Source organism: Helianthus annuus, chromosome 5 (genome assembly GCF_002127325.2).
Source record: "Helianthus annuus cultivar XRQ/B chromosome 5, HanXRQr2.0-SUNRISE, whole genome shotgun sequence".
Taxonomy (NCBI): domain Eukaryota; kingdom Viridiplantae; phylum Streptophyta; class Magnoliopsida; order Asterales; family Asteraceae; genus Helianthus; species Helianthus annuus.
Window position 1 is genome coordinate 154,252,068 of NC_035437.2, and position 72,089 is coordinate 154,324,156.

At 40.2% G+C, this 72,089-nt stretch overlaps 1 protein-coding gene and 1 pseudogene across 1 annotated transcript in view; both read right to left on the bottom strand.

Annotated features, from left to right (window-relative positions):
* Positions 1–3,662: 3,662 nt before the first annotated feature.
* Positions 3,663–18,913, bottom strand: LOC110941974 (annotated as a pseudogene).
* Positions 18,914–69,549: 50,636 nt separating this feature from the next.
* LOC110939420 (shikimate O-hydroxycinnamoyltransferase-like) overlaps positions 69,550–72,089 on the bottom strand; it is a 3,150-nt gene continuing 610 nt past the window's right edge. The window contains exons 2-3 of the mRNA XM_035990287.1: positions 70,225–70,886; positions 69,550–69,739 (exon numbers count right to left, since the gene is read on the bottom strand). Of these exons, the coding sequence (XP_035846180.1) occupies positions 69,550–69,739; positions 70,225–70,886 (852 nt within the window). The remainder of the gene's footprint in view (positions 69,740–70,224; positions 70,887–72,089) is intronic.

The window sequence follows — 72,089 nt, forward strand, 5'->3', positions numbered from 1 at the left end:
GAGAAAAAGAATAGTAAAAAGGTGAATGAGTGAAGATGTATGAAGTGGTAGTTAGTGCCAATGAGAGAAAGAGAGAGAGAGAGAGAGTAGTGAGAGAGAAGTTAAACAGTAAATTTACGAGGGGGACAAAAATTGTTAATTAATATAGGGAAAATTTCAGATTATACTTTTAGTTTAATCCTCCCACGGTAACACTTTTGTTCGACTTTTAATTGTCGGTCAAATAACCATATTGGTAATAAAAAAGAAAACGCATAAGCACTATGCGAATATTATTTAACTTGAGTTATAAACTTAGGACTTAAGAGTAAATTGCAATTTTTTTCCATGCGGTTTGAGACCTCTCTAACAGGTTCGGCCCACCATTAAGTTAGATACTATTGTCACCAGTGGTGTCTCTGAGAATTCACGTACCCTGTTCAAGTTTAAAAAAAATGTGTCATTCTGTAATGTTTTATTGGAATGGGATCAAATACAAACACTTAAGTTTGTAAGAACCATAAGAACCAATACATAATTGACAAGTGTCCATCAATAAAAAATTAGTTTAGGGGTAATTTAGACTTTTTTACCATATTTATTTATAACTAATTAAAAATAATTACAAAAAATATAATCAGCACAACACTATATAATTAGCACAACATCATTAATCGTTCTTCATTATCAGCACATCGTCCTCGAATCGTTCTCCATTATCAACATAAACGACATTAGCACAACATCTTCAATCGTTCTCCATTATCAGCACACCAGATGTGCTGATTATATCTACTTTTGGTGTTTGTTTGTATTATTTTGTAATTAACACATAATCAGCACCTTATTAGCACAAATATAAAACACCTTTTGTTAACTTTTTTTAAAAACACTTTTATAAATACAAAAAGGTATAGCAATATGGTACTCATATTAAAGATAAAAAAATACTTGATTTTATGGTATATATTTTTAAAAAAAATAATGAAGTATATAAAAGTTATTTTAGTTTAAAAAACCTTGGTGGAATTTGTATTTAATAGAAAATGGTCAAATGACTAGCAATTTTACAAAATTACCCCTAATTTGTTAGTAGTAATTTTTAATTATAAGAGTTTTATTTATAATCAATATCAACCCTTGATTTAAATTAATAATGGTTCAGATCTGTTCTTACGGTTCTTATAATTAGCACTGTTTGTACAGGATCTCAACCCATGTTTTATTATCATTATTTAAAAAAAGAAAAATCAAATTAGTATTGGGCTCAATAAACCTTATGTCAAGTGAGCTAAATTCTAAAACATTAAAAATAATTTGTAAATGGGCCTATATTGGAATTAATATGTGTTTATTATTTAAAAAAATAACATATACATTGGATTTTCTTTTTAAAATCACGTGCCCCTTGAAATCACGGGTCTTGTGCGGAGGTGCTCCCCGCACACCACTAGGGGAAGCGAATTTGGAATAACAATTAATCAACCACAACTAGTACAAAAACTCCTAAATTCTGTAGCAGATAGGTTATTCAGATTGTTGCATTCATAGACCAATACTTCAATATAGACACGATGACTCTAGACGATGCTATTGATAGATTAAAGACCTTTGAAGAAAGGATCAAGTTAAAGAAAGAAAACACACGGGACAATCAAGAGAAATTGTTGTTCATGCATCAGGATAACAAATCTAGCCATGGGCAACACTTTGGGAATTGTGGACAAGGGAGATTTAATTCGTAATGAGGCAAATGGCGTAACAGAAGGTTTAGACAAGAAGGGATAGAAGAAAATCCTTCACACAGAAATTTCAGAAACAATGATGAGGAGTATGATAGAAAAAAGAGATACCCTAGAGAAGAGATCAAAACAAACTTAAAAATATGATACAATTTCCATAAATTTGAACATCTTGCTAGAGATATCTCTAACTAACAAGCACAAGAAGAGTCAAACTTGATGCAAGAAGACGAGTAACTGTCACTCTTAATAGCAGTCACCAAAAATAAAGATTTCCTTGAATGAGGAGGAAAAAGAATTTAGCAATCATTGATTCTCATTATCAAAATACTTCAATCCTTAAATCGTTAAAGCGAAAATATTGTGGGGAGTTCAAAAAAAAAAAAAAAAAAAAAATTAGCAATCATTGTAGTATGTGGAGAACTATTAATGGAGGTTGAATGATGGTTTAACGATTTAAGGATTAAAGAGGAGTCGTTTATGTGGCTTAAACATCGGTCTCCGTATGCGAGTATAGATAAGATTGGGAGAGATGGAGAGATTTTAATATTCGAGACCTGATTATGTAATGTTTATGCTTTTGTTTTTATTGTGTTTGGGATTTCCAGTTTCTTGCTGGCCCCTTTGTTCTATTTTATGATTTTATAAAATAGTAGCAGTTAAAAAAAATTACATACAACCTCCATTAATAGTTCTCCAAATAAAAAACGAAACTTTTTTTAGGCCTGTAAGTGAACCGAACGAACACGAACACAGGCATGTTCGTGTTCGTTCATTTAACTTTAACCGAACATGAACACATGAACACGAACACAAACATATAATCAAACACATTTTTTTGTTCATGTTCGTTCATTAAGAAATCGAGCATGTTCGTGTTCGTTTATGTTCGTTTGTTTAAAGCCTAAACAAACAGTTCATGAACATTAACGAACACAAACGGACATAAACAAAAAAAATTAAGTGAATGTATTTGAATAAACAGAAACAAACATAAATTAGCATGATTGAACAACAAATCTAACATATTACAGTTCATCCGAAAACACATCTAAATTAGGGTTCATAGATATATTAATGAGTTATATTTATATAAGTAGTTAGAAAACCTAATATTTATATAAATATAACTATTTATGTATTTACTAAAAATTATACTAACATAAACAAACGTAAATAAGCGAACGTTCACGAACATAAATGAACGAATGTTCATGAACATAAATGAACGAACACAAGGTGTGTTCATATTCGTTCATTTAATTAAACGAACAAACTTTTATGTTCGTGTTCGTTCATTTATTAAATAAACGAACATAAACGAACTTCCCGCCGAACAAGTTCATGAACAGTTCACGAACGTTCGGTTCGTTTACAGGCCTACTTTTTTTGGAACCCATGCTAACCACTCGAATCGACCAACCTCCACTTTAGACTGCCTCCAATGCTTCCTTAAGGAGGGTTGCACTTAATGACGTGGCGTGTGCACTTGTGAAGGATGCATTGGGGTGGACTTGCACTTAAGGGGTTTGCACTTAGTGAAGTGCACCTAAATGCAGGAGAGAGAATGTGAAGGTGGGTCCTTTAAAAACTAATGGGTTGGAAAAAGAAATGGTGATGTGGAAGAGAGAGGGTGCATGTGGGAAGGATGGGTTGGAGTTAAAAAGAGGAGAGAGAGTGCATTTGTTAATAATGAGTAAAAAGCTGATGTGGCAGTAATGACTAGGATGCATGTAGTAAATGCAGCATGTTGCATTGCGGACAGTCTTAGTGCCAATATTTTCAGCCACACCCTTTCTAAAATTTGCCATAGAAAAATTAACTTCTTGCCCATTTTCAATCAGAATGCCCAATTGTGTGTAATTAACATAATACAAACTTATTTTGACAATTGACAAAATTATTCAAGCTCAATATGAGTAAGAATTAATTGTTGATAAGAAGATAAATTATCGTTGCATGCAATGAAAACACACAAGAAACTTATCCAACATTAATTTCAGATCACATAAAAGAAGTCCCTGAAAAGCTTCATCTGTTCAACATCTAGCCTAATGAAGATGGATAAGCTCTCGTCGTTTATCGGGCTTGGTGACACAAAACACAAACCTTCTAACGGGATCAGTGCAGGCCCAAGAAAGATGGGCCGGCCCCATCCGAAGTCAGCGTCGTAGATCGGGAGCCTAGCCCAGCTTACTATAATAAGGTTCGTGTAGTTATAAGAAGGGGCCTCAGGCTTATGATCAAGGTGTTGGCGTTGTTCCAGATAATCCAGTGCTGATTTTAGATAATCGCTATTCATATTCACTAACGCATTATGGATTTTACTTGCAGTGTACCAGGTGGGTTTTGACCGAATTTCGCCCTCTGTCAGTATGGTGGTGGCTCTGAAGATAGCATTTCCGAAATAGCCCGGTGGAAGTGGTGGTTGAAAGCGAGATCGTCCATCGGTTGGGATTATGATCATGGTGTCTTGATCGTCTGGCAGCCCGCGAGCTTTACACACGCACTTCCAGACATGGGCCGAGAGAATTTCAAAAGAACTGTAGTTGATTGTGTTACCATCTTCCTTTGATTTTGCTTTCATCACATTGAGTTGGTCTCGTGTTAACTTGAAAACTGAGTTGATTGTTTTGGTTTTATCTAATGGGACCTGTAGTGGTGACTTCAGTATTGGATCCGGGTGATATTCAACGTGCTCAAAAATTGGTTGTGGTGGGTCCCGTGGTCGGAGTAGGGCCCGGTGTTCATGAAGTGCAACGAGGACCACCCATCCACTACATGATGGTGCAAACCAACTCCTAGCGAAACCCCACCACATTTAAAGTATGTTACCTAAAGACAACAAACAAACAAATGTACCCCATAAAAATCCACTAAAACAAGACAGTTTTAAGCAGGGCTATTCACGAGCCGAGCCGAACTGAACCGAGCCATGGCAAGCTCGGGCTCGGCTTGATTATAAACCGAGCTGGCTCGACTCGTGATGAAACACTGATTAGCACAGGGTTAATCAATGGGGTTATTTCGTCTATGGGGTTCAACCTTTTTCCTTACTCGTAACAATGGCTCGTGACCTGCAAAACAGTAACCACCGTCAGTCTCGTTAAGAGGGGGAGAAAGGGGATTTCCCTCTTAACCAAGCTCCGGCGTGAGAATAAGTACTGTTCTGAGAGAAATTAAACAGTGTGTGTATAGAGTGAGTATAGAGTGAGAAAGATCCTGAACCTGAATGATGAAGGGTCCTATTTATAGCCGGAGGGTGAGGGAAGGAGGAGCAGCTGTGCCAGCTGTGTGCGCGTGCCAGCTGTCCGACCAAGGGGAATGTCCTCTTGGTCTGCTCTGTCACGGCAGGTGTAGCGATACACGTGGCATTCTTTCATTTGCCCACGCTGGAGACCTCGTACCGGTGTTGTCAGCCCTGCCTCCTGATTTGCCGCAGGCCTATGTGGCGTTCTGCGAGTGGTGACACGTGTTGTCCTTTTTGTCTGGTAGAGCATCTTTGGTGCCACCTACAAGTCTTCCAAAAGCTTCTGGATTGCTTTGCTGATGTGGTCGCCATGTATGCTCAAAGGTGGTGTGGTCCCTGCCATGTAGGCAGGGAATTGGGACCATACCTCTTCAAGTCCCCCCGGTCCAGTGTGCCTTCTAGTTGAGTTGATCGTCTAGGAGGGATTCTGGACTTATGAGAGTAGTGATTTTTTGCAGCGCGTGGAGGTTGGTACGTTATGAAAAGTGAGCCAAATGGACGCATCGCGCATGGGTTTTGGCTCCTTGTAAAAAGTGAGCCAAATGGACGCATGGCGCATGGGTTTTGGCCCTTTGTAAAAAGTGAGCCAAATGGACGCATGGCACATGGGTTTTGGTCCTGTGTGAAAAGTGAGTCAAATGGACGCATGGCGCATGGGTTTTGGCTCCTTGTAAAAAGTGAGCCAAATGGACGCATGGCGCATGGGTTTTGGCCCTTTGTAAAAAGTGAGCCAAATGGACGCATAGCGCATGGGTTTTGGCTCCTTGTAAAAAGTGAGCCAAATGGACGCATGGCGCATGGGTTTTGGCTCCTTGTTGTTTCCTTCTGACGGAAGCTTGGTGGTCACGGGGAAGTGTTTGGTGTGACTATCTGACATCCCTGTCTTATCGGAGGTGAACAGTTGCTTTTTCAGTTACTTTCTGTCCCGTCAGCCGGCCCCGTTGCCCATGCTTCCCGAAAAAAGAGCTGACGTCTTCTCTCTCTTCTGACGTGTCACTCCCTTATTGCTTGCTTTTCCTGTATTCTGACGGTCCACTACCCATCGCATTAAATGCGATGGGTATAAATAGGAGGCGGTTACTCCTTTCTCTCCACTTTTTCAAATTTCAAGTGTGTTTTTCTTCTATCTTCTCCGTTCATTCTCCTTTGTTTCAATAGTTTTCTTGAGTTCTTATTTCCGACTTCTCTTTATTTACACCATGTCTGGTACAAATCCTACCCAAAGGAAGAGAAAGTATAAGGGGAGGGCTCCTCCCGGTCCTGACCAGGCGGTCATTGGTTGGAAAGAGGAGTTCTTGAATCTTGTTCAGGGGATGGCTTTTCGCCCCGAGTGGGGGGCCCAGTATCCTCCTCCTGGTTCTACTGCCCTGGACGCTCCTCCGGGCTATATCACTCTATATGCTGCATTTTTTCGAGAAGGGAGTTTTAGACTACCGATTACGAAATTTCTGCCGCCGTCTTGAGGGGTTATGGATTGCATATTTCACAGATTAATGCTTTCGGGCTTCCACGCATTACTCATTTTGAGTATGTCTGTAGGGCTTACCGCATTGAGCCTACGTTTGAGATGTTCAACGTGTTTTATAGTGTTACCTATGCCAGTGGTTTTTATTCATTTCAAGCACGGACTAGTGTTGCTCCGGTGTGTTCCGTGCCGTTAAAGAGCCTGCACGACTGGAAGCAGAAATTCTTCTACATTCGTCGTGGTGTGATTCCGATAGATATGCCTTATCGGCAGGTGAGCCAAAGGATTCCGAAAGTCGATGTGATGGGAGATTATGCTGCCCAGGATTGGTACAAAAAGATAACCCACAAAGCAACTGCCATTTCTCAGTTGGAGGAGATGGCTTTGGTTGGTGCCGGGATGAGTTTGCTGTGGGTGCCGAAGAATCCTCTGGGTCAACCTGTTTACAGTTATCAAGGCAAATGTGTGTTACTTTCATAAGTTACTTCTGAATTATTCTTCCCATATGTTTGTTATGGTTTTATGTGTTATCTTATCTTCTTGTCCTTTTGCAGTTGGTTATAGCTTGATAAATGTTTTGGACCCGAGGTCGGCGGGTGCCATGGTTGAAGCTATTCAAGAGGATGGGAAACCCAAATGGTTAGACCAAATCCGGGGTCGTTTCTTGCACCCATCTGATGAAAGCCTGAGTAGATATGCCAATGATGTGTTAGGTGAAGATGATGGGAATGACCCTGTCGACTCGGGTCGAGAGGAAGTTGTTGTTCTTTCAAGTGGGAGTTCTGACCAAACCCTTGAAGGTCTAACCACTCGTTGCGTGCGTGCAGGTACTGCACCGGGTGTTGGTGTAGAACCTGTGCACGAGATTGTTGATGATGCTGCTGGTGCGGAGGAGCCTGTGGATCCTTCATCTCAGTTGGAGACAAGGAAAAAGGCGAGGACGGATAGATCTGGGAGTAAAAGGGAAAAGGCGGAGGGCAAAGCTGCTGGTTCTTCTCGTAAGCAACCCTCGACTCTTCCTTATCTAGATTATGTGGTTGTCTCTGACACGTTGCATGGCCTAGGGGTTGGTGAGAGAAGTCGAGAGTCGGATCCGGATGATAGTGCCACCTTGACTGAGCACATGAGGAAGAAAGCCCTCGAGGATCATAAACGCAAGCTTGATGAGCAATCCGCTGCTCTTCTTGCTGCTAAAAAAGCGAAACTTCATAAGGAGGCCCCCTCAGCACCTTCTGAATCTGAGGTTGATCTAGGTGTTTTTAGTGGGGGTCGTGGAAACCTTCTGGAGGAGATATTTGCTGCATCTGCTCCTCCTGCTGGTAATTTGCTTTTAGTTGCATGTTTCCCTCGTGTTTTGCCGAGTTGTTTTTTAATTGTTGTTTTGTGAAAGTTGTCAAGACTGGCAAGAAGCCTCGGGTGGTGGATATTTCCCAGATCACGCCCCCTGCTTCCCCTCCGTCAATGACGGTTGGCTTAACCCCTCCCCGTGATGATCTTGAGGCGAAGAAGAAGGGAGGGGAAGGGGTTGCTGAAAACGTGGGTGGAGGCGGTGGTGATGCTGGAGGTGTTGATGGTGAGGATGGAGCTGATAAGGGTAAGGGTGTTGAGGTGGAGGTGGAGTCTAGTGAAACTACTCCACGCCAAACCATTTATAGCAAGCGTCCTTCTGGTGGAGACGGGGTTCAAGGATGAATGACGTGAACAACTGTCATGAATTTTTTGCTATGTCTCTTCCTCCTGCTGAAAGGATGTTCCAGAAGAACCGTAATCGGTTTGCTTTGTTGGACGACCATGTGCGTGCCGGAGTTAATTACTTTGCTACTTCTTAGGAAATTCTTCGTGAATGGCGGCTGATGGGAGAGGAAACTGCCGATTTTGAGAATGCAAAGAGGTTGTTTGCTGAGGAGAGGGAGAAGTTCAATGCAGAGAAGAAAGGGTTGCAGTGGAGGGTGTCCGATGCTGAACAGAAACTCGAGGAGCAATAGCAAGTTAATGTTCAAAAACAAAAAGATTGGGAAGCCGCGTGCGAGCGTACTAATGTTGAGATGCAATCTCAGCGTGATGCGATCTTGCGGTTGTCCGGTGAAAAATCAGAACTTGCTAAAGAGGCTCAGCAGGCGCGCGTTGCGGCCAAGAAGAAAGAGAAAGAATATGTTGATCGGATTGATAAGCTAGAGGTTCTTGTGCAGAAGAAGGTGTCAGAGTGTGAAACTACACAACGCCTTCTTGACGACAATACTGCTGAGTGTCGGGCTTCTGAACTCCTTGCCGAGGAGGCGTCTGCTGATAGCAAGTGGTTACTTTCGCGTGATGTACCCCTGGTAATTTTCTACGTTTGCCTTGCTCCTTCCTTTTCTTTTATTTTTGTGACTTCTCATTCATTTAATCGCCCTTTCTTCGCAGCTTGCCGATCGTATTTTAAACTCACCTGAACTTGCAACATATATGTTTGAGTTGGGTCGGGCTGCTTACAATAGCGGTCGAAAGTTTGGGTATGCTGAGGGCAAAGCGGCGGCTATCGATAAAGAGAAAGATTATCGTTTTGAGCTGTATAAGGAAGATTGTGATGGTGCATTGCTGCTAAACGCAAGGAGTTTTCGACCCTTGAGTTTGCTGTTGTTCGAGCTGCAGAGAAGTTGGCTCGCAAAGTGGATGGGGTTGCCTTACTGAAGAAGGCTCTTGGGGATGATGGTGGTGCGGCAGGAGGTGCTGGCACCAGTCGTACTTGATGGGTGGGTTCCGGCCTGTGCGCCGCGTATGGCCCTGAGTGGCCCTGTAATGTTGGTTGTTTGTTTAAACAATTTTATTTTTGTTTACCTGTTGTGCATGCTGGTATTTGAACGCGTTTTTCGATGGATATTTTAACGTTGTTTTTTAGTTTATGCGAATTTTGCTATCGTCATAATATGTGCATGTGGAATTACTTTGATTAGGTGTCACGGATGAATGATGGCGTTGACAGGTGATGTTGTGTTAATACAACGTTTTATTCTGTCGTTTTTACGCGTACGTTGATTTGTGACTTACGAAGTGATCGAGTTCCAGGTTATTGTGTGAGCTCAGCTGTGTTCAGCCTTGGGAGCATTACAATGTTTAGTTACCTTGTTATCGATATTTTCGTGTTTATGTGGGCACGAAGTTTTATTTTGGCGTTTTGTAGGCTTTGGTTGTGTTTCTGACCCGGCTGTGCACTTGGTTGTGACGAGCCTTGGAGGTCTACAACGTTTCCTATGGTCAAGCCATTGATGTTTTCGTGTACGCCCAAAGTAATAAATGCAGTTGTGACAAGAAATTTGCATGAGATAAAAGTAGCCAAACACTTCTTGTATTATAGTAAATGTGTTGGCGGTTCGCCCTTTGCGATTACATAGTTGTTTTACATGTAGCACTTTCGAAGTTGCTGAGCGTTCGAGGTTCGCGGAACCTCCTTGTTGTTGATGGTGCGCAATTTGTAAGCTCCCTTGCCGAGTACTGCGTCGATGATATATGGGCCTTCCCACTTGGGGGCCAGTTTTCCGGGCTTTTCTGCGTTGGAAGCTTCATTGTCTCTTAGGACGTAATCTCCCGGATTGAAAGTGCAGACTCGGACTCTGGAGTTGTAGTATTTCTCTAGCTTTGTTTTGTACTTGGCCTCATTGATTGCTGCCATCTCTCTCCGTTCTTCTAGGAGGTCCAGATCGATCCTCCTTTCTTCTTCATTGTTGATTAAGTTCATTGAGAGCATTCGGGGAGATGGCAGCCCGATTTCTGCTGGAATGACTGCTTCAGACCCATAGACTAGGCTGAACGGTGTCTCACCGTTGCTTGTCTTTGGCATTGTCCTATGGGCCCACAATATGCTGGGCAGTTCGTCTACCCAGCCTCTTCTTTTCTCGCCTAACCTTGCTTTGATACCATCCACGATACTTTTATTGACTGCCTCTACTTGACCGTTCCCTTGCGGGTGCGCAACCGAAGAGAAGGTGTGGTCGATGTGTAGTTCTTTGAACCATCGTTCGAGGTCGTCTGCAGCGAAGTTAGTTCCATTATCGGTGATGATTCTGAGAGGTAGGCCAAAGCGGCATATGATTTGTTCCCATATGAATCGCTTGACGACTGCTGATGTGGTAGATGCAAGTGCTTTCGCCTCTACCTATTTGGTGAAATAGTCGACTGCGACTATTATGAATTTGACCGCCCCTGGTGCTTCCGGGAAAGGACCTACCATGTCTGTGCCCCATTGTTGAAAAGGCCATGCGGTTGTGACTGGTACTACTTCATTTTTGGGGCGCATGGTCTTGGGCGCGTGTCTCTGGCATCCACTGCACTTCCTCAGCTCTTTCACAGCATCTAGATGCATCCCGGGCCAGTAGTATCAGGCGTTCATCACTTTTACCACCACCATTCGAGGCCCGGCATGAATACCACAAATTCCTTCATGAACTTCTCGGATTAGGTAGTTTGCGTCTTCGGCGTCAACGCATCTCAGCAGTGGACCGAGGTATGACTTTCGGTACAGTATTCCATCTGCCATCTGATAATGTTCTGCTTTGTATTGGATCTTCCGCGCCTCGGCTTTGTTTTCGGGAAGTGTCACGGCCCCCGACCCGGTTTGACCCGTTTCAGGAGCCGCGGGACAGAAATCCCGTGGTATTTAATTTAGGCGACAACGAAAGTCTTTTTAAAACAGGATCTTTCAATATTTAAAACTGCACGTTACATAATTTTAGGGATAAGACCCGGTAATTTACAATAAGGTGATTTCACTGGGAAATCCTTATTTTTCAAAACATGTTTCTTTATTTATTTACATTGAGCCACTTCTCTAAGCTGGTAGTGCTCCACGACACTTTTCTTAGCTCACAACAGATCACCTGAAACATGTTTGAAAAAGGTTTTGTCAGCGGGAAATACTGAGTGAGTTCATTCAGGTTTTATAAAATGACCCTTAGTTATAAAATTACAGCATAAGAGCGATTACGATGGTTTATATCTTATATTTATGGCACCGTGTCACAATGGTGACGATGGTCATACCACTATTAGGTCAATGAACCCAAATAGTGATGATTATCCCTAGTAGGTCAATGAACCTAACTGGGAGAAAATTAGTAATGTGCACAATACCCCACTAGCCAGTGATTCAAGATATCCATGACTTAGTCCCTGTAATTATAACTTTTGAAAATAATTTGGAGTATTGTAAAACAGTTGATAAAAAGAGAATGACTCACATTGCAGATTTAACGAGCAGTGTATAAGCCTACTGATTAGCCTTGATTAACCTAATTTAATTAACAATGCACACACAAACGGGTTAGTAACTAATACAGCAGTTACGACAATTCACGATATTAAACCCTCACAACGATTAATAAGGTGCAATACTTAACAATTCAATGGATTCACAACGAATGACAGAGTATAGTCCGAGTTCGAACAGCACTCAAACATTCAAGTTGAAATCACGACGAATGACAAAGTATAAACTCAATTTGAGCAGCACTCAAACAATCGTTGGATAGTTACAATCGATCGGACGTTGAATCGTAATAGCGATCGAGTTAGTACCCTGATTTGTGGCAGCACTTCGTGTGGTGTGTGTTTGGTAGTAAATTACGTATATCTCAACGTATATTGTGAATTTTTACGTCGAATGAACAGCAGAATTCAAGTCCCAAACCCCCCTATTTATACTGGATTTTTGCATCTCCCGCGTGTCGCGGAAGAATACGTGGCCTGTGCCGCGTATCGCCTGGGGTGACAAAGTAGGGTAAGGTAGCCCCGTCACCTGCATAGCCTTGCTGAGTCGACAGTTTCGATAATTTTGAATTTGACAACGTTTTATTGAGATAATCGTAACTTAGGGTTTACCCCCCCTGAGTTTTAGGGGCCCTGATCCTGATTTCCGATTGTTCTGAAACTTTTAGGGTTTATGCAGAATTACTTGGGTTTCTCAATTAGGGTTTCCTTAATAGATAGTTAACATACTAAGTGTTAATTTTAGTGAGAGTTGTTACAGGAAGTATCCCTGATTGTAGGTACATGATTATCGGTGTCATCCAGGGCGTTGTTCCTGTCTGAATGACGCTTACTTCTCTGAGTGGAACGGATGGGTTGCTCAAAACCTCTATGCGCACATCCTTTGCTAGGTGTTGGAAACTTGTTGATGCGAGCTTACTCAGCGCATCTGCTGTCTTGTTCTCGCTTCTGTTTATGTGGTGCACCTTGTAGGAATAGAAGGTTTGTAGCAACGTTTTTGCTTGTCTGAGATAGAGTGCCATGACGTCTCCCTTGGCTTCGTATTGGCCGTTGATTTGCCCTGCTACTAGCATGGAGTCCACATGCGCTTCGATGTGTCGGACCCCATTTTGATCGCCAACCGTAAGCCAGCTAGGAAAGCTTCGTACTCGGCTTCGTTGTTTGTGCTTTTAAAATCTAGGCGTATGGCGTACGTGAATTCATGTTTGTCAGGGCTTACCAGCCTTAGCCCTGCGCCTGCTCCGTCTTCGTTAGACGCGCCGTCGGTGTATAACAACCATGGCTCTTCTGTTTGCTTTTTCTCAGCTTTTTCCATTGCTTTACATTCTCTGTCTTTGTCATCTGGGACTTCTGTCATAAAATCTTCCAAGACTTGGCCTTTGATTGATGGTCGTGGTCTGAAAACCACATTGTGACCTCCCAGCTCTATCGCCCATTTGGCTAGTCTTCCTGATATCTCTGGCCTTGCAAGGATGTTGCCAATGTTGTAGTTGGTTAGCACATGGATGACGTGATTGGCGAAGTATCTGCGCAGCCGTCTTGAAGCATGGATCAGTGCGAGGACTAGCTTTTCCATGATGGCGTACCGGGTTTCTGGGTCGGTCAAGGTTCGTGACACATAATAGACTGGTGTCTGGGTACTCTGACGATCGACAAGTAAGACGGCTCCGACTGCTCTATCTGAAGCTGATAGGTAAAGTACCAAAGGTTCTCCCTTGTTTGGTGCGGTTAGTGTTGGCAATTTGATGAGGCAATCTTTCATCTCGCGGAACGCACTCTCTGCTTCCGGAGTCCACTGAAACTGGCTTTTCTTCATACAATTTCGCAAGGTTTTGATGAACGGAAAAGACTTTGCAGCATGATTAGCCAGGAAACGATTGAGCGCGGCTAGTCGTCCTGCTAATTTTTTGCATGTCTTTGATGTTTGACGGTGAAGGCATCCTTTCTATGGCTTGGACCTTTTCTGGATTCACCTTAAAACCATCTTTTGTGACGATGAAGCCTAAGAACTTTCCTTCTTCCATACTGAATGAGCATTTTGCTGGGTTCAGCTTGATACTCACGCTGCGCAGCGTGTTGAAAGTTTTTTGGATGTTCGCCAGCATCGTGCTCTCTTCCTTGCTCATAATCACCAAATCATCCATGTACACTTCTATGTACTTGCCGATAGCGTCACTGAATGTTTCGTTCATCAATCTTTGGTAGGTCGCGCCTGCATTCTTTAAGCCGAACGGCATCTTCGTGTAACAGTACAACCCTGTCGGCGTGCGGAATGCGGTTTTATCCTCATCTTGGACATCCATTTGAACCTGGTGATACCCTTTGTAGCAGTCAAGAAAGCATTTCCACCTGAATGTTGCCAGAGAATCAATTTTTTCGTCTATGTCTGGTAAGGCGTAGCAGTCGCGCGGACATGCCTTGTTTAGATCTTTGTAGTCGACGCACATTCTCCAGCTGCCATTTGGTTTCTTTACCATCACTGGGCTTGCTACCCATGTTTGGTATCTGACTTCTCTAATGATTCCCGCATTCAGCAACTCTAGCACCTGTTCTTTCATGGCATCGTGCTTTATGTCGCCCAAGTGGCGCTTGGCGTGCACCACTGGCTTTGCTTCTTCTGAGACATTTAAACGATGTTCTGCTATATGCCGTGGAACACCAACCATATCAGCAGGTGTCCAGGCGAACACGTCCATGTTTTCGTGCAACAATTTCTTGAGCGCCGCGCGCGTTAAATCGGACATGGCAGGTCCTAGGGTAATTGTTTGTTCTGGGTATGTGTTGTTTAATACCCATTTTTCTGCTTCTGTGCGCGGTGCTGTCTTGCTTGTTTTTTCGGGCCTGATCTCATCTGTTGCTAAGACTTCTTTGCTCGCGTATATCAGCGCAATGCCTGTTTCAGTGGGAAATCCAACAGCGGAATGTGGTGCAGAGCATATCATACTGAAGTCTCCTTGGGATTCTCTTCCTAGGAGGATGTTGTGTCTTGAGTGTGCTGGTAGCACCATGAATGTGACTTCTTCAGTTCTTGAATTTCTTCCATCAGAAAGTAACACCGGGAATGATATCTGCCCCAGGGGAAAGACGGCTTCGTTGTAGAAACCAGTTAGTGGGTAATCAACTGGTTCCAAGCGCGCCTTGTCCTCCTGATCAAATTGATTGAAACATTGTTCATATATGATATCCGCGGTGCTCCCCGGGTCAATGAAGATGTAATCTGTCTGGTAGTGGCCGATTACACCCGGAATGACTATTGGTCGTTTTTCCCTCGGGCCCCCTCTAACAACTGGGAAAATAACTTGCTTCTCGCGCCATGAATCGTCTTGCGTGCGCTTGTTGTAGTTTTTCCTTGGTCTTCGTGGACCTTCCTGCACCATGTGGGTTTCCAACTTCCTGAGTTTTTTGTTATCTGGCCTTTCATCTCTTCTTTGGATTTGGCGGTAGTCGCGCTTTCCGCCCTTTACCAAGTGAGTGAGCTTTCCATCTCTCAGGGCCCTTTCGATTTCTTGCTTTAGACTGAAACAATCGTCAGTTAGGTGGCCCGTATCTTTGTGAAATTCACAGAAAAGATTTGGATCTTGACCCCTTTTGTTGCGCATCTGTAGGGGTGGTTTGAACTGGTGATTTTCGGTGGCTAAGACTTCAGAGGGGGTTTTTGTCAGTGGAGTCCACTACTTTTCTCTATTTTCTCATTTTACTTCCTTTCGGTGAGCTATTTGGTTGATTGTGTGGCGCGCGTCTTCCCTTGGTGGGCTTCTTTCTCTATGGCCGAAAACCTTCCATGGCTGGCTTCTGCCCCTTCTGTTATGTCGGCCGTTGTGGTTATGTGCGCGTTGACGGTGATCGTCACCGGTCAACTGTCTATCGGTCTGCGCAATGGTTTTTGCTGCCTCTATGAAGGTTCCCCAATCTTTGGGTCCTCCGTCTCGCCCTTTGATTCTTTTGACTAAATCGTCACACTTGACCGCCCTCATGAAATGTGCGCGCATCATCTTTTCGGGTAAGTCTCCGATTTCTAGACATTCTTTGTTATACCTTGTAATGAAATCTTCCACGCTTTCGTGATCTTTTCTCCATATGTTTAAACAATCGCCGGGATCTCTGGCTTGTCTTCGTTGCTGAGAGAAGTGTGCTAGGAACTTCTCTCGGAAATCAATCCACGACTTGATTTTACCTGCTGGTAGGCTGTCAAACCATATGCGCGCTGCGCCGACGAATGTTTGAGCGAACAGGTGGCACCAAGTTGGTAAGTTCCATCCACCTGTTGCTCCTGCGCCATTGAAAACCTGAAGGTAATCATCTGGGTCTGTCAACCCGTTGTATTTACCCACGTTGTGTGGTAATTTTGTTTTGTCGATGGCGGCGCAGGCGATTTCTCTGATGAACTTTGAATTTTCAGCCATGTCATCAGGACGGTAGCTCAAGGTGTAATCGTGTTCTGCTTTTGGGTTATACCCTGCGCCCTTGGACGGCTTGTATGCTTCGTGCTCTGGATGAAGTCTGTTAAACACTGTGGTTTCCCCCTTTGTATGTTGGGTCGTCTTCTTCTTCATCCCATTCTGTATTCATGTTGCGCGCGCCCAACCGAGCTTAGATCGGTCTTCTTTGCAAGTTGGAGTTTTGCACAAAGTTGCTTTCTGTTTCGCCATAAGTGTCGCGCGTGTCGGGCGCGCTTGGTCTTCTCACATTTTGCACTGGTCCTTTCTCCGGACGTAGGTTCCACGCGTTAGTCTGCTGAGTTGTATGTGTACTCAGAGACCTTGGTCGTGGAGTTACAAATGCTGACTGGTTAGCTTGTGCTTGGAGCAAAGCTTGCTGCGCGCTGAGCTGCGTATAAACGAGGTTTATGGACGCCATTTGTTCGGCATACCAGGAAGCCGGAGTTTTTCCTTCGGGTAGCCCTAAAAGTGCAGAATAATTGAGTTGTGCTTGTTCCGATGGAGCTGAGGGGCCGGCTCCATGGCTTAGTGTCTGCATTGGTGGAGGTGTTTGTTGCAACACCCCCGTGGGAGTTTGGAACGTGGCTCCGTTTGTGGTTTGAGTGATTATCCTGGCTGGAGTTTGGAAAGTGGGTCCAGTTGTTGTTTGGCTAACAACCCTGGACGCGCTTCCAAAGATAGGAGGAAAATCGTTGTTCAGCTGTCCCTCTTGGATGGTTTCGTTCCTTTGACCCCTTTGGACGTGTGCTGTGTCCGAAACGAGCTCGAAGGAAGAAACTTCTCCATCGACTGGGTGTGAGAGGTTTGTTCAGCCATTTTTTACGAGTGTTTTTCAAGAAAGAAAAGAGGTGAGATTGGTTTTGCAAAAAGCGGATGGCGCCAATGATGAAACACTGATTAGCACAGGGTTAATCAATGGGGTTATTTCGTCTATGGGGTTCAACCTTTTTCCTTACTCGTAACAATGGCTCGTGACCTGCAAAACAGTAACCACCGTCAGTCTCGTTAAGAGGGGGAGAAAGGGGATTTCCCTCTTAACCAGGCTCCGGCGTGAGAATAAGTACTGTTCTGAGAGAAATTAAACAGTGTGTGCATAGAGTGAGTATAGAGTGAGAAAGATCCTGAACCTGAATGATGAAGGGTCCTATTTATAGCCGGAGGGTGAGGGAAGGAGGAGCAGCTGTGCCAGCTGTGTGCGCGTGCCAGCTGTCCGACCAAGGGAATGTCCTCTTGGTCTGCTCTGTCACGGCAGGTGTAGCGATACACGTGGCATTCTTTCATTTGCCCACGCTAGAGACCTCGTACCGGTGTTGTCAGCCCTGCCTCCTGATTTGCCGCAGGCCTATGTGGCGTTCTGCGAGTGGTGACACGTGTTGTCCTTTTTGTCTGGTAGAGCATCTTTGGTACCACCTGCAAGTCTTCCAGAAGAAGCTTCTGGAAGCTTCTGGATTGCTTTGCTGATGTGGTCGCCATGTATGCTCAAAGGTGGTGTGGTCCCTGCCATGTAGGCAGGGAATTGGGACCATACCTCTTCAACTCGGATTTGAAATCGAGCTAGAAGTTTAAGCTCGGGCTTAGCTTGGTTTGGCTCGATTTTGAAAAGAAAAATTAGTACATAGCTTTCAAAATTGAGTAGTCTAAAATATTTTTCACTAGTTTAAAAGAACATATACAAAATAAACTCAACCTAATACATTACAAGCCAAAATCAAGTTCAAAACACAAAATTAGTTCTTTATTTCAACGAAATCCAATATAAATTTATTAGTATGGTAATCAACATTCACATATTCTATAGATAAAAAAATAAAGTCTTAAATACATGCAAATAATAATCAGATTTTTGTGATATATTATAATGTATATAAAATAAAATATATGAAAAGTAAAAGAGTAAATTATTTTTTGAGTGTTTTAGTGGTGTTAACCACTTAAGTCCAAAATCAAAAGTACAAACACAGGGACTCAAAAAGTAATTTACTCAAAGTAAAATAATCTGAGCCGAGCTAGCAAGCGAGCCAAACTGGCTCGTTACGAGCCGAGCTAGGCTCACTTTCTAACCAATCCGAGCTGGCTCGGCGCAGTTTTAAACTGAGCCATACATCAAGCGTGACTTTCCGAGCTACGAGCGAGTTTCGAGTAAGCTCCGAGCCGCAAGCTTTTTAGACAACCCTAGTTTTAAGTAGAACTATTTTTGAGATCTGCAATACCTGGGAGATTAATAGCGGATATGAGTCAATTCCCAGCGAGGAATCGACCATCGGAATGAGCTTCAAGGACTCTGATGTGGGCGCAAAGTCACCAAAATCATCTATAATGCCATCCGACTCGGCTTCCAAAAACAACGCCCCTTGTCCTAGATAATCAATCTCAACCCGACCATCTTCACCTAGTTTAAATCGCCCTACCAGTGGGTAAAACGTAACTAAAGCCCTACTCAAAGCGTCCTTCATCACTTTTGTGTCAAAGAAGTTGGCAGCACCGTTGGGCCGGTAAAAATACACCGTTAGTGTGTGACTATTCGGGGTATTGCGATCGAGGCTAGAGGTACATAGCTTTATGATTGGTGTCTCCTTTGCGTGTCTCACCATGGTTGATTCTCTTACCACCACCTTCATCTCGATCTTCACTGAAAAAAGTAAAGCAATGGTAAGAATACGATCTCATTTCAAAAAACATTATCTACTATGTTTGAAAACCTGGTATAGCTTTTTTTTTTCCTGGTGATCTTCTATAACGTACTTCAGTTTCAGCCTTTCTTATAACTTATAAGGGAGGACAAATTCATTTGAGTTGTCCCATGGCCACCTAGGCTCCACATCACCAAAAGATATATTGAGCACATGTGAGATGATAAATTGGAGAGAGGTACAAGAGGAAAAGTCAACAACACAATTACATCTTCATTAAAAGGCAGACATCGAAGGGAGTGGGGGCAACAATTTTAATAAACATCATCATCACTATTTTAGGAGTCCATGTGACAACAGTGGGCCGATTCGGAGGGGACTTGGGCTCTCTTATCAACATATCATCATCACACTTGGGCCGAATAGGTGGGCCATATTCACGTGAAGGGGACGACTTTTACAGCCGCCATACGTGGTGATAGGTCATGACTTATTATTATCACATCATTATTACGACCTACACATTAAGGATATTGAAGATGCTTTCAACCGCGTATCCGGCTTTTGAAGATCACCTTCAACTTGTTAAATGGTTATTGATTTTAAATTCTCCCTTCCCCATGGTCACCTAGGCTCCACATCACCTTCTAGTCCATATCATCACTACTCCCCCATATGTAGGTTGTGGTTCCCCTTCATTCCTGTTGATGCAACAAATACGGGACCAAGGATGGTAGCTGGGCTGGTCAGGCAAAAGGGCTGAAGGGTTCAGTTTTGCCTAACGCAGGTCGCGGGGTCCCTCCACGTTTGCAAAACGTGGAAGGAGGTTCACTAGTATGTTTGAGTTATTTGCTTTGAAGTTCTTTCTCCAAGGTTGACTCGGATCCAGAAAAGAAAGCAAATGGAATGAATGAGATGAATATGATGGAGAGTTATTTGGAAGTGACAAGAACTCCTCAAATGACAAGAGATTAAGGAATCTCTGTGCTTTTCGGAATGTCTTTGAAGTGTTATTGAGCTGTCTTCTTATAGTGGAAGACACTTCTCGAAATGGCATGGACTATACTAGTGAGACCTGTTTGCTTATGGAGGGTTTCCCCTTTTGGGGTTGAAGGCTTTGGACCCCTGGTTAATAGGGTGTGCCTGTGCAGACCTGCTCTGACTTTGTGAGTTGGTGAGCGTGAGTTGGTGGGACGAGTTGGTGGACATGACTAGTTACTGTTCCTCGATTCCATCATTATACAGCTTTTCATCCGATGAACCTTTCAACCTTTTAAGCTCTTTGCATATTAATAGTTTTATTTGTCCTTGGGCTACCCCCGTCGTCAGCCCCCCAAGTCAGAGGTTTTTGGGGCATTATGCTCAAAGACTTCTGACTTTTATGCATGTCTTTTTAAAGGCTTCAAGGGTTCGTTGTTTGGAGGCTTGAAGGATTTGAGGCGGTTACTTTTTTGAATTTTGAAATTTAATCGATTTGACAGTTGATTTGACATGTGTCAGGCGGCGGATTGGCAGAGATTTTTATTTTTATCTTTAATACCCTTACTTTACTCTTATATTCATTTTTACATTTACAAAACTTCATCATTTTCCCTTCAATCATTCACAGTTTTTCCTTCCTCAGGTTAGTTTTCTTCTCCATTTTCACTTTTACTTTTTCCGATCATGGGTGCCCTTAAGGATTTAGCGAGGTCATTCTCTCGGATGACCCAAGAGGAGGTAGACCTATTTTGCCTTGAATATGGTATCGATAAAAAGTTTAATCCCACCGCCCCTTCTTGTGATGTTTCTATTGACAAACCGATTCCAGGTTCGATTGCTTTGTATTGTCGCCATTTTCAATGGTCCAATCTTCGTTACCCTTTCTCGCTTTTTATTCTAAACTTGCTTGAGTATTACCGAGTATCTTTTGGGCAAGTTCATCCAAAAGGAATGGCTAGGGTTTTGCACTTTGAAGTGCTCTGTCGTGCTCTTGGCTATGATCCATCTCTGTTGCTTTTTCAGAGGTTTTTTCGTTTAGCCAAAAATGGCGATTGGTTTACTTTTGAAGCGACAAAGGTTGATACTTGCCTTGTTTCGTCAATGGTTACAACCCTTGGGTCCTGGAAGGATCAGTTTTTCTGGGTTTCTGATTCTATCATCCCTTTTAAAATGATATGGAGGCGTCCGGATGCTGTTCTCAATAATCCGGAACCTTCTGAGTCTGATTTGAACGATGCCTTTCTTTCAGCCATTCGGGGGTGCCCTTCGAGGGTTCGTCCCTTTCCCGAACATTTGTTAGTGCTTTTAGGGGTTAGTAATATTTGGGCAAAAGCCGATCGTGATCCGGTGTTAATGAGAAATGGCGTTGGTATGCATTTTCCCCTTTTATGCCTTTTTACTTTACTTTGTTTGTGACTTATTTTTCTTTGTTTGTTTTTTGGCAGTTATGTCTGCTTTGGACTTCATCAAGAGTGACGATACGTCCGATGTTATTTTTGAAGATGCTCCAACTGTTCCGGGTGAGAATGTTGTGGTGAGAACTTCTGAGCAAAGGTTTGAGGGTACGGGTTATGCTAATGTTGCCAATGTTAAGGGTTTTACCAAGTCTACTGCCCCTAAGTCTTCAAGTCGCCGATCTTCTCGTCGTTTGCTGAAAGCTGGGCCTCAATCCACTTCCACTGAGCCAGTGGATTTGACTGATGATATTGAGGTTTCAGAGGATCAGGTTGAAGCGGGTGTTGAACAAGATAAGGAGTTGGTTGTTCATGGCAAGAAGGTTCGAGGTAAGAAGGTTACTCCTGTTCAAGAATCATCAAGCAGGGACGTTGGAGGGTTGGACCCTGAAGGTGTTTATGTGCCTGCTTGGCAAGTGAAGAATGATGATACCTTCAAGGATGCTGCCGTTTGTGAGGATGCTCTTAGTCATCTTGCTCCTCCCTCTGTTCGTGAAACCATTGCTGAGATGGACGATGACTTTATGTTATCTCGCATGGTTTTAACTACTTGCAACCTTGCTGCCATGCTTCCCCAAGGGATTACACGCTTTCGCCAAAGGATGCGGGAGTATGAGGATTTTTCTAAGAAGAAGGACAAAATGAAATCCTCCCTAGCATCGATGAAGAAGGAAGTGGCTGGGTTTGCAGAGAAGGAGGCAGCGTGGAAGAAGGAGGTTGATGATCTGAAGAGGATGCATGCCATTGAGATGGGTGACCTGAGGAAAAGTTTTGAAGCAAATTTGTTGAAATTGAAGGCTGATCGAGAGGCCTTATCTGTCCAGCAGCAGGCTTTTCGTGAAGAAAAGGAGGGGTTGAAGGCTTCCGTTGGTCAGGTGACTGCGGATAATCAGTGGTTGATCGAGCATGGGTTTCAGCAGGTTGTGACTTATCTTTTGCACTCTAAGGAATTTAACTCTGCCCTTGGTGATGTTTACACAAAGCTGCTGAACCTGGGGAAGCATCAAGGCCTTACTGCTGGCTATAAACTTCATGAATCTGGGCAACCTTTGGAGAAGTCACCCATGTTTCGCCCTGAGGCTTCTGATGTCTTCAAGGCTTCTGTTGAGCAGATGGAGAGGCTGACCTACCCCTTCATTCATGAAGTATCCTCTTGTTTTGGTAAGCCTTTGTCTGTTTTACAGGGGTTGAAGCCTGAGGGGTTAAATGAGAAGGTTTGTGCTGAGGTTTTGGGTTCCTTGTCAAAGAAGAGGTCCTACTCTGGGGATAGTGATGATACCCTTTCGAGCCTGCCTGAAACCTCGAAGGATGTCGGTTTGGAAACCTCTGCTGTTGGTGGTGAAGAAGGTCCCAAGGTGAAGAAGACCAAGAAAGCCAAAAAGTCTAAGGGTGAAAGTTCTAAACCCTCTGATAACTGACATTTATTCGTAGCTTTCTTAGCAAACATTTTATGTTTTGTAATGTTTTAAACAATGTTTAGGTTTTGGGGACCCTTAAGGTTCCCATGGTTGGTTGGTTGGGCCTATATGGCCGTTGAACATTAGTTTTATTTGCAAGTCACTAGGGCTTGCTTTAACTGTCTTATGAAGGTCTTTTATGGCCTTTCTAACTTATGACATGATGGTTGTTGTTGGTGTTTTTGTTTGTTTCATTTGCTCGGTTTGCTTTGTGGTGTTTCAACCCTTAAAGCCTTTTGTATAGCTATTGATGGGTTGAAGCCTTTAACCTTTCAGGCTTAGCAACTATTGGTTGAACTTTGTCTGGCTTCTAGTTTGGTTTATATGTTTGGTTGATAGGCTTGTTTATTTATTCTCTTGTCTTGTCTTTGTTTACTTTGTCTTTATGTTTTTTACACTTTAAAGGGTTCAGTGCTGCAGTCACTTTGCCTTAGTGTTTATCATCAAGACGTAGTATCTATCCTTTTCTTTATTTTGTTGTAATTTGTTTGATTTCGTAAGTCTGTTTATTGAGTACATTTTTTAGACTTAAGGAACGATTGGTGTAGGCTGTTCAAACCTGTCTATGAGACACTATTGTTTTCCTTTGAGAAGTCTCATGGAGTTGTATTGATTTAGGAACTCACCCCTTATATAGGTCCATTCAACCCTTGAACCTATTGAGCGATGTGGCCTGGGAGCTCATCCCCTTACATGGCCCTTGCCATGGAGTTTTTTGCTAGGTTCTCAACCTGATATTAGGATAGGAAGACAAGTTTGACAAAATGATTTCATTCATTCAAGCAGTATCTGCTTTTACAAAAGGTTTCTTGTTTTCATACAAACCCAACTTTCTAAACATAGAATTTTCTTAAAGTTTTTCCGTTCCAGTGCCTTGGGAGCCTTTTGCCTTCTAGATCTCCCAGCTTGTAGGATCCTCCTTTGTGTGCTTCGAGGATGGTGTATGGACCTTCCCATTTCGGTCCTAGTTTTCCCTGATTTTCTTTTTTACTTGCTTCGTTGTTTCTGAGGACAAGATCCCCTGGCTTGAATCGTTCGTTCTTGACCTTCTTGTTGTAATAGCTTTCCATCCTTTGCTTGTATTTGGCTTCTTGTATTGCTGCTTGATCCCGGGCCTCTTCTAAGAGTTGTAAGTTCAACATGGTCTCTTGTGTGTTTACCTCGGGATCCATGTTGACAATTCGTTGGGTTACAACTCCTATTTCAGCGGGGATTACGGCTTCGGATCCGAATACCAAGCTATAAGGTGTTTTTCTGTGACTTGCTTTTTCTGTTGTTCTGATTGCCCATAAAACGCTAGGCAATTCTTCCAGCCAATTACTTTCGTATCTCCCCAATCTTGTTTTGATGCCTTCCACTATGCTTCTGTTGGTCCTTTCAACCTGACCGTTTGACTGCGGGTAAGCCACTGAGCTGAAGATTTGGTTGATCCTGTACTCCTTGCACCAAAGGCTGAAGGGTTTCTCAGCGAATTGTTTCCCATTATCGGTGACGATTACCCCTGGCAGCCCATAGCGGCATATGATATTCTCCCATACAAAGTCTATGATTTGTTTTCCTGTGATCTTGGCAAGGGGTTTGACCTCTGGCCATTTGCTGAAGTAATCAATTGCTACCAACAGGAATTTTACTCCCCCTTTGCTTGGAGGGAATGGTCCAACAATGTCCATTCCCCATTTATGGAATGGCCATGCTGAAGTTATGGGGACCAAGTCATGTTTTGGACTTTTTGGTATTGGGGAGTGGATTTGGCAGGCATCGCATTTCTTCAATTGTTCGACGGTATCCCGATGCATTGAAGGCCAGAAATATCCCAAGTTCATGAGTTTTGCAACCACCGACCTAGCTCCGAAATGAGCTCCACATATTCCTTCGTGCACTTCTTTAACCAAATACTTGCTTTGTTCAGGGCCCACACACCTTAGCAATGGTGCAAGGTATCCTTTTTTATAGAGGATTTCTCCTTGCAACACATATTGTCTTGCTTTGATCTTTACCCTTTCAGCTTCTATTTGATCACTCGGTAGTTCGTTGTTTTGAAGGAATTTCTTTATGGGAGTCATCCAATTTGGATCTTCCTCGGTGACCACATCTTGTACTTCCAATTCGTCAATTGAACGAGCCTTCAACACTTCAACCAACACCTTTTTTGTGAGGTGGGCGAATGTGAGGGACGCTAACTTGCTTAAGGCGTCAGCCTTTTTGTTTTGGGATCTTGGAATCTGTTTGATGTTGCATGCCTGGAAGGTGTTCATTAATTCCTTCGATTTTTCTTTGTACCTTCTCATGTTGGGCTCCTTGGCGACATAGCTGTCATTGACTTGGCTTGATACTAGTAGCGAATCAGTGAACACTTCAAGCTTTTTGACTTTCATTTCTTTGGCTAGCCGGAGGCCAGCGATCAGTGCTTCGTATTCAGCCTCGTTATTAGTGGTCTGAAAGTTGAAACGAAGAGCATATGTGAATTCTAGCCCCTCAGGGTTGATTAGGATTACACCAGCTCCTGACCCTTCAACGCTTGAAGCCCCGTCGGTGAACAGTTTCCAGGCTTCAGGGTTGGAGGGTTCAGTGGTTGTGGTGTTTACTTCTTCAGTCTTTTGGCTTGGAACTTCTATTAGGAAATCAGCCAAAACCTGAGCTTTGATTGCTTTTCGTGGGACGTAGGTGATGTTATGTTCACCTAGTTCCACTGCCCATTTTGCCAATCTACCTGAGTTTTCAGGCTTTTCAAGCACGTTCTTGACAGGTTGGTCAGTGACCACTTGTATAGGATGTGCTTGAAAGTATCTTCTAAGCCTCCTGGCTGTTTGGACCAAGGCTAGGGCTAGTTTTTCAAGGGGAGGATATTTGGTTTCAGCTAGTTTTAAAGTTTTGCTGAAAAAATAGACGGGTACCTGAGCCTTGTCCCTTTCAATGGTGAGGACTGCACTGATGGCCTCGTCGGCGACTGAGAGGTACACCGATATGAGCTCCCCGGTTTCTGGTGCTGCAATATCTGGCAGTGAAGCAAGGTGCTGCTTCATTTGATTGAAAGCTTCATCAGCCTCATCGGTCCATCTGAAATCTTTCTTATCTGAACAATTCTTGAGCGTTTTGTAGAATGGTAGAGACCTTTCGGCCAGTTTTGAGGTGAAACGCTTCAAGGCTGCAAGCTTCCCATTCAAGCTTTCAACCTCCTTCTTGGTTCTTGGTGGTTTAGCTTCGAGAACAGCTTTTACTTTGTTGGGGTTGGCCTTGATGCTTTGTTTTCCAACAATATGACCCAGGAATTTTCCTTCATCAAATCCGAACGAACATTTTTCCGGGTTAAGCTTCATGTTGATTTTTCTAAGATTCTTGAAGGTTTCTTGGATGTCGTCAAGCATCTGGTATTCCGTTTTGCTTTTGATCACCAGGTCATCGACATATGCTTCCATGTTTCTTCCAATTTGGCTTTCGAAGGCTTTATCGACGAGTCGTTGGTAAGTGGCTCCTGCATTTTTGAGGCCAAAAGGCATCTTTTGGTAACAGAAAATGCCCTTGTCTGTGTGGAAAGCCGTTTTTTCTTCATCCTCTTCTTTCATGAGGATCTGGTGATAGCCTTTGTATGCATCAAGGAAGCATTTGAACGGGTATCCCGTGAGGGAATCAACCTTAAGGTCAATTTCTGGGAGCGGGTAGCAATCTTTAGGACAAGCTTTGTTAAGATCCTTGAAATCTATACACATTCTCCAAGAGTTGTCGGGTTTCCGGACCATGACAGGATTAGCAATCCATGATTGATACTTAACCTCTCGGAGAATGCCAGCTGATACAAGCTTTTCAACCTCTTGGCAAGCTGCCAGGCTTCTTTCAGGTGCCAAACTTCTTTTCTTTTGAACCACTGGCTTGACATTCGGTGGTATTCTTAGCTCATGTTCAGCAATGCTTCGAGGGATCCCGGTCATGTCTTCGGGAGACCAGGCGAACACATCGCTGTGATGTTTTAGCAGCTTTTCAAGGTATGAAAGAGTATCTTGAGAGAGGTTGGGGTTGACCCTTATCCGCTGTTCGGGGTACTTAGGGTTGATGACTAACCCCTGCTTGTCTTTCTCGCCATTGGAACTCTCTCCTTCGATCAGGTAAGCTTCCTGAGAGGGTTGAAGGGTTGCAATCCCTCTCTCAGTGGGAAACTTGACGGTGCCATGGCCAATAGATACAGCCATGTAAAATGCACATTGTCCGGGCCTCCCTATGATTACGTCGTAATTGGAAGGGATGTTGATAACCACGAAGGTTAATGATCGGGTTCTTTCCTTTGATCCCTCCTTAAGACAGACATCAAGGGTTATTTGCCCCAAAGGCTTCAGGGTTATATCAGCGATACCCTTTATGGAGGTCCCGGAGGGTTGAAGCCTTGAACGCTCCTCGTTGCTTAGTTGATTGAAAAATTTCTCGAACATGATTTCAGTGGCTGCTCCCGTGTCTATGTATGCTTTGCATGTTTGCAAGGTACCCACGATGGCTTCAACCACAAGGGGACCAGGGAGCGGGTCCTTCCTTGTTGGGGGGAAGCAGACACACTGAAGCTCCCAATCCTCCAACCGTCGCTTCTTGTACGGGACCTTTTCGTCAGAACATACCATGTTTACTTCCTTCCCTTTGTTTTCAGCCATCTTGTCTCGAACTCCCTTGACCAGGTGGGCAAGTTCTCCTGATTTGACAGCCTCTTCAATTCTCTTTTTCAGCTGGAAGCAATCGTTGGTGTGATGTCCCTTTTCTTCATGGAATTCACAGAACTGAGTGGAGTTCTCGTTTTTCCGACTTTTGGGAAGAGGCCTGGGAGGTCTGAAGTTTTGCTTGACCTCTTCCGTTGCCAGGATTTCTTGAGGGGTTTTGGTGAGAGGAGTGAAACTCATACTCTTATCTCTGCTTGGAGGGTTTCGCCCTTCAACCCTTCGAGGGTCTGAACCCTTTGAGCGTCTGTCGTAAGAGTTGAAGTTTCCTCTCTTTCTGGCTGGGCTGCTGCTTCGCCAACCAGAACCCCTTTTTCTTTGTTCTTTGATATCAACAGCTTCCTCTCCTCGGATGTGAGCCTCGGCTCTTTCAAGGGCTTCTTCCAAGGTTTTGGGTAGAGATTTGTTGAAATCTCGTGTGAGATACTTAGAGGTTATGGCGTTCATAAAACCGGCAACCCTCATTTTCTCATCAGCCCCCACATAAGTTAGCCCTTCTTTCTTGTACCGTTCAATGAATGCTCGTAGGCTTTCATCATCTCGTTGTTTTATCTGGAAGATCACTGTCGCGTCTTTAACGTATCTCCTTTGTTGGGAGAAGTTTGCTAGGAAGCCTCTGCTGAGATCGTCGAAGCTTCGAATGCTTTGAGCTGGTAGGTCGTTGAACCAGATTCTAGCGGACCCAACAAGAGTCTGCATGAACATCAGGCAGCATTCAGCGTTCGTCCATTTTTCTATTCGAGCAGCTCCAGTGAAGATCTGAAGATGATCTTCGGGATCTTCAGTCCCATCATACGTTCTGATGTGAGCTGGCATCTTGATTTTAGACTGAAAATCATAATCAGCTATCTGTCTAGAAAAGCATGAAAGGTTACTTGGCTTGTAAGGTTTAGCCAGATCTTCTTCATGTCTTGTACCTACGTTGTTGTTGTTGCCAGGGTTTCCCTGGGTGGCAAGCACCTGATTGATGAAGTGTTGCCAGGGGAAGTTGGCCATCATCTGAGACATCATGTTGGGTATGAAATTGAAACCTTGAAGGTTTCCCGGCCCAACTGAGCAACTTACCCCAAGGGGGGTGCTGGCCACAGCACTTCGTGCTAAAGGGAGCACGGATAGGGCTTGCTCCCACGTGGTAGTTAGAGAAGTGGGACAACTGGTCACCGGGGATTGTAGGAGTTGGTCGAGTGTTAACTCGTGTCCCAGAGGAGTACCACTAACAGTTGGTTGGGAAGAGAGAATGGGATGAACAGTGGGGTTTGTCACAGTGGACAGATAAGGGTGAAGGTTTGAAGGGTTGCTAGGACCGGCTTCACTTCTTGTAACGAAGGGTGGTAGAGGTGGTCCAGGAGATAACGTTGGCTCAGGTTCGTCGTAATCTAGACGAATCCTTACACCCTTTTCCCTTTCTCTGTTCACATGTTGGTTAAGAAGTGATCTCAGCTCAAGGAAGTTATGAGCGACCCCCTCGGGGGTAAGTTCAACGCGTGTCGGAGTGTCAGACACACCAACGTTGGGAGACGGAGCTCCAGATCTGGATGGGGTTGGTGTGTTAAAGGTGAGGAACTCGGGTGTACTCCCCGGAGTTGAAAAAGGCGTTGTTATTGTTGTGTGAGCTTGACCACTTCCTGGGGTAGAGGTGTTAGGGATCTGGTTTACCTCTCCCGGAGATCCACTTTCTGACATAGTGGTTTGGAATGGAAGGAGCTACACGTACCAGGTCTCTTTTGAGGAGAAACAGCGGCGTAGCCCCACGGTGGGCGCCAACTTGTTGATGCAACAAATACGGGACCAAGGATGGTAGCTGGGCTGGTCAGGCAAAAGGGCTGAAGGGTTCAGTTTTGCCTAACGCAGGTCGCGGGGTCCCTCCACGTTTGCAAAACGTGGAAGGAGGTTCACTAGTATGTTTGAGTTATTTGCTTTGAAGTTCTTTCTCCAAGGTTGACTCGGATCCAGAAAAGAAAGCAAATGGAATGAATGAGATGAATATGATGGAGAGTTATTTGGAAGTGACAAGAACTCCTCAAATGACAAGAGATTAAGGAATCTCTGTGCTTTTCGGAATGTCTTTGAAGTGTTATTGAGCTGTCTTCTTATAGTGGAAGACACTTCTCGAAATGGCATGGACTATACTAGTGAGACCTGTTTGCTTATGGAGGGTTTCCCCTTTTGGGGTTGAAGGCTTTGGACCCCTGGTTAATAGGGTGTGCCTGTGCAGACCTGCTCTGACTTTGTGAGTTGGTGAGCGTGAGTTGGTGGGACGAGTTGGTGGACATGACTAGTTACTGTTCCTCGATTCCCTCATTATACAGCTTTTCATCCGATGAACCTTTCAACCTTTTAAGCTCTTTGCATATTAATAGTTTTATTTGTCCTTGGGCTACCCCCGTCGTCAATTCCCCTTTCCCCTTCCATCACAACATCACCTTCATTCTCTTCGGGAAGATCGGGAAAGAGTTACCGAGTGCACCGATCACCGTTCGGGGGGGGTGTGTTTCCGATCGGGGAAGACCTCCACATCAGCCTCCCGAACCACACCCCCACGTCTAAAGATACCGGGAGCAAAAAAAATAAATTGTCCATTGAAAATTGGTGGGAAAGTATTCATAAAGGCGCATGGTATTTGGGGGTTAAGGGTCATTCATGGTGGATGGCAAAATATGTATATGAAACGTCTAGAATCTTATAAACAACTCAGCCCTTGTAACCCTGATAAAAAATTTATACATATTGAGGATACTTGTTAATTTTTGAAGTTACTGAGGTGTTATCTATTTTGTTTTGTTTTATTTATTTAATTTTTTTTCGTATTATAGTGTTATCTACAAATTTACATTTTGTTAAACTTTGTGTGTATATAAAAAAAATATAAAAACCATAATATTAGTACATAAAAATTAACTGACTCTGCTAAAGAAATTCATAAAACCAATATTATGGTAGTTAGTCTTAGGTAATTAATTATGGGTAGAGGATGGTAGTATAATGGGTATTTATTGAGATGTTTTCTAAAGTGTAAATGGCAACACCCTATACATTAATCAAACACCTAGTGAATTCTTAAAATGTTGGTGGAATCAACTGATGGAGAGTGTGAAACCTGTGCCTTAAAATGTATTATTTTATGTGTTTTATTATATTTTCAGCGATAATGTGCCTCGAATATGTTAACTACGTGTGTTTGTGGTTTTACAGGTAAAACATGTAATACCGCGGAGTTACTGTAGGAGAATGTAATGTAATCGCTTAGTCCTTTCTGTATATTCATTCCAATATATAACAGTGTACAATCTCCTATTCTAGGTAATGAATAATTACATAATTACATATGATAAATTATAGGCTAAGATACCCCCGCAGTCGAAGCGGGAGGTTTACGTATGCTGAGACTGGATCTGAAGTCTTCAAATAAAGCGCGAGGAAGCCCTTTGGTGAAGATGTCTGCGATCTGGTGACGAGAGGAGACATGATGGACACGAATTAAACCACGTTGAACCTGTTCACGAACAAAGTGGATGTCCAATTCAATGTGCTTCGTTCGTTGGTGTTGAATAGGATTGCCTGACAGATAAACGGCACTGACGTTGTCACAATAGACGATCGTGGCTTTGTTGGGCGGGTGGCGAAGCTCAAGAAGCAGGTTGCGGAGCCAGCATATTTCTGAGACGACATTAGCAACTCCTCGGTATTCGTCCTCCGCACTGGACCGAGAGACAGTTGGTTGACGTTTGGACGACCAAGATAGAAGGGTGGGTTCAAAATAAACGCAGTAACCTGAGGTGGAGTGTCGGGTGTCAGGGCATCCAGCCCAATCTGCGTCAATGAAGGCAGTCAGAGCGATAGAGGGAGAAGGCTCAAGGGTAAGGCCATAAGAAGTTGTGCCTTGTAAATATATGATGATTCTCTTAAGGGCCTGCCAGTGGGAGTTCATTGGTGCATGCATGTGCATGCAAATCTGTTGAACTGCGTAGCTTAGGTCAGGTCTGGTAAAGGTGATATATTGAAGGGCACCGGCCAAGCTATGATACAGAGTGGGATCTTCAAACGCGGTTCCCGAGGTGGAAGATAGTTTCGGCTGAGTGTCAACCAGTGTGTCCACTGGTTTGCACGATCGCATACCCGCACGGTGAATAATATCATTGGCATAAGCCTGTTGGGATAGAAACATAGAGTTGTGGTGTCGAGTAACAGAAATTCCTAAAAAATAGCTCAAAGGCCCGAGATCTTTCATGGCGAATTCACTTGCTAGACTAGCCATGAGTTGTTGACGAAGCTTGTCCGAAGAAGTATGTCATCAACGTATAGAAGGAGGTAGGCGGTATGCTCGTGATGGTGAAGTATGAAGAGAGAACTGTCACTCTTGCTTTGAATAAACCCCATATGAAGGACATGATCGGTAAAGTGTTGGTACCATGCTCTAGGTGCCTGTTTGAGACCGTATAAAGATTTTTTGATTCGACAAACGTGGTTAGGAAATTGCTTGTTGCGGAATCCCAGTGGCTGATACATGTACACGGTTTCATTTAGAGTGCCATGTAAGAAGGCGTTGGTGACATCGAGCTGGTGAACCGGCCATGCCTTGGTGAGAGCAATGGTGAGAACCGTGCGGATTGTGGCAGGTTTCACCATAGGGCTAAAAGTTTCACCGCAGTCAATCCCTACTTGTTGCAACCTGCCATCACAAACTAACCGAGCCTTGTAACGTTCCAAAGAACCGTCAGAATTAAATTTGTGTTTAAATAACCACATACTACGGATAACATTCATCTGCGGGTGTCTAGGAACAAGTTCCCAAGCTAGTCTCATTTTCAATAAGAGCATTATATTCAGTCAGCATGGCGTTATACCATTCCGGTGAGGACAAGGCGTAGGTTGGGTTTTTGGGGATGGGTATAATGGTAGTAGTGTGAAGATCACAGTGTAGTTTCGGTTTATGAATGCCGTCCATGGCTCGGGTTCGCATGGAGCGGGTTGGTTGGTTGGGTGGCGGGTTGGTTGGGCCAGGTGGAATGGTTAGTGGCGGGTTGGTAAGGGTCGTGGTAGGGGGTGAGGGTGAGGGTGAGGGCTGTGAGACTGTGGTGGATTAGGGGATTGGGCTTGGGGAGAAGTGGACTGTTGTGGTGAGGGAGGTGTGAAGGAGTGGGTTGGGCTTTGAGGGGGTGGGCTAGTGGGGGCGGTTGCATGGGCTGTTGGGCTTGGGGAGGCCGTTGGGGAGGAATCGGCTGGGGAAGTATTTGGTGGGTGGGTATGTGTGGCGAGTGAGGGAGAGATGTGGGACCAGACAGTTGGGTGAAGGGGGCGGATAGGAAGTCGTATTTGGGTGGTGAGGAGTGGATGTGGTGAAAAGGAAAAATGGTCTCATCAAACATAACGTGATGAGATGTGATGATTTGGTTGGTGTGAAGGTTATAGAACTTATACCCCCGGTGTTGTAGGGGGTAACCAAGGAAAACACAGGGGTGGGACCGGGGTGCAAGTTTGTGAGTGATGGTCGATGGGATGAAAGGATAGCAAAGTGAGCCGAACACCCGAAGATGTTCGTAAGAAGGAGTGCGATGATATAGAATTTCTGTAGGGGTATGGTTTTGGAGAATTTTGGCAGGTAGAATATTGTGAAGGTATGTGGCCATGTCAAGGGCATGATGCCAAAAAGATGGCGGAAGTTGGGCGTGGGTAAGTAAGGCGCGGATGATATTGTTGATAGAGTGGATTTTGCGTTCCGCCTTACCATTTTGAGAAGATGTGTGAGGACAAGAGAGGCGAAACAACATGCCATTTTGTGTACAATATTGTTTGAAGTTGTGGTTGATGTATTCGGTACCGTTATCACACTGAAATGTTTTGATTGGGCGTTCAAATTGAGTTTTAATTTGGGTTGTAAAGGTGGAGAATATAGAGTATACTTGTGATTTGTTGGATATTGGGTAGGTCCACAAAAAAATTGTATAATCATCAAGGAACAATATATAATATCTGTGACCGCTAGTGCTTAACACCGGCGATGTCCAGAGATCGCTATGAGTAATATCAAAGGGTGCGACCGTGTGTGATGTAGATTGTGTAAAAGGTAAACGAACACTTTTTCCCAAAACACAAGAATGACATAATGTTTTATTACTAAGTTTATCAAAAGAAACAGAACTAGAATTTTTCAATGAATGTAAAAGACTAGATCCCGGGTGGCCTAGGCGCTGGTGCCATAGGCGTTGAGTGAGGGCAGCAAAGGTACTTGGTGTGGTCCGTTGTGAAGCAGGAGGTGGCAGGAGTGGGTACAAGTCACCGCTGCTGTTGCACTGGAGGATAGGGATCCGGGTCTTGAGATCCTTCACAAGAAAACCAAATGGGTCAAATTCTATAGAAAGAGCGTTGTCGGTGCATAGCCGACGAACGGATATAAGGTTTTTAATTAGTTTAGGTGAGTAGAGGACATTATTTAGTTTAAAAGGCGGGTAGGGCGGTGGTAAGGTGAGGTTGCCTTGACCTGTGACCGGGATGGTACTTCCGTCACCGATAATAATAAATTGATTAGTGCTCTTATTTAAATGAGAATGAGATGTACCTGACGGTTGTAGATAATGTCCCGTAGCACCGGTATCCATCATAGAGTTCCAATCGGGCGGGTTTAAGCTCATCGTGTACATTGCCTGAGCGATGTCGGTAGGAGTGTAGGCTGCGTTGGCGGAGTTGGGGCACCGAGAATTCCTTGACCCGAATTATTGGTGTGATTGGGCTGTGGGACGGTCGGGTAGGGGCAGGGGGCCGAGGCCCAGTTTGGCCATTGTGGTGCTTGGTTTTGTGTATTGGGCCAAGGAGTGGGGCCATATAGCCAAGTGAAAGGGGCCGAGAACTGAGGGCTCGGGGATGTGGGATAGCGATTGCGGTTCCAAGAAGAGCGTCCACGGCCGTAACCTGCGGCCACATCCGTTACCGCGACCACGGTTGTTGGTGTGAGAGGTGTCGGAGCGATAGTCATTAGAAGGTGAGCGAGGGTTGGTGGTAGCAGGTTGAGCGGTGGTGTGGAGAGCCGAGCCGGCTGTTATGGCGGAGTGTGTGGCTTGGTGAGTTTTGCAGGTCTCGTTCATACATAGTTGTGAACGCACTTCATTAAAAGACGGCAGGGGTTTGGTGTTGCCTAGGACAGTAGCAACACTTTCATACGCATCGGTGAGGCCGGCTAATGCTTGTAACACAAGAGATTGATCATCAACTGGAGCTTCAACATTATTGAGTTGATCAGCAAGAACTTTAAGTTCTTGACAATATGCAGCCATGTTAGAGAAATTTTCGAGACGAGCAGAGTTAAACTTTTGCTTCAGGTAGAGTGCTCGAATGGCTTTGTTATCCTGAAATAAGGCTTCTAGGGCAGCCCACGCGTCATAGGCAGTGGACCCCTTCTTCATTATTGTTTGAACAAGATCCGGGGAGATGGTGCCATAGATCCATTGAAGGACTATGGCATCCAGCCACTCCCACGAATCAAGAGGAGACTTCGGGGAAGTTGTTTTGTTAGTGTTGGTATCGGTGGTGGTTTTACTGGTTTCGGCAGTATCGGTTTTCGGGCGTGGTTGAAGATGGTCAGAAATAAGGAATGCACGGCAGTGGATACGGAAGAATTCCGACCACGTCGAGTATTGAGCCAAGTCGGATTCAAGAACGATAGGGATACATGTCTTGATGCTGGTGACGGTAACCGCCGGGTGAAGCTTGGAATCCATGGGGAGAGAAGGGTATGTGAAAGTGAGGGATGAGGGGTCGACAGGAAGAAGACGTCGGCATGAGGAAGGTGGCGATAGAGGTTGGCCTAGGGTTGGCCTGATACCATGTAGGAGAATGTAATGTAATCGCTTGGTCCTTTCTGTATATTCATTCCAATATATATATATATATATATATATATATATAACAGTGTACAATCTCGTATTCTAGGTAATGAATAATTACATAATTACATATGCTAAATTATAGGCTAAGAGTTACAAAGATTAGCGCACAAGTGGGTGTTGAAAGGTATTAAAAGGTTTGATAAACTCTAAAAATCAAATGCACGTGAAAATAGAGATAAAAAGACATATTGGGCAATCATTAAAAGTAACATATGTCATAAAGGAAGACGTGAGTGGACGGAAGGTGAAAACCGTAACCTACGGTTATTACACCGTAGGCTACGGCAATGGTAGCGCTCTTTGAATTAAAGGGTTCTAAAACCTAAAAGATATATTGAGCACCTGTGAGATGATAAATTGGAGAGAGGCACAATAGGAAAAGTCAACAACACAATCACATCTTCGTTAAAAGGCAGACATCGAAGGGAGTGGGGGCAACAATTTTAATAAACATCATCATCACTATTTTAGGAGTCCATGTGACAATAGTGGGCCGATTCGGAGGGGACTTGGGCTCTCTTATCAACATATCATCATCACACTTGGGCCGAATAGGTGAGCCATATTCACGTGAAGGGGACGACTTTTACAGCCGCCATACGTGGTGATAGGTCATGACTTATTATTATCACATCATTATTACGACCTACACATTAAGGAGATTGAAGATGCTTTCAACCGTGTATCCGGCTTTTGAAGATCAACCAACCATCATGAACGGCTAAATCTCTCGTGGACACTTCGAATGAATGATTCTTGTTAGACATTTTTAATTCTATTTTTTGTTTTGCATTGAGATTTGGATTTGTAGTCGGGTGACAGCCGACTATTTGCGTGATTATATAATTTGTGTGACAGACAAATCCTGAGTGACAGTCAGAGTTATAATTATGTTTTGAATCCAACTATGCTTTTGTTGATTGAATGATTTCTATGTATGTTTGTTTTAATATTTATCTGATCAATTAATATTAAGATTTTGAACTGCATAGGTAATTGGTAGATGTGACAGATTTACTATTTAATCAACAGCATCCAATAAAATCAGAACTGGTTTATTAGTAATTACAGAATCAAAATCCCGGAGTAACCACATTTTATTCTATCATTGTTTTTACAATCTCAAAGTTATTTTTATAGTTATCTAGCAAGTTCTCAAAGTAATTCAAATATTTACAAACAAATAATAATTAGCATTAACCACAGACTCCTCTGGATTCGATACCCTGCTTACCCTAGCTGCCTAGGTTAATTAGGTTTTTGCATGTCCATAACGACAGACATCAAAATGGCGCCGTTGCTGGGGAGTCATGCGCTTAGTGCTAGTTTAGTTTAGTTTTGTTTGTTTGCTTTCGTTTTACATAAATACTAAAAAAATATCCAAAAAGTATTTGCCATTTCTAGTTAGTTTGTTTTTTTTCTTTCACTTTTGTCTTTGTTTTCTTTTTGTTCGGTACTGCTTTTCGTTTGCTACTTGTGCAGTAAATGTGAGATGGGAATATAAAGAATATGCTTCATGCACAAGGTGTGGGTGCCAAGGACATTGGGCATTCATATGCCCAATGTTCGAGAGTAAGGCTGAATTTGATGAGTGGGTATGGTCCCAACATATGCAAAGACAAGAAGATGCGGGTTACCAGAGTTATTTTTATCAAGATAGATATCAAGAAGAGATCGACGATATGGACTACCATCATGACCCAAATTGGGAGTACAGTGGTTATGAGATGGATGATGGTCACCGGTACAAGGCAGATTGGGGTTGTAATAGAAAATCAGAATATTTTGAGGACTATGGTTATGGAGGCAATGGTTATTTTAATGAATATGACTCATCAAGTTACGCCCAAGACATCCCTGATATATATCAGATATATGAAGATGTAGTCAAGCAAGGTGAATTCATAAATGCACTATGCAATGAGCGGGTTAAAAGAGAGTCCGAGAGGTTAGGAAGCAACAATCAAGTGGACTCACAATCTCAAATATCTGAGTCAATCGCGGATTCCCAAGATGAGGTTTGTATTGAAGAATCAGATGTAGAGGCTACGGGTAATAGTTGATGATAATGATTCACCCGTCCGTTTAAATATGACCATTGGTGCAATCCGTTTGGTTGCAAGTGTTGAATATGAAGAGGAGAATGGGCCTATGATCCCAGTCCAGTTGGGTGAGTTCAAGACTGAGAGGGCATTGGTGGATCATGGGTCAAGCATAAGCATATTGGCGGGTCGAGTGTTTGATGAATACGATTTTGGTGAGCTTGAAAAGGTGGACACTGATGCGCGTGAAGTGCGATATATTTTAGGTGTATATTTTAAGCCCTTTTTACACTTTTTTAGCCAAGTTTTAAATTTATAAAACACGATATTTACTAACACTAAACACACATATGGGCAAGTGCACCCATCGTGGACGTAGTATAGTGTTGGTAAGATACCGAGGTCGTCCAAGGACACAAGAGCTTTTAGTACCGGTTTATCGTCAACGTCTAATCAAATAAAAAGGTTAGAAAAAGGTTTTTTAACTAGAAAAATAAAACTAACTAAAATGCTGAAAAGTAAAATAAAAATAAAAAACAGATAGACAAGATGAATCACTTGGATCCGACTCGTGTGTAGTGTAACCTTTGATTATTTTCGCACTTTTTGCACTTGTTTAAGAGATTATCTTAGTTATTGTAGTAGGCCCCTCTTTTGAAGGTGACGTTACCCTCAACCCAGTAGTTTGAGTCAGCAAGGATACAGTCCTAAAGGGTCGGATTATTGAAAGATAATTAATTAAGTTATTAATGCATAATGTGGTAGGCCCCTCTTTTGAAGGAGACGTTACCATCGGCTAAGTAGTCTGATTCAGCAGGGATACAGTCCTAAGTAGCTGGGTTAAAGCTTTAATAGTAGTTTAACTTATGAGGGGGTCAAAGAGTTTGGACCCCCGCCATCCAATACCGTTGGGTATTGAAGGAGGTCCTACTAAATTTGACCCAGGTCCTTTGCAAGATCTATACACTGAACAATGGCAAGACTCTTACCAAACCGTTCCCTTAACCCCCGACCAGGTAGCCAACATACCTCCATATAGACCGTGGAGATATGAATGGTGAAAATCTTATATTTTATATAGACAGTAAAATAATGCCAAGACACCACAGACAAACGATAAGGAAGAATCACCTTCAACATAAGAAACTAGTTATTAAAGTCATTAATACATAACCAATTAAAAAGTGCAAAACATTAAAAATAAAAAGTATTACACTAAACACTTGTCTTCACCAAGTGATGTAAGAGACGTAGGCAAATATGGCCTTTGATTGTCAAGAACTCTTACGATCAATCTTGGATCCCGAGACGACTCACACACTCTATGATGGACAATGGATGATGGTGGTGGATGATGGTGTTGTGATGGTGGTGGGTGGTGGGTGAAGTGTGAGAGAGGTGGTATGCCAATGGATGAGTAGAAAGAGCTCCAAGCACTCCGATTTATAGGCTGAACAGAAGCCCGGGCACGGCCCCGTGTCCATCCTCCTCTCTTTCTTCATTAAATGCAGTTTGTCTGCATTAGTTGACCACGCCCCCGTGTCCGCTGAGCACGACCCCGTGTGTAGAAGCATATCTGTACTATCAAGATTTGCTTGGATTCCGCGAATCTTATAGTTGACCACGGCCTCGTGTCCGCTGAGCATGGCCCCGTGTCCACTGAGCACGGCCCCGTGGTGGCGATGGAAGCTTCTACAACTTTGTCTTTTCTGCTGACACTTGGGCACGCCCCCGTGGTCATTGAGTACGGGGCGTGTTCAGCCCTCTGTTTCCTTGTTTTGCTTGGGAAGATGTTGTCGGGAGGCCGGGCATGCCACGTTTGTTCCTTTTCTTGTATTTGTGTTAGATTTAGCTGCCTTTTTGCTTCTTTTGTTTATTTGAGCTCATTTAATCCTGAAAATACAAAAGGAAGACAAAAGGGTTAGTTTTATGTCACAATTGATGTAATTTATATGTTGCATTTTGTGCACGTCAAATACCCCCACGCTTGAATCTTTGCTTGTCCTCAAGCAAAACTCCGTATAATCTGGCTTTTTCACTCCCAAATGGAATGGGTAGAAGAGAAGGTTTTTGGGCTTGTCATAGAGTGTCGGGATTTCCAAGATTCTTTATTAACTTTTATTTTTATTTATTTACAATCTTATTCGTCATGATTTATTAAAAACGTTTCATAAGATAAATTACTTATTAGGGCATAACATGCCTTTTTTTAAATTCCATTTATATACAAGTTCACATACCTCACGGGGGATCACTCAACACTCGGCCGAAGGTGTATTTTTAGTGAATCACTCGAGAGCGGTATGGAACTTACTCCTACCATAAGCTTGCCAAGCAATCAATCCTCCTCCTTTTTAACTATATACCTTTGTACTTATCAAGAGGACTTTTTTTTGGGTGAAGGGTTAGGCTTGGGCTAAAGGTGGGTGGTTGGGTTAGTGGTTAGTAAAAGGGCGAAAAGCGTAAAAAGCATCGGTTTTTGAAAGACTTTTTATTTTTGACAATTTATTTTATTTTGATGAACCATTTCTTTCAACCAAAGTTATTTTGATAAACTTGTTTGTTTATTTGGTTTCATCATCATTCATATTTTTTCTTCCATAAGTCATAAGAAAAACCGATCTTTGTTACTAAAAGAAAGGGTTAAAATGAAAAAAGGGTTTAGGTGGGTAAAAAGGGTGTTTGTTTTGGGTTAAGAAATGAAAAGGTTTAGGCTCAAAGGGGTTAACTAGGGGGATTTTGGGTAGGTGGTAAAAAAAAGAAAAATAATGGTGTAGAAATAAAAAGGGTTAGTCCTAATGCCTCCATCATTTACTTACTCAGGTTTAAGTTGGTAAGGACTGGGAATGCATTGTCGTGGCAAGTTCTAGAGTCGTAAGAACCAAGCGGCTATTCACACAAAAAAACGAAAAATGAGCATTTAGTTTAAAGATATGTATTTGTATGCTCAATAAAGGCTCAAAACTCACTTTTGTGGGAATGAGTTTTTATGTGATCAAGTATATATAATCAAATTTTAACTAGTTTGTTATGCCTTTTCATAATTTTCTTATGTTGGTTCTTTTTATCACAACGCTATCGGTTGTAAATTTGTAAAAATATAACCTTGTTAGAACTTGAAATTCCCGAATTAAATCTAGACAAGTAAAAAGAAAATGAAAATTCTTTGAAAAAAATTGGGGTGATTAGCGGTTCCAATAGAGTTTTGTGTAAGGCTTGTTAATTAGGACTTGCAAGATTCAAGGTTTTAGCATCCCCCCACACTTAAATTACACATTGTCCTCAATGTGTCCCAAAAATAAGTTTTCTGGTTGATTAAATGTGTAAAAAGGTGTAAAAAGCAAAATTTTATATTACTGGGCGCCTGGACACGGCCCCGTGTCGGGAAGACACGACCCCGTTTCAGGTGCCAGTAACAAAAACTTACAGAAGGTGGACACGTGGGCGTGTTGGCTGGACACGGCCCCGTGTCTGGCGAAAATGTGCAAACAGCAGGTCTGGGGAAGTAGGCACGGGGGCGTGTCGGCTGGACACGACCCCGTGTAGACAATATGCTTAGGTGAAAAGCAGGTTTCTGGCTCTGGTTTTCCTGTCTCGGCTTTAGTAGTACTAATGTTTAGTACTCTAAGCATCGTATGTACCTGTCTTATCAATAAACACCATACCAAACCATTCCAAACATCCTAAATTACCAAAGTTTATCATCCATGTCACAAAGTTAAAAACTAATGCAGAAAAATAAAAAGAAGTTAGGGAAAGTAAATTGTTCAACACTTCGGCACGCAGGCCGGAAATTGTTCGATAGAAAGGAGAGGTTAACCTGTGGGATTACCAACCATCCGCTCCTGCTCCTACTCCACCTGCCTAGTCCATGGCCTCGTCATCATCATCTCCCCCTCCATGCCCTGCCATGTACTCCCGGATGTTCCCGATGTCATCTTGAATATCGGAAATGTTTCTCTTAATGGCTCCGACCCGGTTGTACGTGTTGTTGCGAGGTTGTAGGTGTTCCTAGTGCACATGAGGTTTTCCTGCAACAAATCATGCAAACTTTGAAAGTTAGGAAAACCACCTCCTTGTGAGGAGGATGGGCCTGGTTCACCGTGGGGTTGGTACTGGCACTGACGATGATGTGGGGCGTGAAGGACTAGTGCCTCTTGCGGGTTCCACGCATGCCCTTGCATTCTCTGGAAGTTAACTAACCCGTCTTCAGCCTCATAAATTAGGTTCATGGAGCGGCAAATGTGTACATCCACTCTTCCCGACCATGGGCTCCTCTCGAAAGACCTAGGTATGTTCACGAAGTGCTTGAAGAGACGGTATATCCACCCCCCGAAGAAGATAGGGGTTGGTGCAGTAGCAAGCCGGTTTAAATGCATGTTTCGGAGCAGGAGAAATGGAATATCGAGGTGTCTTCGGGTATGAATGCAGTGAAGAACCACCAAATCTCTTAACCCAACAATGCCACTACTGTCATGCCTTTGACTAAGAGAGTAAGCGAGGACCGTATGAATGTAGCGGTAGAGCGGGTCCCTCAGCTTAGTTCTCATCCAACTCTCGCATTCCTCCGATGTTCTCTTCATTACCTGCATCTTCCTCCGCAAACAGCCCAACTATCGACCCAAACTATGCCATTGAAATCGAGTACCGATTTCCACCACATCTGAATTGTACCCCATCATTGTCGAAAGGGTCGCTCCTTGAATTGAACGTGATAGTGCTATAGAACTCCATATTGCACCCGTGCACTGAACGAAGTCGAGTTGTTAGGGCGACTCTCAATGGGCCGGTAACGAGGTTGTTAAACCGGTCAAGTTGGTTAACCAATGCCAACAGATCCATGCATGCTTGTCTTGGGTATTCTTTCGGTCTAGTTTGAAGAAGTTCGTATCTTGCCCTAGCATCGAGCTCAGTTGCGTTGAACCTTGTGAATTTCTTCGACATCTGAAAGAATACAACAAAAGTTAGCACCAAATAGTGTGATTTTCGAAGAAAACTGAAAACAGTGGTCTAGACACGGCCCCGTGTTCAGCGGGCACGACCCCGTGTCCAGGCGTTTGTTACTCTAAAATTTCATTTTTCGACCCGGTTTCGAAAACCTGAAAATTTTTGGTCAAGTATGTGTGGTTTCCCCCGAAAATGAAACCCCAAGTGCCGTTTTTCCCTAAACAAACCGTTTACCCCTTCAATTTTATCTTTTTCGGTTCAAAAACAAGGGTTTGAGGTTTTTGTGAGAAATCGGGTGAATCTATGAACAATACAAGTGGATTTACTTCCCATAACACTAATCTAAACTAATGCTAACAGATTTATGCAAAAATTTGAGGTTCGATCCGAATGAACTTCAAGAACCCTAGATTTTCCCCAAATTTTTGATGTTTTAACTACATGCAAGTAACTAATCTAACTACTAATGGTGGTAGAATCATACCTTGATGTTGTTAGAACGAGAGGGAACATCGGAATTCTGCGGAAAATCGTCTGAGCCAGAGAGTTTTTGGGGAAACGGGGCGTATGGAATGATGTAACTGTAATGAAAAAGGGGTTTTATCCCGACAATTGCGCGGACACGGCCCCGTGCTAAGCAAAAGTTTTGAAATTTTTTTAAGTGCTCGTGTGAGTGCCCTGTCTTCCCAAAACTTGGTTAGAAGACTTACCAGTTTCGATGTTCATCCGCTTATTCGTAACTTACCAGGTATGATGTTGATGCTTTTACTCGTTGACCGTTTGAAGCGAGATTTCTTCCTCCTCATCCTCAATGAATCCTTGATAGAGTTTCAGCCGTTGGCCATTGACTTTGAATGGAATTCCATTCCGAGATTTAATTTCTACTGATCGTTGGCAAGCATCACATGTATTGACAAGACTTTGCGCGTCTTTGTAAATGGAAGGCCAATAAAACCCTGAATCAAATACCTTTCGTGCGGTACTAGTGGCACCATGATGTCCTCCGTATGGACCTTCATGACAATGGCGGAGAATTCTTCTTGCTTCACTACCATGTACGCACCTTCGGATGAGTTGGTTAGCACATATTTTGAAAAGATAAGGATCTTCCCAAAAGTAATGCTTTACATCAGCAAAGAATTTCTTTCTTTGGTGATGTGCCCATCCTTTGGCGACTATACCGCTAGCTAAGTAATTAGCATAGTCAGCATACCATGGTTCTTCCTTGTATTCCACCATTTCTAAGGACTCCGTTGGAAATTTTTCGTTTATTTGCTCTGTTGGTGCATATTTGTGACAACAGCTTAGATTTGGTCTTTGGATATCTTGTAATTAGTTAAACGATAAACAGTTAGCGGGTTTAGCTTTGTATTAGTGAGAATAATAGAGTTTGGGCTAAACAAAACCCACATTGGGTCATGGGGGACGATTTGGGCCTAGCCCATGTAGTAAACCCTAGCCTAATGTTGCAACCTTGTGTTATATAAACAAGGCTTTGCATTAGGGTTTAGGTTAATCAGCTAAAACAGAGTTTGAGAGGCATTAGAATCGTGAGAGCTAGACTTAGACGAATTTGATAGTGGTTAGGGTTTTAATTGATTGTAATTCTTGTTTGATTGATAATCAATAGAAAACCCGGATTGAAAGTGATTTCTGTTTCTACTCATTCTGCTATATTCTGATCAAGAGGATTCCGCACTCTTGATTGGAAAGACAATTCTGTGAAGATCCATACACATCAAGGGGACCTACATGCTCGTCCCTAGTTGCCTCCAAAGCTGGGTCTTCTAAACGTGAAAGATGATCCGCTGCAGTGTTTTCTGCTCCTCTTTTGTCTTTGATTTCAATATCAAATTCTTGGAGGAGTAAAATCCACCTAATCAAACGGGGTTTTGCGTCCTGTTTCTTGAAAAGGTATCGAATGGCTGCATGATCTGTATAGACTATTGTTTTAGAAAGAACAAGATAAGAACGAAATTTATCAAAAGCAAATACCACAGCTAGTAATTCTTTTTCAGTTGTTGTGTAATTCTCTTGTGCATCGTTAATTGTTTTACTAGCATAATAAATTGGGTGAAAATGCTTTTCTTTTCTTTGTCCCAAGACTGCTCCAACTGCAAAGTCACTTGCATCACACATGATTTCGAAGGGTAATTTCCAATCAGGCGCTATCATGATAGGTGCATTGACTAGCATTTCCTTAAGTGTAAGAAATGCTTGATTGCAATCCTTGTCAAGGATGAAACGGACATCTTTTTCAAGTAATTTCGTTAGAGGTCTTGAAATTTTTGAAAAGTCTTTGATAAATCGTCTATAAAATCCGGCATGCCCTAGGAAACTTTTGATAGCTCTAACGGAGGATGGGGGTGGTAATCGAGAAATAGTGTCTATTTTTGCTCGATCAACCTCCATTCCTTCGCTTGAGATCTTGTGACCAAGTACTATTCCCTCCGTTACCATGAAATGGCATTTTTCCCAGTTAAGGGCGAGGTTAGTTTCCTCACATCGGGATAGCATTCGTTCAAGGTTATCGAGGCATTGGTCGTATGAATCTCCAAAGATAGAAAAGTCGTCCATGAAGACTTCCATTGTCTTTTCTATCATGTCATGGAAGATGGCCACCATGCAACGTTGGAATGTTGCGGGGGCATTACATAGACCAAATGGCATGCGTCGATAAGCAAAAGTTCCATAGGGACATGTGAAAGTTGTCTTTTCTTGGTCTTCGGGTGCTATTGGGATTTGAAAGTAACCTGAAAAACCATCCAAGAAACAGTAAAATTTATGACCGGATAATCTTTCTAACATTTGATCAATGAAGGGCAAAGGAAAGTGATCTTTCCTTGTAGCTTCATTTAATCGTCTATAGTCTATACATACTCTCCATCCTGTGACGGTTCTCGTTGGTATTAATTCATTTTTTTCATTAGTTATAACCGTCATACCTCCCTTCTTTGGAACTACTTGGACGGGACTTACCCAAGGACTATCGGAGATAGGATAAATAAGTCCGGCGTCAAGTAATTTGATGACCTCGTTTTTAACCACTTCTTGGACATTTGGATTTACTCTTCGTTGTGGTTGTATTACCGATTTGTAGTCATCATTCATCAGAATTTTGTGCGTGCACATGGAAGGGCTTATTCCTTTAATATCTACAAGCTTCCATGCGATCGCATTTTTATGTTTTTTCAAAAGTTTAATTAATTTTTCTTTTTCTAAACTACTTAACTTAGATGAAATAATCACAGGTGATTTACCATCTTTGTCTAGAAAAGCATATTCCAAACCTTTTGGGAGTTCTTTGAGCTCAAGATGTGGGTCTTTAGCAGACTCCTTATTTGGTTGCTCATGTTGATCAAGAACCTTAAAAGTTTGTTCTATGACGACCTCTTCTTCAACAAAGTGGTCAATCTTTTCATTTGTATCGGGTGGTTCATCTTCATCTTCAATTAGGGGGTCATTGTTGCCAAAAGGATATTTCATTGAGCGCTCAAGATCTATGCTCCTTTTGAATGCCCCTAATTGAAGAGGTAGGTTGTTGTATTTCCGGTTTTTCAAAGCTTCATGAGTTTTTACAAAGGGTCGTCCCAACACTAGAGGAGCGTCATCAAGGATGACAAAGTCGGTTGGGATTACCAATTGATTTGTTTGAACCAAGACATCCTCAACTACACCGATTGATTTTATTATTTTCCGATTGGATAGAAAAATGGGTATTTGAAGTGGAGAAAAATCACTAATACTTAATTTTTCGAAAATGTAATTAGGCATTATGTTAACTGTAACATTCCTATTTTTATCATGTAAATTATAAGTATAGTTAAATTTATTAACCACTAGTAATTAATAACTAGTTTATTTTTAATATAAATATTCAACCCAAATAGTTTTAAACACTATTTTATAAAGTTGGTTGAAATATTATTGGCCGTATATGGGCGATCTTCTAATAAAATAAAAGTCTATAAAAACTTATATTATTAGACGAGTAGATTATGGGTAAGTTGACTGTAAGAAATATGAAGTACCTGGACGGGTCTAGGAACCGTTTACTAACCAAACTTACATTGTATTTTGAACCTACTCTATTTTTAATAAAACTTAGACCCAAATGTAGACAAAAATATTCTCAAATGTAGACAAAAATATTCTCGTTCTAATAACATAATTATTATTTTATAAAACGTTATATTTTAGAACCTATACACGCCAAATAAGTAAAACAGGTAAATTAATTATAATATATATATAAAGTAATAAATTAAAAATAACTAAATTAAGTTTGAAAAAGATAGACATTTCGAAATTCTATGCCTGACATTTTTTTTTACAATATTAAAATATTTGAAAAGTTTAAGTAGACATATGTCATACCAAATAATAGAAATTGGAAAGGTGGTGAACAGGTGTCTTGTTGTGATAAAAGGTGTCATAAGGAAATGAATAGAGTTTTCGTAGCCACAAAGCTACTAGGTAGTATAAATAGGAGTTATCACCATTTTCATACAGAGTCTCGTCGCCTTTCCCTTTTGTTTATATATATATATATTATTATTATTATTTACACTATAATAATAGTAAGGCTCTACCCCGTTTTAAGTATTGTAACTCCCGATCACCGCTACCCTTTCCGATTGATCTGAACCCCATAACGCATGTCAAGGCTCTGCCCGACTAAGTTCGTTTGGATTCTATCTCGGGACTTCGGGACAAGGTTGATTTAGGGGTACTATACTTAACAAAGTACCTTATATATTTTCTAGCTCAAAAGTTATACCCAAAATTTATACCAGGAGTCTTTCTAGTTGAACCCTAAAGTTACACAGTGGGTCCATTCCTTTTTCTCACCATTTTATTCTCTTTTTGTGAATTATCCCAAAACTATTATTATTTATTATTTCTATTTTGTAAACAACTTTCATCAAAAGTCATGCCTATTATTTTATTTACCCAATAGGAAACCATAGTTGAGACACCCAAGTAATTCTGCACAATCCCTAAAATTTTCAAAATAATCAGAATCAGGATCAGGACCCCTAAAACTCAAAGGGGGCAATTCCCATTCGATATTATCTTCAAAAATCTGTTGTCAAAATTGAATTTAGTCGTACAGTCGACTCAGCAAGCCTACCTCTAAACGTGTCCACCCTAGGCTAGAAAATAGACCCGTCGCGCCACGCGACGGGTGCACATGTTCTTGTCGCGACACGCGAGAGGGACGATTTTCCAGCTATAAATAGTAGGCTGTGGGACTTGAATTTCTGCGTTGGAACGATGTTAGAATTCAATTCGTACGCCGAGTTATAGTCCGTTTACTACCAAACACACACCACACTCGAATCGCTGCCGCGGAACAGGGTAATTACTCGATCGCTATTACGATTCATTTTCCGGGATCAATATATCCAAAGAATGTCTAAGTGCCGCCCACATTGGGTTATACTTTGTCGTTTGTCGACAATTCGATAAATGAGTTGAAGTATTATACTTTGTCGTTTGTCGTTAATTCGATAAATGAGTTGAAGTATTGCACTTTGTCATTCATTATGGGAATTTGATCTCGTGAGTTATCGTAAAAGCTGTATTGATCATTAACCCGGTTTTGTGTGCATCATTTCCTAAATTAGGATTATTAGTCTTAAATACACTTACAATCAAAGTAGATGCTAATTCTCAGAAGAATCTGAGCCATGAAGCTTGTTAATTCAAATACTGCATGCTGATTTGTGAGTTATTCTTCTTTTATAAACTTTTCTCACCGTTTGTGAGCTGTTAACTGTTTACAATACTCCAAATTATTTTCAGAATTATAACTTACAGTGATTAAGTTTATGTAATCACCAAATTACAGCCGGTATGTGGGGTATTGTATACATTACTTGATAATCTTCACCATTGGGGCAGCCATTGGGTGATATGACCATAATCACAGACACCATTGGACAGGTGGGCCAATGGGTCGAGTGGTAAAGTACTGTGGGTAGTTGGTTGATATCAGAAACATTGTAAAAGATCTTAACACTGTGAATTATAACAAATGTGTCATTTTCCAGTAACTAGAATAATTCACTCAGTATTTCCCGCTGACAAAACCTTTTTAAAACGCGTTTCAGGTAATTACAGTAGATTGGAGTAAGGATTGGATCCGGCGCTAAAAGACTTCAAGAAGTGGCTTATTTTATTAATTAAATCAAATTAAGAAATATTGTTTTTATTAAAAGCTACCTTTGTAAAACATGGAATTTATTCCATCTATTTAAATAAAATCCGGTGTTTTAAACTCTGATATTTTTCCTAACTCACGGTCCTGATGAAATTTCCGCTGCAATGTTTTTCAAAATAATCACCGGTACCACTGGACTGTTCACGGCACCGATTCCGGCCAGATAGGGTCGGGGTCGTGACAGTAAAGGTGGTATCAGAGCTAAGCCACTGTTTTAAGCCTATAAGTGTTGTGATAACAATACTTAAATAAAAGATTTAGGAGATTGCTATTAACTGGTAGCACATCTGATAGAATTTAGACTTGAACATAAGAAAAGATGCCTTAGTATAAACTAAGCCACTTGTTTAGAGCAAGTAGGTGTTATAATAATAATACTTAAGCTTAAACGGAGAATTAGAAACCTTAATATTATCTGATAGCACTCTGAATAATATTTAGACTTGAACTTAAGAATTTTATCTTAATATAAATTTCAAGATAAAATTTCTTATATAAGTATAAATAAATTGGTATTCAATAAGAATAACGACTAGCAGGCAACCGCATTTAATTGCTATTTATTCTTGTTTATTAGTATTACTTGGTCAAGAATAAAGATATATTATGGAAATACAAAATTCCTTGATTCTGGATAAAAGTCCTAATAAAAGAGACACTTTTAAAATCTTGAAAAGATACTATTTATGGGAAATAGAAAATTTTCTCCGGCAAAACTGGGTATATAGTAGCAGACTCTCCAGCTTATCCGGATATACTGAAGTTACCTCTCCGGCGCGAACCGGGTAAGATGGGGTATATAGAATGTCAAACAAGTGACAAGATTTCCCTAAATAAGTATCATGGCCTAATATCAGACTTGTTTTTGAAAATAAAGAATCTGTTAAATACATTAACCTTATAAAGGGTATGTATATTACAGCATGTGAAATATATGATTATATAGATATGTATATCTATAAGAAATTTCAAAAGCCATAACAATTGATAATTAAGGATAAAGCACAAGTATATGTGTCAATAATAAATCTAGATTCCTTTATCAAGAATCTCTATATCGATATCAAACATTATTTTGTTTGATCATCTACCTCGTAACTCGAGCAACAATAATAAATGGAAACCCATTAAGTTGGGATACCATCAAAAATATAAGAATTACCAATACGTTACCATAAATTATTAACGCCATAAATTATGAACGCAAGTAAGAAGCATGTCAAGTTGTGCTAATGCACAAGAAAACACATGAAACTTAGAATTATACGTCCACAGACGTCAAAGTTTATCACACAGAACTTCCAAAGCAAGATCTTTGGAAAATATAAATTAGGCACGATAATACCAACACTAAATTCCATCAGTAAAAGAACTCCTAAATAAAAAAATCGGCACTTTGCCACATGATCTTACAAACGATCACAATATCGCTGAGGTACGTTGGAACAATATTTCACAACCATTGGCGCACAATCTAATTATGGTCATAATTATTGGCACTACAAAAGAAGTTATCTACCTTTGGAAATCCCCTATTTCATTTTCATTTCATTCGACATTCCTTGGTAATGTCACTTAACAAAGGTTATCACACGAAATTCCAGATAAAGCTCTTATATTTCTTTCGGCGCAATTCTGAGTTCTGCCTATAAATAAGTTGACTTTCGTGTTTCTACTTCTTTTAATGGTCATCATACCATAAAGATTTCTTTCATAGTAGCAAATATCAATTCATTTCATTTCTTGGAAAATCCACACGGTACACATGCACTGTTTGTTGTGCATGTGGTTCATTTGAGTTACGAAGACCATAGGAAGGCTCCATTCCAATTTGTTGTTTTATCAAAAGTTCAAATCTCGTTTTGCTATACTTGAGCTTTGCATCGTAAACCGCAATTTACAAAGCGATAACTCTTTAATATCGAATCAATGCATTTCTTGAAAAACTCAATTTTCTTTTTGAAGGGTATACATGGTTTCTGTTGTGATCATGTCCGAACTTCCTTATTAAAACTCGTTTTATCCAAACCCAGTTAACTTGCTCGCAATACGTACTCAATTCGAAGTCCCATATGATGGATTGAAACCATCATATTCAAAATAGTCCCAACAAGCACTTCAATTCTCTTAAACCATAACATGCTTGTTTAATTTTCGAATTCATCAAATCATCTCTTTGATCACGATCACTTTGTGATGACATTTTCACAAATTTGAAGATTGCGCTAATCAAGGATTTAATTATTTATTTATTTATATTGAATCCGCTTTATTGATTTATTTTATAAAAGCAATCTTAATACAATTATGTGCTAAGATAATGATCCACCATTTCATGTCCTAATTCCGTAGTCCTTACAACCTCAATCGAGCATTTCATGATATTCTTACTTTATTATCATTGATCGAAAAACATTATACAAATTTAATTGATTATATATGGAAACTTACAATATAGTATTTCTATATTTAAAATTCTTGTTAAACCATTAAGGTAAAGAATTTATATTTTTACGTATAAAATTTTGTTTAAAGTATACTCTCATTTAAGTTTATGCATTTTTGGCAATTAATATTAATATTATTAGTATTATTATTTTTAGATACTAGAATTATTATCAAGGGCATATATTGAATAGCCTAGCCTTAGTTAGGCATGGACTGGCCACCTATGCTTAAACAAGGCAGCACTAACCAATATCTGACCATGATAATGACTAGTTAATAAACGAAGTCATCATATTTAATTAATAAATTTCAATTATATGTAAAAAAACATTTTTTATATTATATATATAGAAATATATATATACTTCGTACTGTAAAGAGAAAACATATTTTCATAAAACAATTAAAAGGGGACGAATAAAATTATCTAAATAATCGTAAAACAAGACATATTATAAATAAATGTTCATCTTGATTAATATTTCACAACTATTAAATACTTATAGAAATATTCTTTTATAATATATACATATTAAAATATCAAATGTCATTTACGCACGCCAATATTTAAGTATGCTCGATATTAAAATAAACATTTATTATTCTACTTTTATAAATTTAAAATACCCTATCTTATAATTAAACATACTTGATTTTAAAAATAATAATCATGAGTTCTACGATATTGGGTAAACCTATTTATAAAACATATATCATTATTTTATCAAAATTATTACGGGTTTTGATATTTTAAACCTATCTATATTTATTATTCCATCTTATGATAACATAAAAGGAAAAGGAATTTAATAAATCAAAGTATCACCTATCTTTAATCAAACATATTGATCTGAATACAATTGTGTATTAAGACAAAAAAATACTCTAACTTCATTGTCTTTTCATGTATTCTTACAAATCACCCATCTCAGCACATTGATTTTCTCGTATCATAATTCAATATTTGACGAATCATTTTCATATTTTCATTTCATTTTGAACCCGTCAATTCTAAGTCTTCCTCAGATGTCAATCAAGTAAGATTTCTTTTGATAAAGAATTTTATTGATTCCAAAAGTCCTTCACATTTATTTTAAAATCTATTTATCATATATCTTTTGGCCTGAACCTAGTCACCTTGGAAACTATACCATTTCATCTCATTCGTTTGTCATCGAATTCTTACACTAATTCAGTTGAACCATTGAGTCCTATCTATTGTACAACTCATAGTCACAAAATTAGATATTTTGATTTGGTATCATTTACCTTAATATTATTCTTTTTGATCAAAAAGTAACATAACTCTAAAAGAAATATCGTAGCCCAAATCTCGAGGACGAGATTTAAAACAAGGTGGGGAGGATGTAACATTCCTATTTTTATCATGTAAATTATAAGTATAGTTAAATTTATTAACCACTAGTAATTAATAACTAGTTTATTTTTAATATAAATATTCAACCCAAATAGTTTTAAACACTATTTTATAAAGTTGGTTGAAATATTATTGGCCGTATATGGGTGATCTTCTAATAAAATAAAAGTCTATAAAAACTTATATTATTAGATGAGTAGATTATGGGTAAGTTGACTGTAAGAAATATGAAGTACCTGGACGGGTCTAGGAACCGTTTACTAACCAAACTTACATTGTATTTTGAACCTACTCTATTTTTAATAAAACTTAGACCCAAATGTAGACAAAAATATTCTCAAATGTAGACAAAAATATTCTCGTTCTAATAACATAATTATTATTTTATAAAACGTTATATTTTAGAACCTATACACGCCAAATAAGTAAAGCAGGTAAATTAATTATAATATATATAAAGTAATAAATTAAAAATAACTAAATTAAGTTTGAAAAAGATAGACATTTCGAAATTCTATGCCTGACATTTTTTTTTACAATATTAAAATATTTGAAAAGTTTTAAGTAGACATATGTCATACCAAATAATAGAAATTGGAAAGGTGGTGAACAGGTGTCTTGTTGTGATAAAAGGTGTCATAAGGAAATGAATAGAGTTTTCGTAGCCACAAAGCTACTAGGTAGTATAAATAGGAGTTATCACCATTTTCATACAGAGTCTCGTCGCCTTTCCCTTTTGTTTATATATATATATATATATTATTATTATTATTTACACTATAATAATAATAAGGCTCTACCCCGTTTTAAGTATTGTAACTCCCGATCACCGCTACCCTTTCCGATTGATCTGAACCCCATAACGCATGTCAAGGCTCTGCCCGACTAAGTTCGTTTGGATTCTATCTCGGGACTTCGGGACAAGGTTGATTTAGGGGTACTATACTTAACAAAGTGCCTTATATATTTTCTAGCTCAAAAGTTATACCCAAAATTTATACCAGGAGTTTTTCTAGTTGAACCCTAAAGTTACACAGTGGGTCCATTCCTTTTTCTCACCATTTTATTCTCTTTTTGTGAATTATCCCAAAACTATTATTATTTATTATTTCTATTTTGTAAACAACTTTCATCAAAAGTCATGCCTATTATTTTATTTACCCAATAGGAAACCATAGTTGAGACACCCAACTAATTCTGCACAATCCCTAAAATTTTCAGAATAATCAGAATCAGGATCAGGACCCCTAAAACTCAAAGGGGGCAATTCCCATTCGATATTATCTTCAAAAATCTGTTGTCAAAATTGAATTTAGTCGTACAGTCGACTCAGCAAGCCTACCTCTAAACGTGTCCACCCTAGGCTAGAAAATAGACCCGTCGCGCCACGCGACGGGTGCACATGTTCTTGTCGCGACACGCGAGAGGGACGATTTTCCAGCTATAAATAGTAGGCTGTGGGACTTGAATTTCTGCGTTGGAACGACGTTAGAATTCAATTCGTACGCCGAGTTATAGTTCGTTTACTACCAAACACACACCACACTCGAATCGCTGCCGCGGAACAGGGTAATTACTCGATCGCTATTACGATTCATTTTCCGGGATCAATATATCCAAAGAATGTCTAAGTGCCGCCCACATTGGGTTATACTTTGTCGTTTGTCGATAATTCGATAAATGAGTTGAAGTATTATACTTTGTCGTTTGTCGTTAATTCGATAAATGAGTTGAAGTATTGCACTTTGTCATTCATTATGGGAATTTGATCTCGTGAGTTATCGTAAAAGCTGTATTGATCATTAACCCGGTTTTGTGTGCATCATTTCCTAAATTAGGATTATTAGTCTTAAATACACTTACAATCAAAGTAGATGCTAATTCTCAGAAGAATCTGAGCCATGAAGCTTGTTAATTCAAATACTGCATGCTGATTTGTGAGTTATTCTTCTTTTATAAACTTTTCTCACCGTTGTGAGCTGTTAACTGTTTACAATACTCCAAATTATTTTCAGAATTATAACTTACAGTGATTAAGTTTATGTAATCACCAAATTACAGCCGGTATGTGGGGTATTGTATACATTACTTGATAATCTTCACCATTGGGGCAGCCATTGGGTGATATGACCATAATCACAGACACCATTGGACAGGTGGGCCAAAGGGTCGAGTGGTAAAGTACTGTGGGTAGTTGGTTGATATCAGAAACATTGTAAAAGATCTTAACACTGTGAATTATAACAAATGTGTCATTTTCCAGTAACTAGAATAATTCACTCAGTATTTCCCGTTGACAAAACCTTTTTAAAACGCGTTTCAGGTAATTACAGTAGATTGGAGTAAGGATTGGATCCGGCGCTAAAAGACTTCAAGAAGTGGCTTATTTTATTAATTAAATCAAATTAAGAAATATTGTTTTTATTAAAAGCTACCTTTGTAAAACATGGAATTTATTCCATCTATTTAAATAAAATCCGGTGTTTTTAAACTCTGATATTTTTCCTAACTCACGGTCCTGATGAAATTTCCACTGCAATGTTTTTCAAAATAATCACCGGTACCACTGGACTGTTCACGGCACCGATTCCGGCCAGATAGGGTCGGGGTCGTGACATTAACACAAAGATCTTTATCAATTGTGACGTTACTAATAAATGAATTTTGAAAGAAACATGGAACCGGTGTAATGTTAATTTCAAATGGGTCTTCTTTTATTAGCGAAGTTTGATCAGTAGTTAACTTAACACTTACCATTTCGTCAATTTTAGTGTTAGTGTTTAATTCTTTTAAAAACTTAGCATGAGTGGGTACTAAACAATGATTTTCGAAAGAAGGTGACAAGAGATTAATTTCTTCAAAATTAGACTCTTCTTGAATTTTAACGTTGTCGGACTCACCTTTTTCCTTGTTTAACTCATGTGTAAGTTCTTCACTTATTTGTTCTTCCATTTTTACCTCTTCAACTATCTTTTCTTTATTTAATTCTTCTCTTGAGCGGGACTCCTCTTCCCTTGCACGAGATTCTTTTGTGCAACGTTCGATAGTTTTAAGGTGTTCTAATATCCTATTGGTCACTTCGGTGATGGAGAAAGGATCAGGATCCTCAAAGCTTGAATCCGGTTGTTCGATCCTTGGTTCCTCATAGTACTCATATGAAGTAGATGGTTCATACCATTGTTCTTCATTGTAAGTATATGATGGATAAGGGTCGTAATTTTGTTCTTCATAGTACTCATATGAGGTGGGTTGTTCATGCCATGGTTCCTCATAATAAGAGTATGAAGGTGTTGGCTCATATCTTGGTTCCTCAAAGTATGAGTATGAAGGCTCATACCTTGGTTCATCAAAATATGAGTATGAGGGAGAAGGTTCATACCTTTGGTCTTCATAGGATGTGTATCAATTCGATGGCTCGTACCTGGGCTCCTCATAATAGTTGTATGAAGTGGATGGTTGAGATGAGTTGTAATATTGAACCGAGTGCGGGTTACCACAATTAGTGCAATAGTCTCTCCTATAATCATCCTCCTCATAGGTGTAGTTGTAGCCTCTTGAGTATTGATCTATAAGAATCACTCAACAGACCACAACGGAGTCTCAGGACCAAAAATAAAGACGGAAACAGAGGCTGGACACAGCCCCGTGTTCAGTGGACACGGCCCGTGTTCAATATCTGTATCTGGGCGTTTTTTATTAAAGTTACTTGTCTTGTTGAGCACGGGGGCGTGTTCAGTGAGCACGACCCCGTGTTCAGACTCTGTATCTGGGTGTTTTATGAAAAATATGCAGCACGGCCCCGTGTTCAGTGAACACGGCCCCGTGTTCAGGCTACTGTAAATGCAAACTAAACTAAAATGCAGAAAAATGTGCGCGCGTTTTGAAAAGGTTTTGAAAAACTGATTAGGCCGTCGATTTTAAGCTTTCTTAAAATCCTTGTGTCCCCGGCAACGGCGCCAAAACCTTGATGTGTGTGAAGTGCGATATATTTTAGGTGTATATTTTAAGCCCTTTTTACACTTTTTTAGCCAAGTTTTAAATTTATAAAACACGATATTTACTAACACTAAACACACATATGGGCAAGTGCACCCATCGTGGACGTAGTATAGTGTTGGTAAGATACCGAGGTCATCCAAGGACACAAGAGCTTTTAGTACCGGTTTATCCTCAACGTCTAATCAAATAAAAAAGGTTAGAAAAAGGTTTTTAAACTAGAAAAATAAAACTAACTAAAATGCTGAAAAGTAAAATAAAAATAAAAAACAGATAGACAAGATGAATCACTTGGATCCGACTCGTGTGTAGTGTAACCTTTGATTATTTTCGCACTTTTTGCACTTCTTTAAGAGATTATCTTAGTTATTGTAGTAGGCCCCTCTTTTGAAGGTGACGTTACTGTCACACCCCCAAAATCCACCATGCGGAGTATCACCGCTTGGAGGCGTGACATGACCAGGATCGAGCCACCAATCATATTGAACAACGTAATTAAGTAAATAAAACCAACCTCAATACAATTGGTGACCAAAAGCTAGTTAACCAAGTTTAAATTAAACAGCGGAAGCATAAACGTAATTCCCAAAAACATAAGTCCATAGTTTTAAAGTCCCAAAGCGTAAGTTTACTAAGTTCATAAGGATTTAAATATTAGGCACGGAACATAACAGTCCGTATCCCACAACGACTCCTTCCTCGTGCAAGCTCCAAGCATTTAACGACCTGTAAGGCATGTAACAACGAGTCAACAACAAAGTTGAGTGAGTTCACGGTTGGTTGATTAGTTTTAAGTTGTTTCTGAAAACGTGGTTTGTCCTTCGTTGGCGTAATTGCCATGGGAGTTACCCCGTATTTGAAAGTATAATTAACCAGTTCATTCTTTATTACCCAAACCATATCCATGATCAGTGGGGGCTTCCCCATGTGAACCACTAGACCGTACCATATCGACTACTAACGCAAATAAGTTGTGCCCTACATCAGTGTCTATCATCACTGACAGTTTGCCATAGTCCATTAGTACACGCCCGTCCGACTGGCACGGTGTGAGGTTTGTTAAACCTAATAGAGCTATTAACTAATGACCCGCTCACCATTGGCCTCGGCGATTAAGTCGATATAAAATGAGGGACTTCATGATAGAGTTTTGTCTAGTAAGTTTTAAGGTTGTTGTCCTACCCAAGGAGGACGAACGTACGTATTCTACCCAAGGAGAATACGCAGGATTAATATTGGCATCCTACCTGTGGAGGATGGCCATACATATCCTACCCAAGGAGGACCCAACCACCGGGAATCCCATGCCTTAGAAAGTGTGTGAACTCACCTTGGTTTGCTCGGTTAGATTAATTACTCAAGTAAATCAGGAAATCAAGCACGTCCTAATAAGGTACACATAACAATCAGTTTCTCATGCATAACACGTATCCTACGTATTGTTTATTTACTCATTACTTTCTTCCACAAACCACACAATTCAAATGTCAAGACATATTGTCAAGTTATATTATTTTACCCTAATATAATATAACTATCTCACAAAATAAACAAGTATCCACACAAGTGTTCTAGCATAAGATATATATTCTAAATATATATTTATCAAATTTTATTTACGAAAATCAACCTCCGGCACTTGGTATTTTGTAATAAAAATCATGGCGAAGTTTATTTTGAAAACAAGGTTTAAAAATACGTTTGTAAACACTTGCTAGAAAAATATTTTCTAAGTGTTGAAATTTTAGAAAAATTTTGCCAGAGTTTCCTTTGTAAATGGAGGTGTCCATGCTTACTAGCATATCATTTTCTTTTCAAAAATTTATTCAAACAATTCTCATTCAACAATATACGATCTCTATTTACCAAACTTGTCAAAAACAAGCATAAACTATAAACTTATGAACTTGAAGATTTATAAAAATATGTAGTGACTTACTAGTGTCCTTAGTAAGTCTTGTTACCTTTTAAAATGTTATTAGTTCTTTAAAAACTTTATTTTAAAGAATATGGATCTTTACAACTTATGTTCATATTTTCTAAAAATGTTTCTTCATGTATTTTTCTTGTTACACATGTATTTCTTAACTTTGTTACCCACTAAATATGTGATTAGTTTATGTAAGATCCAAGTTTTAATGAAACTTATATTTTTCACTTGGTTCTTTTGAAGACCCACTCATGGATCTATAGATCTACAAGCTCACATCTCATTTTGCTCTTTATTTTTCAAGAAGACATGTATTTATTCAAGTTCATAGTTTATGTGTGGATGATTTCGTCATCCACATCTCTCTAACTTTCACATCTTGCTAGTTCATGTCTTTAAACATGATCTAGCAAGTCTTTGTGATGAACCATATCATTTTTACTAACATATAACATACACTAAGCATAACAACACAAGATCAACAAGATTTCATCACTACTTTAACCATACTTCATCTTTAGTTAGGTTATGTTCTAAGACTTTGATTATGTTCTTTAGAGTTCTTAACATTTCATCATCCTTTTCACTATTAATCAACAAAAATATGAACAAGATGAAGATCTAAGGCACTTACTACTAGCACAAGGCTAGGGGAGTTCAAGAAGATAAATGAAGTGGATAAAAGCAAATGGTGATGGTCCTTCAACTTCCGAGAGCTCCAAGCTTACTTATACACCTTCTAACACCCTTGAGCTTACTTGGATTGAATGAAAATGAGATGAAGGTGATGGTAGGGTGGTGGTGGTTTGCGGCCGTGACCAAGAAGGAGGGAAGAGAGAGAGGTGTGTTGAATGGTGAATGAGAATTAAGGATGGTTGTCTAGTGGTTTTATATAGAAACTTCCAACATATTTATAACCATTAGGTTCTATGTTCTCAAAGTACTAAACATGGTCCCATTTTTAATTCAAGGAAAATCAAGGGTGGGGACCCATGTTCATAACCGGTTATTGGGGGGGGGGGGTTAGTTGAGTTTCAATGGTAGTTAACTTAGTTAGTTGGAAGGTTAAGTGTTTAGTTGGTGGTTTATGGTGTGTTATTAATTATATAGTGTGTTAGGGTGTTTGGAGACCCTAACTAGCTCAGAAAAATATAAACAATGTGTTTGGCAAAATTTTTGTGTTCCGGGTAAAGTCCGGTTGTTCGGTTTGGTGTTGTTCCGTTAAAGTGCTTAATTAATCCGTAAAGCGTCCTATATATATATTTTTGTAACATTTTTAATTCTCAACACTTAGGACAGCACACAGGACTATTTAGTAACTTTTCTGTATACTACTAGTATGTTAACCAACACATGTAAGTATAACACAGAAATCAGAGAGCAGTTAAGTACTTTAATTATCATTAATAAATTGTACGGAATACATGTAATTTTGAGGGTTGTCACAGTTACCCTCAACCCAGTAGTTTGAGTCAGCAAGGATACAATCCTAAAGGGTCGGATTATTGAAAGATAATTAATTAAGTTATTAATGCATAATGTGGTAGGCCCTTCTTTTGAAGGCGATGTTACCCTCGGCTAAGTAGTCTGAGTCAGCAGGGATACAGTCCTAAGTAGCCGGGTTAAAATTTTAATAGTAGTTTAATTTATGAGGGGGTCAAAGAGTTTGGACCCCCGCCATCCAATACCGTTGGGTATTGAAGGAGGTTCTACTAAATTTGACCCAGGTCCTTTGCAGGATCTATACACTGAACAATGGCAAGACTCTTACCAAACCGTTCCCTTAACCCCCGACCAGGTAGCCAACATACCTCCATATAGATCGTGGAGATATGAATGGTGAAAATCTTTTATTTTATATAGACAGTAAAATAATGCCAAGACACCACGGACAAACGATAAGGAAGAATCACCTTCAACATAAGAAACTAGTTATTAAAGTCATTAATACATAACCAATTAAAAAGTGCAAAAGATTAAAAATAAAAAGTATTACACTAAACACTTGTCTTCACCAAGTGATGTAAGTGACTTAGGCAAACATGGCCTTTGATTGTCAAGAACTCTTACGATCAATCTTGGATCTCGAGACGACTCACACACTCTATGATGGACAATGGATGATGGTGGTGGATGATGGTATTGTGATGGTGGTGGGTGGTGGGTGAAGTGTGAGAGATGTGGTATGCCAAGGGATGAGTAGAAAGAGCTCCAAGCACTCCTATTTATAGGCTGAACAGAAGCCCGGGCACGGCCCCGTGTCCATTGGGCACAACCCCGTGTCCATCCTCCTCTCTTTCTTCATTAAATGCAGTTTGTCTGCATTAGTTGACCACGCCCCCATGTCCGCTGAGCACGACGCCGTGTGTAGAAGCATATCTGTACTATCAAGATTTGCCTGGATTCCGCGAATCTTATAGTTGACCACGGCCCCGTATCCGCTAAGCACGGCCCCGTGGTGGGCGATGGAAGCTTCTACAACTTTGTCTTTTCTGCTGACACTTGGGCACGCCCCCGTGCTCATTGAGCACGGGCGTGTTCAGCCCCCTGTTTCCTTGTTTTGCTTGGGAAGATGTTATCGGGAGGCCGGGCATGCCACGTTTGTTCCTTTTCTTGTATTTGTGTTAGATTTAACTGCCTTTTTGCTTCTTTTGTTTATTTGAGCTCATTTAATCCTGAAAATACAAAAGGAAGACAAAAGCACATTTTTTCCAACATTAGTACTAAAAAAGGGTTAGTTTTATGCCACAATTGATATAATTTATATGTTGCATTTTGTGCACATCAACACCACGGTTGTGCTTGCAGACGGGTCAAGGAAACCATCTAGGGGGATGTTGAGAGGAATTGTTGTAAGAATAGGGGATTGTTATTACCCCGAAGATTTCCTAGTTATGGACCACACGTCATCCAATGTTGAAGGACAACCGCCGGTTATCTTAGGCCAACCATTCTTGAAAACTGCGAAGCCTACCATTGATTGCAATGCTAATACTATGAATATGGTCTTCGGGTCACGTAAGTTTTCCTTAAACTTTATGTCTCACACTTGTGCTTATTCTAATATTGCTAATAAGTGTCATCCTCCAATTAATGAGGATGGCCCAAAAGAGAGTGTTGCTATGATTGACAGGTCGAAGGATGAAAAGGTCGTGAAGGATAAATTGGTCAAATCACCGTGGTCGAAGGATGAAAAGGTCGTGAAGGAGTCACTAAAGGATGCAACCAAATCCAAGAAGAGACCACTTGAGCTGAATATGGGTGAGTTCTCACAGTTGAAGGAAAAGAAGAAGCCCGCGAGGAAAATAAAGGGTGAATTCTCACAGTCGATAGATTTCGATAACCCGAATCATTTGGATGCCATATGGAATGAAGGATGGCAGTGGGACACTAACCATTCACCAGCACAAGCGTTCTTTGCACGAGAGATGCCTTAAACCACCTTGAGCATATCAGGTACGGTCTGGCTGAAGACCTTTAAACTTAGCACTCTCGGGAGGCAGCCCGAGGATGTAGAGTATTGTTTTGTTTTGTTTTGTTTTGGTGTGTGTTGTGTTTTGGCAGGTTACTACGTTTCAATTCTCGCGGATGCAATAATTCAAGTGTGGGGATGTTTAGCAACATCCCCGATGAGATATCAGAGAATCCAAGAGATGTTTACGGCCTTGTCCGATCACAGCAGCTGCACCGCTACAGACACTTGCTGATTTACTGATCAGGTCAATGTGTCTCTCTATCCTTTATTTTATTTGTTTTGTGTTTTTGGTGGTGTGAGTCTTTGTGTTGGGAGTGGTTTTATGTGTCGAGTCGTCTAGTTGTTAGCCGTTCATGGTTTGCAGGTGGTATTTCTCGAGTTTAGATTATAAATTGCACCATACATTGGGGACAATGTATCCCAAGTGTGGGGATGCGGTAACTCGAGAAAAGGGTTGGTAAGATTGTTGATCTTAAATGCTTGAATTGGTTGAAATTGGAATAAATTGAAAAATTTTAAATTTTTTTGTCTCAAGTATGCTTGCACTTCATGAAAACCAACATTTTCAAATGCTAAAGGGTTCCTACTGATATTAAACTAACTTAGATCCCTGGTCATGGTTGTCCCTTTAAGTTTCATGAGAGTATTTCTGACAGGTTTTTAAAAATTAGTGAGAAGAGATGCCTAACTAGGGGTAACATGCTTTAGGAACTACACATGCTACGTGTCGGTAACCCATATTCCTTTTGTTCGGTGAGATATTTGAGCCTACTAGATTGTTAGTTGAATTGCAATAAATGTTCATTTGTTGAGTGTAGGCCATATGTTGCTTTGTGTTAGAACTTGTGTGGTTTGATACGTACCGAGACTGTGCTTTAGCGTTTACACATAGATGATAAAGGCATTAGGATCACTTCATTGTTTCATCTGTTGATTGTTTATCCATCTTACTCTAGTAAACCATGTTGAGCCTTTCACCCTTCGTTTGTTTCACCTCGTTTGACCTGTTTGATTACCAATCATGAATGACAATTGTGTGCTAGATAATTGTTGAAAAAAAAGAAAAAAAAAAGAGAAAAGAAAGAAAAAGAAAAATAAAAAGCATTATTATGTTCATGTTAAATAAATGGGTCAAAAATAACCCGAAGTTTTAGTATTATTGTGAATAAGTTGTCATGGTTTGGTATATTCATTTGTGTTCACCATATAAATACGAAAAGCCAAAAATATTCCTTACCTTTACCCTTAACCCAAAAACCCAAAAAGTCCTTTTGATATGTGTTACGTTATTTGATACAGTGGAGGTGTGATTGCTATACAAGCTTATGATTGCAAGGTAGTATATTTGGTTTTGAGTGAAACATATACTAGCACATTACACGCTAGTCTTGATTAAGCCGAGAGGAGTGATTATTGTGAGGGGCATGTGGCATGTGTGTAGTATCATAAGCATGTTAGTTTTTGTTAGGCAAGTCTTAAGTTGTTTTAAATGCGTATCATTTATCTGTCAGATTGTCAACCTCGATTGTGTCAGTCTATGGGACGGGTATGACTTGGGACCTTAAATTGCTAATTCGGTAAGGAATTTAATGGTGATTTGTTAATAAGGTGAGTAATGTTTGTAATGGTTGCTAGAGGACAATCAATGTTAAGTGTGTGGATATGATGGAGAGTGTGAAACCCATGCCTTAAAGTGTATTATTTTATGTGTTTTATTATATTTTCAGCGATAATGTGCCTCGAATATGTTAACTACGTGTGTTTGTGGTTTTACAGGTAAAATGCGTAATACCGCGGAGTTACAAAGATTAGCGCACAAGTGGGTGTTGAAAGGTATTAAAAGGTTTGATAAACTCTAAAAATCAAATGCACGTGAATATGGAGATAAAAAGAAATCATTGGGCAATCATTAAAAGTAACATATGTCATAAAGAAAGACGTGAGTGGACAGAAGGTGAAAACCGTAACCTACGGTTACTACACCGTAGGCTACGGCAATGGCAGCGCTCTTTGAGTTTTAAAGGAATTAAAGGGTTTTAAAACCCAAAAGATATATTGAGCACATGTGAGATGATAAATTGGAGAGAGGCGCAGGAGGAAAAGTCAACAACACAATCACATCTTCATTAAAAAGGCAGACATCGAAGGGAGTGGGGGCAACAATTTTAATAAACATCATCATCACTATTTTAGGAGTCCACGTGACAATAGTGGGCCGATTCGGAGGGGACTTGGGCTCTCTTGTCAACATATCATCATCACACTTGGGCGAATAGGTGGGCCATATTCACGTGAAGGGGACGACTTTTCCAGTCGCCATATGTGGTGATTGGTCATGACTTATTATTATCAGATCATTATTACGACCTACACATTAAGGAGATTGAAGATGCTTTCAACCACGTATCCGGCTTTTGAAGATCAACCAACCATCATCATGAGCGGCTAAATCTCTCGTAGACACTTTGGGTGAATGATTCTTGTTAGACACTTTTAATTCTAGTTTCTGTTTTGTATTGAGATTTGGATTTGTAGTCGGGTGACAGCCGACTATTTGCGTGATTATATAATTTGTGTGACAGACAAATCTTGAGTGACAGTCGGAGTTATAATTATGTTTTGAATCTAACTATGCTTTTGTTGATTGAATGATTTCTATGTATGTTTGTTTTAAATCTAAGTCTAAGACCCACGTAATTAATGTATGGTTATGTAAGAGGTATGCGAGAACTTGTACGTGTATATATGGTTAGGTACATCTGTAGATGTGTGTATATATATGTATGTATGAAGGGGCGTCTGAGTGTATGTATGTACGTGAAGGTATAGGAAGGTATGTATGTATGTGGATGTCTATGTATGTATGCATAAAGGTATGTATGAGTGTATGAGTGTATGCAAGTACGTGAAGATGTAGGAAGGTATGTACGTTTGTAAATGTGTATGTATGTGTGCATGAAGGGATGTAGGAAGGTATGTACGTATGTAGATGTGTATGTATGTATATAAGAATGTATGTATGCATGATTTAGATACGTTGAGTTTTGACGTTATTAATGGTGCGCCTTGAGAATGAAACGCAATGCAGGTACTTGATTGAGGCCTCACCGGGCAATAGATACGCAAATGAAATGCTTAAAGTTAGAAAGATAACGGAATGGGAAGTTTACATAAGTGAATCTGGTTTATAGATAATGTGCACTAATGTTATGAATGTATGTGGTGAGTGCAGGTTATACGAATCACGGATTATCATCACGAGGATTAGCGATCGAAGACCGAGTCACAAGATAGATTGTACGGGAACGTTGGTGTATAAATGTAGAAAACCCATGTTATGTTTTTAATTGTAAATGAGTCGATTTATGACTTCATGTGAAAAACTTGTGTTAAAATGAAATTTTAAGTAAGTAGGTATTTAAAAGGAAAGAAATTTTATGGCATGAACTTTCGCTGCGACTTTTTTATCAAATACGAACTAGGGTCTTACAATAGTGGTCAAAACAAATTGATAACTGATAGTGGAATATTACGTCACACACAATCAACACTGACTTGAAATCCACTTAAAATTGATAACATAGAAAATCACTAAAGTTGATGTTGAAAATTAAAGAGATAGAAATGTACATTTAGTTGTTAAGAAATATACAACTCTCAAAAGAAGTCAATTAAGAGATGTCAAACAGGAATAGATGGATAATACAACTAAGAAGTAACTTGCATAAAGAAACTCATCATGATTGATGAGATACAAAGGTGTTTACAAAATAGCCGGTTAGGCTAGACTGAAACACATGTAAGGCCTTATGTGATCAGTTATTTGCTATAGGTCACTGTTGTGGCGGATTTTGACAAACAACATTGTTGTTTAGGACCTTCTTAGGAAACGTTCTCTACTGCCATTCGCACTGCTAGTCCAGCTCCATTATTTTCTGATCTTGTTGGAAAGGCTGAGGGACATGAGTAATTTTTACAAACTTTACGTAGGACCCAAAATCCACCAGCCGCGTTTCATGCTCATCAGACCATGTGTAGTGGTAATGTGTTATAATGCCCCCACCATGGGGCATTATCCGACACGTGGCGTCCTAGTCAGCGATGGGTCATTATAGCAAAAGTGGCGTAGTAGGGCATTATGCCAATAACCCTCATTCAATCATTTCACAATTATTTATTTTAATTTAAAACATAAAAAACTTCATTAATTTAAAAAAAAATTACATTACTTGAAATAAAAATTTAAAAGAAAAACTGAAAAAAAAAAACTGAAAATAAAAAAAAAACTGAAAAAAAAAACCGAAAAAATTAAAATAAAGTTAAAAAAATAACATGATCTAGAGTCCATATTTTTCTCTAATTTTTTAGCGACGAATTTGCGCAAGGATCAACACATCGCCTTGTAGGTGGTCGATAGGTTTGGACAAAAACTCAATGTCCTTTTCCATTTGCCTCGCCTCTTGCATCTCGTTAAATTTTTTGGTTTCGGCCACTCGTTCCTTCATAATCTCATAACGTTGGTGGCCGAGGTCGCGAATGTCTTGGAGACGACGGTTTATCTCCTCGAAATCTTCCTTTAACTCGAGATCGGAAGACGACTCGACCGTTTTTTTCCCGGTTCCCTTTCTTCTACCGGTGGGTCGGACCAACTCTTCTTGAATTCCCTCGTCAACGTCCACCGCCTCATTTAAATCAACATTGCGGGCATCTGATGTCGGAGTTGGCGGGTCAACGGAGGATGATGTTTTTGACCTTTTAGCCCGACGTCTACTACTGGACGTCATTGGATTAACTACCGCCCACTTTAGACTTTTTCGTAGTAGCTCCCAACACTTATAGTACGTGAAAGGGCATTTTGTCCTCTCGAACTCCTCCAAAGTCTTCGTTAAAACCCCGACGTCACCTTCACCACTCGGGCGATTATCGTAGTTACGTTGGAAGACTTCTTAGAACGCATGACACTTGTTGTTGATGTCGGTCCATTTGCTAGAAATGGAATCTTGGTCCCGATGTTCGCCTTGACCCCACGTGCTAAAAAAGAGTGCACGAACCCTATCCCAAAAAACCGGGCCCGTTTGAAAGTTTGCTACAAATTAAAAAAAAATTATAAGTTGTATGTTAAAAAATATAGTAACAAAATAAGTAAAATAATATATATATAAAATGGTTACCGGTATCTTCGTCCTCCGAAATGTCGAGCCACGCCCGAGTCAACGTGAATTCCTCTTCCTTCGTCCATTTAATGATATTTTTTGTACGCCGTGGTGCGTCTTTTTCCTTCTTCTTATGCGACCTTTTGCCGCGTTTCGATGTTTCTTGCACCGGTTCGGGTTGCGTCTCCGGCACGACTTCGACATCGGGTTCGGATTCGGGTTGTGACGGTTGAGACCCGCCGGCTTGACCATAGCCGAAAGTGGGAGGCACAAACGGAGTGGCGCCACTCAAGTAAGCCGCGTACGTTAAAAAGCTCGAGTCCATGTCTTGAAGGTTATACGGGTTTTGCGGTTGAGTTGTGTTCGGGTTCGTGGGTCTTGCGGGGACACCAAAAGGGGGTCGAAATGGATGCATGATTGTATAAAAATGTAGGAGAAAGTGGGTGTTTTTTTTATAAAAAAATAGAAGAAAAGTGGGAGAGAAAGTAGGAGATAAAGTGGGTTTTCTTATAAAAAATGTGAGAATGTGGGGTGATATATATATATATAGTGGGGTAATATTTTAAATTAAAAAAACAAAAAAATTAAATAATATGACCGTTTGTCAACGGTAAAGGTGGGCCCCCTCATTTTAAGCGTTTTAATTAAAACGCCGAACCAATTTTTTTTCGAAAATAACGCCCGGTAACGCCGGGTGTAGTGGTTACCGGGGCGTTATAGGGCGTTTTTTTTGAAAAATTTTTAAAAAACACGCCCCACTACGGGCGGTCTCAGTCCTGTTCCTCTCATGGCAGGGGTCGTTTTTCGAGAAGTTCTAACTCTCGAGGATCTTGTGGGGACGTGGTCAAGGACGCCGAACCCCTCATTGTCAACTTTGCAGGACAAATGGCTATTATGCATCTTCTTGCCCGAGTCTTCACACTTATGTTTCTTAGGCGACACCAACCGACGAGTCTCTCGCAAAGGCATTTCATGCTCAATTCCATGTCAATACTAATGCACCTGATTGGATTTTCGATACTGGTGCCACAGATTATATGGTCCCAAATTGTGATTATGTAAATCATGAAAAGCCCTATCAAGGTAACAATCGTGTAATATTTAGCAATGGTAAAAAGCTCCTTATTTCGCATGTGGGTTCATCTACTTTATCTAAAAACATCCCATTACATAATGCCCTTGTTATTCCAAATCTCACAAGAAAATTGTTGTCAGTGAGCAAGTTAACAACGGATCACCCCGTTGATGTCCAATTTTCTCAACCTCTTTTTTCATGTCCAGGATCGAAAAACAAAAAAAGGTGCTAACTAAAGGGACTTGTGTGGATGGACTTTATGTACTCTAGGATGAATCCCGCGCCTTGATTGCTACTAGAGTTTCTAATCAGGCTTCTTTTGAACTTTGGCATGCTCGTTTAGGGCATAGAGCATGTCTCTTTTGATGTTATTTCAACTTTGAATAAGTTTGATGTTTTGCTACTACTTCTTTATTGCCCAAATCAAACACTAGTTGCACTTCTTGCAGCCTTGCTAAACGGCAACGTTTATCTTTTAATCTTAATTTTAAACATTCAACTCATCCTTTGGATTTATGTTGTGTTTATTGATGGTTATAGCCTAGTGGTCAAGAGGAATTATCTTTTGTGGGAAGATCAAAGGTTCAATCCTTGGGAGGTGTAAGTATTTAACTGGAAAAAATTAGCAGTTCAAAAAAAAAACATATTCACAAAACCCAATAACGTATTTTCAAGCATGATATTGCACAACATGATCTTTAAGGACGATATAAATGCAATATCACCGGTTCACATAAGAGAACCCACGCCGAGCCAGTTTTTAAAGAAAACGTCCTTAGAGAGTTGCAAAATGAAGATACGCATTTCCGATTTCGGTATAATCTTCTGGAACACATTGCATCTCTAGATCTACCTTACCTTGAGGAGTTGAAATCAGAATAGTTTATTTATGTTTTTTTTGTATATTTTGTTTATTTGTAATTTATGGCATGTCGCATTTATATTTTTAATTATGTAACTTTTATTTTATTTAGTATATTATATATTTTAACTTAAAAATATTACATTTATATTTAATAAAAAAAGAATGCGGGTAATTTAGGGTAGTGGTGCAATCGACAGGAGCGAACCTAGCTTGTTAATAGGGGTAGCCCGTGCTACCCCTTGACGCTCTGATGGTAGTGTAAATTTTGGAAAAAAATTGACGTTTTTTCATTGGCGGACCTACCTTTACGGGTGGGTGGGCAGGCGCACCCCTTGAAAAAAAAAATTTAGTGTATTTTTTTAGGCAAAAAACTCGATCGCACCTCTTGAAAATATGGTTGAACCCTTCATCCGCACCCCCAGAAAAAAATTATTGGGTCCACCACTGCGTTTTTTCGATTTCAATACCTTTTTTTAAACGTTGTCCCTATAAGGATTTTCTAGATTTATCACTATTTATCAGATTGGGTAGTTTATAGTATTTGATGGATTGAGTGACATGACACTTAGGCAGGTGATGCCACCCCCTAAGTTCTTTTGCATCATATTTAAACCCTAAGTTCTTACATTAATAATGTAAAAAATATTTGCTTAAAACTTCTGTAACAGAAATTATTTAAATGATTATAGTAACTAGTCATGATCAACAATCCTACAACATTAACCAAAATGGGTGACTTAACCCGTTTGTCATGTACGTTACATACAAACAAACTTATTCTGGCAATTATTCCTTATTAATTTCAGATTGCATAAAACAAGTTGCGGAAAAGATTCACTTGTTCAACTTCCAGCCCAATAAAGATGGATAAGCTCCCGTCATTTATCGGGCTTGGTAACACAAAACATGCGCGTGGTGGCATCCGTGCAGGCCCCATGAAGATGGGCCGGCCCCATCCAAAGTCAGCGTTGTGAACCGGGAGCCTAACCCAACTTACCATTATAATCGTGTCATTAAAAGAAGGGAAAATTGGTATTTAATAAACCAACCTTTAACCAGTTGGTAAATAATAATCCAACCTACAGAATTTGTATATAATAATCCTACCTATCAACATGTTGGTACTCAATGAACTTCCGTTAATTTTTTTAACTGAAGTTAGTTTTTAAGTTTTATTTATTACACAAACAGTCCCTGTAGTTGTAATTTACTAGTTTTAACTATTTTATAAACCTCAAATCGAGGAAAAGGAGGATTTTCGAGTGGTTTTTTTGTTTCATAAAATAGTTAAAACTAGTAAATTACAACTACAGGGACTGTTTGTGTAATAAATAAAACATAAAAACTAACTTCAGTTAAAAAAAAATTAACGGAAGTTCATTGAGTACCAACATGTTGATAGGTGGGATTATTATTTACCAATTTTGAAGGTTGGATTATTATTTACCAACTGGTTAAAGGTTGGTTTATTAAATACCAATTTTCCTTAAAAGAAGGGACATCAGGCTTATGAACAAGGTGTCGCTCCAGATAGTCCAGCACTGATTTTAAATAATCGTTATTCATCTTCACTATTGCATCGTGAATTATACTTGCAGCATACCATGTAGGTTTTGACTGAATTTCGCCTGCTGTTAGTATAGCACTGGCTCTGATGATCACATTCCCGAAATAGCCTGGTGGAAGTGGTGGTTGAAAACGGGTCCTTCCATCGGTGGGGATTGTGATCTTGGCGTCTTGATCGTCTGGCATCCCCTGGGCTTTACACAGGCACTTCAAAATATGGCCTGAGAGAATTTCAAAACTACTGTAGCTGACTGTGTTACCATCTTCCTTTGATTTTGCTTTTAGTGTATCGAGTTGGTCTCGTGTTAACTTGAAAATTGAGTTGACGGTTTTGGTGTTATCCAATGGGACTTGGGGTGTTGGAGCTGGGTGGTATTCCCTATGCTCAAAAAGGGATTGTGGCTTGTCCCTTGCACGAATGAGGGTCCGGTCTATGAAGGGTGGGTGCGTGATGTCTATGCCACGAGCCATATCCAACCATGTGTTCATGAAATGCACCGCTGACATCCCATCTACGACACGATGATGTATCCCAACTCCTAGTGAAACCCCACCACATTTGAAGTAAGTTACCTGCTCAATGACAAAACAAACCAAAAAACAAACTTACCCAATAAAATTCCACTCATATATGGAGTTTTTTTTTTCAAATGGGTGTAGGTGGAAAAAATATTTAGGAAAACGGGTGATTTGAAAAATATTTATCAAAATGCGTGTTTTTCTTTATTTTCTTTATTTTTAACTAACCTATTAAAAAACTTCTCTTTTTTTAAACTCACTTATCACTTTTGTATATTTTTTTTTCTTCAGTTAACTCATTATTTTTTTATATATAGCTAACTTATTATATTTTTATTTTTATGATCAAAACATGTTAAAATAAATTGAAATTGTTGAGAAATACCTCTCACCTACTTTTTTTAGATAATATTTCATTCACTATTTTGTCCGATACATGATTACCAATTCAATATTATTTTTATTTTAATTTTATTGAATCAATAATGACATAGCAAACTATTTACTCGATTTTAATTTTATTGAATCAATAATGATAGAGCAAATTGTTTACCCGGTTTCGCAGATATGTTGGTTCATTGGCGTAGTTTAAACTCGATACTTATCTCTTTAAAATTATTAACTTATTTTTTCAAAAGTCACGAACAACATTTTTTTTTTATTTCGCTAACGAACTAACATGAACATATGTTTCATTCGTTTATCTATGTTCGTACACTTTTTTTTATGTTCGTTCATTTAAATCCGCTTAAGTTGGTTCATCTACCCACCCTTATTTATGTTTGCTTGTATACATTAACTTATTTTCGTTAGTTTGCGGAAATTTAAAATAGTTCATTTACGTTTCTCTTTGTATTCATTTAATTTTTTAGTTACATTTCAGTTTAGTCTAGTTTTATAAGTTTAAAGTATTACTCATTACTTATTAATCTAGTTTTATTAATTTTTTGTCCAACAAATTGATGTTCATGCTTGATAGGAGTAAATGTTACCATTATATTCGTGTTAGTTTATAATTTTGAAATTACATTAGAAAACTTTATATTAAAATTATTTATCTTACATAAACATAAAGTGAAAATAAAAGAAAAACATTAAAAAACAAAAAAGAAAGAATTAAAATACGTTAGTTAAAAAATAAAATAAAACGTATAATGAGTTGTTTGGTAAAAAACGTGATATTGAATAAAATATAAAAACAAAAAATGCAATTTATTAGTTTAAAATAAAGAAATAAATAAAAACACTTATCTTGGT